This window comes from Mytilus californianus, unplaced genomic scaffold (genome assembly GCF_021869535.1).
Source record: "Mytilus californianus isolate M0D057914Y unplaced genomic scaffold, xbMytCali1.0.p SCAF_37, whole genome shotgun sequence".
Taxonomy (NCBI): domain Eukaryota; kingdom Metazoa; phylum Mollusca; class Bivalvia; order Mytilida; family Mytilidae; genus Mytilus; species Mytilus californianus.
In genome coordinates this window covers 1,741,710-1,812,930 of record NW_026262687.1, presented here as the reverse complement: position 1 = coordinate 1,812,930, position 71,221 = coordinate 1,741,710, and the positions used below count along the sequence as shown (strand labels likewise).

The following is a 71,221-nucleotide window of genomic DNA, read 5'->3' as shown; positions in this document are numbered from 1 at the left end:
ACCACTAGTGGTTCCCCATAAATTGACCTAATCACAAACTAATACATGTAAACTATGAAAAGTTTCAAAGTCAATAGACCTTGACAGAGGGGGCAGGGCCAAATAATCTTCATGGTAATGAGATGTGCCAATGCTAATACAACTGCATACCAAATATCATTGACCTACCACTAGTGATTCACCATGAACTAGACCTAGTCACAAACTAATACATTGTTGACGCCGCCGCCGCCGCCGGAAACAGTATACCTATGTCTCGCTTTTTGACTCCGTCAAGGCGAGACAAAAACAAAACAAAAAGAATTGAAATTTAATCAACATACATTCCTGTTAATGAATCATTTCCAAAATTTTTAAAATATAATATCAATAAAAATAAACATTTACTGATGGACATTATATATATATATTAAATCAATCCTTTCTTCAACTCTATATATTTCCATTATATGAATATATTGCTATACAAAATATAAGCAGATACTTATAAAACCATACTAAAGCGAAATTAAATAATTATAACGTATAAATATAGTAATTAAATGATTATTGCAAAATATTTTGATACGTTTTTTGTGAGATGCAAGGATTTAAAATCGTTGTGAAGTATTTTTTTCATTCACTAAAATTTATATTTAACTAACTTGTGTGTACACATCCCTGATAATTGGTGCTCATAAGTTGCATAAAATTTTCATAATGTATTCACTGTTCAGACATGTTGGACATAATATAACATTATACATTATATTCTATTACTGACGAATTAAGTCTTAGTTTATACATAATAATGTTAATGAATATTTTTTTGGTCTGTTAGTGTATCTTAATGAAATTAAATATTTTGACAGAAATATCGTTTTGTTTAATTATAATGATGCTTTCCGACCTAAGATAAATATTTATAACAGAAATAATCGTTTAGTTAATTTTCTTCAAGCTTGCTTTTACATAATCATGATAATGTCACGTGGTAACCGTTTAGAAATAATCAGTTTATTCTGAGACATAATATATTAGTATACTATTCCCAGGTTTATTGTCACAATGCTCAATACACAATAGTACGGAGCCCCTTAAGTGCCAAAGATGAAATTTAAATTATTTGTGCACGCGACTTTAAATCTTGTGCGCGCGACTTGAAATCTTGTGCGCACAACTTTAAATCTTGAGCGCACAACTTTCAAACTTGTGCACAAAACTTTAAATATTTCATGGTTCAATTGCACCAGACTGAGTTATATTTGAAGAAGCAATGTTTGGTTAGGTAAAACCGGATATTATGGATATCTTTTTAGTACCGGTCATGTGAGAATGAAGCTGTGTTATGTGCTTTGGAAAACTTTGAAGAGGTCGACAAAATAAACCTTGCAAATTTTCTAGATAGCCACTCTTTATATAAATTTTTTATTGATCTTTTTGGTGTTCAAACTACAGAGCATACATACATTTTTACAAGACATAAGTGTATGACATGACATTTATGGCATTGTTATAATTGTTATTATGCGAATACGAAATAGTAAAAATTTACAAGTTTACGATGTGAATACTGTACACAGTATACATCTTAAGAATACTTTGGAGTTCATTACATATACAATCATATTTAAAAAAAAAATTAAATAACTTCCATAAATCCCATTTAAATCATTATGACGTGTGTGTAGTGATGTCATAGATTTTAACGAATGTAATCAATGCATCACTGGCAATGACTGGTAAATTATTAAGTCAGGGATTTCGTTACCATAAATTACGTAAAACTTTTACTATATTCTTTCATAGATACAAAGATTTGATTAGTAAATTTGGCTGTACCTGTAGAAAACTGATTAAAAACGGTATTTCACAACCTAAATTTTACGGTAATATTGTACTTAAAGCGCGGAAATCACTGTGTGGTCCGTGTAAACTCATCGAACCTTTAAACAAACTTATTAGTAAAGGTTATCTTACCAATGTTGTAATTAGATCTTTGAATATAGTTTACATTGGCACTAATATCGATTTTGTCATCAGCAAACTAAAACATAACTAAATTTGTATTCTTTTCAAAGGGGATGTATAAAGACACACCCACGTTCATTTTGATCTATAAAGAGGTTAAAATCCTAACTATCCTACTACCTGTCGATACATTTATTTTTGGCATTGCACAAGTCATGTCTTCTTTGACTGTACATGACATTAAAATACTAAATCCCTGGGATGTGTTTTAGTTGATTTTAGTCTCTGATGGATGATTTTTTTTATTATTATTTGTTTTTGGCTTTTAACTAGTTGTCAGTAACTGCGAGTACTCTCAAATCGTACTTTCTTGTTTATTTGACCTGTTGATACTAATTGTAATGCTATTTTGTTATTTAATGTTATTCAGGGTTATATCTGGTCTATATACCAGCTTTGATAAGTGTTTGGTATTAGTAATTACTATTAATTTTCACTTCGTACTATGAACATCAAAACTATTTGTTTTGTAAAAATATTTCATTTCTCTATTTGAACTGTTATTTTTGTTCAAGCATATTGTTTTTCTTAAATTGTTTAACATTTCATAGCGGTATAACATGTTACTTTTATTATTCTTCCCTTAGTTTATTTATTTTGTATTTACATTGTATCATAGATCAAATTATTTGTTCAGTGTATGTTCACTGGTGTTAATATGTCCTTTGATTGAGTTAAGCCATTTCTGTTGATATTTTATAGTGTGTCTTTCTATGTTATGATGTTACACTATTGTTTCAGAAAAAGGGTGAAGGTTTGGTACCATTAAAACGTTTAAACCCGCTGCAATTGTTTGCACCTGTCCTAAGTCAGGAATCTGATGTTCAGTAGTTGTCGTTTGTTGATGTGGTTCATAAGTGTTTCTCGTTTTTTATATAGATTAGACCGTTGGTTTTCCCATTTGAATGGTTTTACATTAGTAATTTTTGGGGCCCTTTATAGCTTGCTGTTCGGTGTGAGCCAAGGCTCCCTGTTGAAGACCGTACTTTGACCTATAATGGTTAATTACTTTTATAAATTTTGACTTGGATGGAGAGTTGTCTCATTGGCACTCATACCACATCTTCTTATATCTATATATGCCATGCAGTACTTGAGAAAATACATCAAAGAAATATACCAGGCCAAATTAAAATTGTTTTTATGCTTTTGTACAGTGTCTGACTTAATGTTGAAAGACTAGGTAGATACTTCCATTCAGTTTGGTTCACAAGATGGTCTGGGGTCATGTGGGAGACTTTTGGAAGTAACAAAGAGTTACGAAAATTATCCCTCATTTAGAACAGAATTTAACAGTTTCTTAAATCGATGATATTTTGGGTAATGGACATCATTTAATTACCAAATTGAAGTTTTGATAGATACATGTTTGTCTGCATATCAAAAAGTATTTTTAATTTTTGGAATTTATGTTGATCATAATTGACTCTTTTTATTCATAGCCTAGTTAACTTTTTCCAGAAACATGTAGAACCATTACATTTTTTAATGTGTAGAGCATCATTAAAAAAAAAAAATACCCTCAACTTTTAATATTTTGCACACAAATTTCCCAAATGTCTATACTGATGCAAATATTTGATTTATTATCATGTGTAGGTCTGTCGTTGTCTGTTCACAATAATTGTTTGGGTAATAAGAAACAATGAATATGGTGTATAAATTCATGACAAGAAATTTCTACATACACTTGACAAAGATCAAAGCAACGGAACAGCAGTTTTATTGCTATTCTTCATCTCAAAGTCACAGTGATACTTTAAACAATCTCACTGCAATGCAAGTTCAAGACGGAATTCTTTGCTGTATGTCTATAACGATACGGGACTATGTGAGGCTTTTTGATTCCATGATTACCAGGACATTTTGAGGCTGATTATTTTATCACAATGTGTTATTTTTAATGATTAATTGGTTGCGTTATTTCATTCACTTTCAGGTGAGGTAATTTTATTACTAAAGGAAATGGTTTAATGACAACCGAAGATAACATTTCATTTTTATGGGATTACCAATTGCAAAGCACAACAATGAGTGATTACTGATTCCTCCATTTAAATGTTCAGTTATAGTCATGATTCTTCAAGACATCTACACAAATATGTCCTTTTCATGATAATTGATTTTTAAGCCCTGTCAATATATATATAGCACCTTGGTAAGATGAGCTTCAAATGTTTGTAAAATGCTGGGATGAAAAAGGCCCTGTAATGCCCCTTGTCCTTTGAAGTTGCAGTGGATTGATTTACAAAATGTACTTGATGCCTAGGAAAGGGTAACCAGGACCAAATGCAGATCAGAGTTTGCTATTGGTTTTTTCACTTCAATTCTGGAAATAGGGGCACCAAAAAGGGTCGAAAGTCAACATTGTTAAAAGCAGGTTCTAAGATTAACTTATCAGATCGAAGTTAGGGGAACGTACATGTCAATCCTATTTAAGACATCCCCTTTCTGCCACCTGATAAAGTGCTGGTTAGCTATGTGAGCTGAGAAGGATGCGCTGTATTCCGACAGTCCACAAGTCAGACTTCCCCATTTGTCAGACAGTCTACTTTTCTGACACCTCCTTTAGTCGACAGTCCAAAAGTTGGCTCATTAACCCCTTTTTCCAGAAATGTTTTGACTACAGGTACAAAAATTGTGTCTATTTCATTTTTATCTTTAAATGAAAATGAAAAAGAAGGAGTATGTAGTAATGTCAAAGAGACAACATGCATCCCATAAGAAACTAGACATCTGGAGTTCACACTTGATCTCCAATAAAGTTGGAAACCAATAACCATATGATGAACCTTAAAATATCTCCATCAAAATAACCAAGTGGATAAATTGGCGGACACAACACTTTATCTTCAAATATGTCGAGCAATTACAACATATATAGAGACAATCACAAATTTCTGACTTTGGACAGACGCAAATTATTTTCAGAAGATTGAATAGTTTTGTTCAAGGGTTAAATTTCATGTGAAAACAAAACATACACACACACACACACACACACACAAAGAAACAGTCGAAATTAACTGGAAATGTACTGGTCTTAAATTCCTCCAAAAGTACTTAATCATCAATTGACAGTATCAACATGTGATCAAAGGACAAGCAAACCAAATATTAACGATGAATGCTCGAAGTTCAGGACGCAAATACTGATGAAGTACTGCAAATTTAGAAATTGTTGCAATGATTTTATTAATGCGAATAATTCAACAGGATGTTCGTTGCATTAATAACAAGCGGCTCTCAAGAGCCTGAATCGCTCACCTGTATTTCAGAGGAGAAGATTTTTAAATGTTAGCAAACTTGATGAACAAATTGTGTAAAATTGTCTTTAAAGGGCAATAACTCCTTAAGAGGTCAATTGACAATTTTGGTCAAATTAACTTTTTTGTAGATCTTACTTTACTGAACATTATTGCAGCTTACAGTTTATAATTATCTATAATAATATTCAAGATAATAACAAAAAACTGCAAAATTTTGTTAAAACTACCAATTTGGTGGCAGAAACCCACCAATGGGTTGTTCGATTCGTCTGATAATTTCAGGGCCGACAGATCTTGACCAATTGAACAATTTTACCCCTGTCATATTTGCTCTAAAAGCTTTAGTTTTTAAGATATAAGCCAAAAACTGCATTTGACCCTTATGTTCTATTTTTAGCCATGGCAGCCATGTTTGTCAATGGATCAAAACTTCGGATACATATTAAAAACAAGATACCCTAAGGAACATTTAGTAAAAGTTTGAAGGTTATTGGCATAGTAGTTTCAGAGGAGAAGATTTTTAAATGTTAGCAAACTTGATGAACAAATTGTGTGAAATTGTCTTTAAAGGGCAATAACTCCTTAAGGGGTCAATTGACAATTATGGTCTGATTAACTTTTTTGTAGATCTTACTTTGCTGAACATTATTGCTGTTTACAGTTTATATCTATCTATAATAATATTAAAGATAACTAAAAACTGCAAAATTTCCTTAAAACTACCAATTTAGTGGCAGCAACCCAACAACTGGTTGTTCGATTTGTCTGAAAATTTCAGGGCTGATAGATCTTGACCAATTGAACAATTTTACCACCATGTCAGATTTGCTCTAAAAGCTTTAGTTTTTAAGATATAAGCCAAAAACTGCATTTGACCCCTATGTTCTATTTTTTTGCCATGGTGGCCATGTTTGTCGATGGATCAAAACTTCGGATACAATTTATAAACTAGATACCCTAAGGAACATTTATTTAAAGTTTGAAGGTATTTGGCCTAGTAGTTTCAGAGGAGAAGATTTTTGAAATAGTTTACGACGACAGACGACGATGACAGATGACGACGGACGCCAAGTGATGGCATAAGCTCACATAAGGGCCCCGATGAGCTAAAAACTAGTATTTTGATTTTATCAGTAACCATTTTATTTAACATTTACTGAAATCGCAATACAAATATTAAATGCAAATTTTGATTCGCAAAAAAAAATGCACACATTGATCTCTGAATATCAGTACTTATCTAGCCGACATAACAATTGTATCAGTTGCAAAACTTTTATATTTATTTCGTATTTCTGCATCATAGACGATGATATTCTCTTACCGGCCTTCTTCATACAATAACCCATATATATGACAGGACATAATAGAGAACGTCACACATCTTATGTTTATTATTTATTCTTACGTATACATATACATGATATATTACATGTAATATAAATATAAAGGACTTTTATCTCGACCAAAGCGTTGTTATATGGACCTGCTAAATCAAAATATCAACCTCAGATTACGTTCTTTGTCGACATAGCTTCAACAGGTCCATATAACAACGAATTGACCTCGTCAAACGTCCATAATTGATAAGTAATTGATGGCATTAATATTCAGGTCGAGGTCGAAGGCTTTTGATCATTATAAAATATTTTGATTAAATCAGTTTCAATAAATTTATATTTTACAACATCAAAGGAAAAAGTAAAAGAAGTGATGCTAAATGCAAAATATAACTGCCATGTCATTGCTGGTTCTAGAGAGGATTTTGATAGCGTTTTTTCCCAATTAGAGTTTATTTTAATCTTTGGACTTCCACTGCTTGCATCCCAGATCTCCATATCCTACTTGTGCTTCATTCAAGATATGACTGCATTATCATTGTTGGTTCTAAAGAATATTTTTAAAGCTTTTGTACATTGATGACTATTATAAGCCTTGTCCTCATAAATGCTGGTACCCACAGATCACTGGGCATTGATTTATATAAATTTGAATCTGTATGTCCTATTCATGCTTCATGCAAAACATGACTGCCTCATCGTTGCTGGTTCGTGTAATATTTTTCATTGTTCAAAGTTGAATATTTTCATATCTTTTTGATGTTTCATGCAAAATATGACTGCATTGCTACTGTTGATTCATAAGAACAAGACTTTTACAGAATTTTCAAACTAAAGCTAATGTTTAAACTATGGACCCCAGTTGCTCGGACCCCATGGACCCCAAGACTTTCATTTATATAAACTTGAAACATCATGTCCTTCTGATGAGTCAGACAATATGACTGCCTTGCTACTACTGGTTCTTACGTTTTTTAAAGCTTTCCCCTTCCTTTGAAGCCTATATTAAAACTTTTAAGTTAACCTCAAGTTCTTAGGCCCCATAGACCTATTGACCACCACTTGAGACAAAAAAAAACATAAATCCCCTCCTACCAAGGATCATCCCTGCCAAGTTTGGTCCGAATTGGCCCAGTGGTTTCAGAGGAGAAAATTAAAATGTGAATTGTGGACGGGCGGACTACTGGCGCTTATTGTTGACAATAGCTTACATGGTCCTTCGACTAACACCTCAAATATTCAAAATAGCTTCAATGCCAGAAAATGCAGTATATGTATATATATCCTTATGAATTATTGCCAAAATAATATACGTAAAAATCAGGTCCACCCTTTTTGATTGATTAGCAAATGCAAGCATGTTTATAGACATATATGACTGACAGTTCTGTGGACAGTTTAAAAAGTCGTACGTTCAAGTTTACAAAACAGTCAGGGATATCCATAACTCTATAGGGTTATTACAGATACTTTCATGAGTTGTCTACTCTTTAATCCTTAAATTTTCTAAATCTCTAATAACATATATATGTTTGTTATTTGTAAAATAAATCATAAATATTTTTTTTAGTGGGCTCTAGCTATAGGGTACTCTTGAAACTTTGCGCAGAACTAAATGCATAGCCTTGATTACTAATTTTTGAATTATATTTAATAAATTTTTCATTAACCATAGTAAATCAATGAGACAAGGCTTTTAATGAATAAACTTAGCTGTAATAACAAGGCTTATAGTTATTAAAGGCATGTAACTTATAATATGAGACACTTGGGAATTACTGGGAAGTTTGCGCAGAACCTCATTACATGCTCTGATCATTATTCCTTACAATAAATTAAAAGACATTGTAATTAACCATGATGTATGTCTGAGCAAATGCTTTGGAGTGATGTAGAGAAGCTATTTCATGCCATGTTTGGTTTTATTCCATTTAGTGGTTCTCTAAAAGAAGACATTTGTATGTATTGTCCATTGGGTCCTATGTCAAACGAAGTCCCCCACTGGCGGCTGTCTTGGATGATGGATCGGCTACAAAGTAACCTTGGTCAGCACCTCATAAGGAACATTCATGCCATGTTTAGTTTCATTCCATTCAGTGGTTCTCTAAAAGAAGACATTTGTATGTATTGTCCATCATGTCCGTAGGGTCCTATGTTGAACAAAGTCCCCAGCTGGCGGCCATCTTGGATGATGGATCGGCTACAAAGTAACAACACTTGGTCAGCACCTCATAAGGAACATTCATGCCATGTTTGGTTTCATTCTATTCAGTGATTCTCTAGAAGAAGTTCAAAATGTAAAAAGTTAACAACGACCATGACGGACGCCGGATGCCAAGTGATGAGAAAAGCTCACTTGGCCCTTTGGGCCAGGTGAGCTAAAAATGATTACAAAGTGTGACAAACACGGTAAAAAATCAAGTCCTTGCAAATCTATTTTTTACCATCCTACTATCATGACTATAATCAATAGACATTCAAGTTTACAAAACTTCCAGAGGTTAATGCACAAAAAAAAAAAAAATATATCAAAGAATTTTTTTTATTTGTTAAATTAAAGGTAATCATGGTAATAGCTATATACATGATATAGTTGAATCATTTGTTTTCTCTTACACCATGTACACTGAGGGATTTTTTTTTTAAATATATCATGTATATATATGTAAATTTCACCAATTTTCAGTGTATTCTTTCATATCTAATAACAAAAGTTTGTATATCTCATTGCAAAAGCTTAAACTTTATATAAAAATTATAAGAAATCAAACAAATATGATCTCATTCATGTCATTACATCCTCTGAAAATTTCACACCAATTGCTTCAGTCAACATGGTCAATTTTAAGCTTTCTTCTTTTAAAAAATACTTATATGTTTTTGATCCTTTTGATACACTCCTGACATATTTTTTCAGTAACTTTAAGACTGTTTTTTAATGGAATGTATAGAAAATCAGTAGTACTATCTATTTTTAATGTACAATCTCACAAAAAAAGTAACCTATTAGACACCTGATTACACTTTTTTTTAATTTCTGAACGAAAAGCTAACTTTTAACATGTTTATATTAACTTTAATGTGAATAACTGAATTACTCTATAATCATGATAATTCTTAAATAATCTTGGGTAAAAAGTGTCAAGAAAAATCATTTAGCAAGACAGATTGAATTGACTATTCTCTTACTTTCTAATTACATTGTAAAGAAGTTACAATTGTTGTAATAAGAAATCATGTTGAATTTTGTTTTAGATAAGCTGTACATCCATGACATCAGGAACTTGTCCTGACCAGAAATAACTGATACCATTTTTTAACCTAAATCTTACAAGTACAGTCTTTATGTCAAACATATAATTTTGGTGCACATAAAGAACTGGTTTAAATTTTTATTCGCCCGTTTACGGGACGTACAATGTATTATGGTATCGTCCGTCTGTCCGTCCGTCGTCAACATGTCGGACATTAACTCAAAAAAGCTTTAACCATTATGCATGAAACTTTGGTGAATTGTTTATATCTATTGACGTGAGCTCCCTTTCATTTGTTATAAATTTCAGATTTACTGTTTCTGATTTTTGGGGTTTTATTCATTAAAGAAGGGGGGATTTTCCAGTTTTCCGACAATAACTCAAGAATGCTTTCCCCAACTTGCAAGAAATTTTGGTGAATTGTTTATATCTATTGACATGAGCTCCCTTTCGATTTTTATAGATTTTACGTTTCCGAGTTAAAGGGTTTTATTCATAAAATAAAATGCTCCGCTGGGCGCAGCTTGATACCACCGCAGAGGTCCAACCCTGAACAGTTGGGGCAAGTATGGACACAACATTCAAGCTTGATACACACTGAATTTGGATTGTGATTGAATATTTGACACAGCATAGGTTTCTGACACAGAATGAATGTGGTCTAAGAACTTATAACTTATTAATTGACCTATTCAAACCATATCATTATTATTTGCTTTTGAGCGTTTTGAGCAATTACCCCCAAACTCAATTCCAGCTTTCCCTTTATGATATGGAACCTTGTAGTACAATTTCAGAAAGATCCATACACTTACACACAAGTTATTGTCATGAAACTAGAAAAATGCTTGTTTTTTGCCCCTTTTTTGGCCTCTAATTCCTTAAATTTTGAGGCAATTACCCCCAAAATCAATCCCAGCATTTCCTTGTGATATGGAACCTTGTAGTACAATTTCATAAAGATCCATACACTTACACACAAGTTATTGTCCTGAAACTAGAAAAATGCTTGATTTTTGCCCCTTTTTGTCCCCTAATTCCTAAAATTTTGAGGCAATTACCCCCAAAATCAATCCCAGCCTTCCCTTTGTAGTATGGTACCTTGCAGTACAATTTCAGAGAGATCTATACACTTACACACAAGTTATTGTCATGAAACTAGAAAAATGCTTGTTTTTTTTCCCTTTTTTGGCCCCTAACTCCCAAAAGTTTGAGGTAATTACCCCCAAAATCAATCCCAGCATTCCCTTTGTGATATGGAACCCTGTGGTACAATGTCAGAGAGATCCATTAATTTACACACAAGTTATGTCTGGAAGTTACAAAAATGCTTATTTTTGGCCCCTTATTCCTTAACTGTTGGTACCATTACCCCCAAACTCAATCCCAACCTTCCTTTTGTGGTATTGAACTTTTTGGTAAAATTTCATAAAGATCCATTCACTTAAACTAAAGTTAGAGTGCGAAAACCAATGTGTCTTCGGACGACGACGACGCCAACGCCAACGTCATACCAATATACGACCACAAATTTTTTTTGCGGTTGTATAAAAAGGGGGATTTATCAGTTTTCGGACAATAACTAAAAAATGCTTTTAGCAGTTCTCATGAAACTTTGGTGAATTGTTTATATCTGTTGATGTAAGCTCCCTTTAGAATTTTATAAATTTAAAATTTTTAATTTCTGAGTTATGGGGTTTTATTCATTAAAAAAGGGGAGATTTTCCAATTTTTGAACAATAACTCAAAAATGCTACTGCAGTTCTCATGAAGCTTTGGTGAATTATTTATAGCTATTGATGCAATCTCCCTATTGATTTTCATAAATTTCAAATATGACATTGAGAAGAAATTGAACTTTATTTGTTTGTAGTCTGACAACAGATTTACTAAGTATTGCGCAACAGCACAGTGTATTGCACAACAGCAAGAAATCTTTAATATGTCAAATATTTAATTACAATCCAAATTCAGACCTGTATCAAGCTTGAATATTGTGTCCATATTTGCCCCAACTGTTCAGGGTTGGACCTCTGCGGGCATATCCAGCTGCGCTCAGCGAAGCAATTTATTTATATTTTTCTTACAAATTTACGAATTTTGCTATTGGTCTATTTAAAAAAAAAGATGACTTTCCTTTATTAAACCTTGTTCAGTCTCTTGTTTGATACTATATATATGGTGTATTTATGTCAGAGTCCCAAGCTGATCACAAGCTTATACAAGTAAGAAGATGTGGTATGATTGCAAATGATGCAACCATAGGACATGGTACGGCCATCAACAATGAGCAAAATCCATCCTGCATAGTCAGATACTAGAGGCTCCCAAGAGCCTGTGTCGCTCACCTGATTCTACTTTGGTTTTGGAAATCATGTAAAAACAGATTAAAATCATAACAGATACCTTAATAATGATTGAGGCCAAACTTGGTTTAATATTGGTCCTGTAATCTAATCAAAAGCAAAAGACTTTTGTAAAGTTTATAGAAATTACCAATTAATTCATTGAAATTGTACTAAGTGACTTTACAAGGACAATGACAAATCAGCTACAAAGTAACAACAATTGGTCAGTACCTCAAAAGAAACATTCATACCATGTTTGGTTTCATTCCATTCAGTGGTTCTTCAAAAGAAGACTTTTGTATGTATTTCACAAAGGTTCCTTTGTTAAACTGAGATCCCCACTGGCAGCCATCTTGGATGATTGATTGGCTACAAAGTGACAACTCTTGGCCAGCACCTAATTAGGGACATGCATGCCATGTTTGGTTTCATTCCATTTAGTGGTTCTCTAAAAGAAGACATTTATATGTATTGTCCATAGGGTCCTATGTTAAATGAAGTCCCCCGCTGGCAGCCATCTTGTATTATGGATCAGCTACAAAGTAACAACACTTGGTCAGCACCTCATAAGGAACATTCATGCCATGTTTGGTTTCATTCCATTTAGTGGTTCTCTAGAAGATGTTCAAAATGTAAAAAGTTAACGACAACGACGGACACCAAGTGAAGAGAAAAGCTCACTTGGCCCTTCGTGCCAGCTGAGCTAATACACCTTCATGACCTTATCACTATTTGTCCCCCATTACTGTACATCACAAAGGTTCTCGTAAAATTTTGACGTCATAATCCAAAATATATGACGCCACGATGGAAAAGTGAATGTTGTAATGATGTCAATAGTTCAAGCGGGGCAGATACTCAGGTCAAACGGGACAGATTTCCAAATAGTGATGTCGTATAAAAGGCATGGAAATGGTGCATGTGACATTTTCTGTACTGTGCATCATACATATCTTCATTAAAAAAATCAATATCACATATACAGAAATAATTACTTTCCTATTATTTTTAATTCAAATAATTGATAGAACATTTAGGAAAAAAGTATAATGGCCGAAACGACCAAGGCTGGACTGGTGTATGGATGAATCGACATAAGCATCTGAGAGAAAAAAAACTGTGCTTACCAGGGGCGTAGCTACCCAGAGGCACGGCAGCACATGCATCCACGTCGTTTTCACACAAAAAAAAAGAGAAAAAAAGAAAAAAAAAACAGAGAGAAAGAGGGGGACAAAGTTAACATATACAGGAATTGGTCTTTCTATGTATGCATTTTAAAAACAGCACAAAGAATAAAAGCAAGAGGAATACACATGCAGCGAAATTTTTAATCATGTAAGATATGTATGTGTACCATAAATACATACAACTGGTGTAAACTGTTTATATTACGGGCATTGTTTAGAAAATACCTGCTACATAGTTGTCGGTACCACCACCATAACGTAGACTCGCTTTGAGTGCAAAAAAAAAACATAATCCCTTTAGGGTTAACAAAAAAACTTGCAAATTTTTATTTTCCGCTTCGCCCCATAGCACACATCGTACTAGAACGAAGACTCTTCAACTCGTATCTATCCGGGAATAATGACTGTTACCTTGTGAACTAGTTCAAAATTGACCAAGTATGTAGGTCTTGACAACACGAATAGTTCATTTTCACATCACGTCAACGTATTCTTGACCTGGTGTGCATTTAATATTTGCTACCGGACATTAATAACAATTCAATCAATCAATAGTTTCTGTATACTAGCAGATGAGAAGTTGGAACTGCTGTTATTATAAAAAAAAAAGTACATATTTTCCAGTACATGTATTACGTTTTCATCTATTTAACAAAAACACATCTTGTATATAGATTCGATAATTGGAAGTCGTTTCTATATGGACCGGCTATACGAATGGTTGATTGTTAAAGCATTTAAATAAATTGTTAATTCTAACTCGTTTTACTGGACTATTTGGTCATTCAATTTTATAATGAATTTTCTGTCCGAGTCGGACACTAAACTGCTGATTCTTGTTCGAAAGATACACCAAACTTTTAATACACGTATCTTCACTGTTATCATCTAGATATTGTCATACAACTGGTCGAATGCACACAGTATTTGTTGATTAGCTGGATAAACGCAGATCATGAAAAAGATCGTGATCAAAGTACCATTCCCTATGAAAAAGTTCAGTAATTTCAACTTCGACAATTCCTAACTGCGTAAAATTAGAAATTCATATCCCTCTGTCTTGTAGAGTTAACCCACAAAATTTTTAAACATCTAAATACATATATGTTAAGCAAAATATTGGAGAATGTGTCCACCAAGTATTTGGTATCCAATGATGTTTATGCTAACAGAAACAACACATATAGTATTGTGTTTATGTTTATTGTTTGTTTTTTATACTTCTTTGCTCAATACATTAATACTAGCATATGGAACAATTAATCTCCGTGATTTTAAAAGCTTTCACGGCGTACAAATACGCAAACGACAATGTTTAGTCTTCATTCGACTCGAAGTTAAACAAATAGTTGACAAAAAAAACACAACAAAAATGTCCAAGTTTTATTACGGTTGTGATTGTTCTGAAACACTATATATGCGGAGCTTACGGGGGGGGGGGGGCTTTGCCCCCCTGGACCCCTACCAGGGCAAAAGCCCTGGACATACTGGGGGCCTTAGGCGGCCCCCAGAACCCTCGCCCTTTAGTTTGTGATTCCACTTCATTTAGAAGGTAGCTACGCCCCTACTTACATTAAATTATGTGGTTATCAATTATTATCAGTGAATATGTCGAGTTTATCTTTGGTCATGTTGCCATTGTTGGTACGTCTGCAGCGTCTGACAGTCACATAATGTACGTCGATGACGGGAAAGAAGTTAAACGTAAACGTATACACAACGCTAGAGAACTTTGAACTGTGACATGGTCAGGGATACCCGTCATGTTTTGGCTTTTGCGGTTGGTTATTTGCTGCTTCAAACTAGTATATATAATATGATTAAAAAAATACTTACATGATGAATAATGAAAGTTTGATGTGATCGAATAAATATCCAAATTACTAAAACACTAATTGTAATTGAAGATAAAAAAAAAATACACAAAAGTGGATAAGTATAAACACACACAGAAATATTGTCACTTTCAAATTCTGGAAAACCCCACAAATTTGTGCATGCGCACTGCCACTGTCAAGCTGCAGGGCTTAATTTATGATTCTTATCGATAATTACAAATATGGGGAGGGTGTCTTCTTCGGCGACCTCTTTGAGGTATCATAATCTTTTCTCTGTATAAACAATAAAAATCAAAATTTATTTTTATAATAGAAAAAAGAGGTCTCTCAGGGGCGGATCCAGCCATTAATGAAAAGGGGGGGGGGGGGGGGGGGGGGGGGTTCCAACTTTATGTCCCCATTCAAATGCATTGATCGTCAAAAAACAAGAGGGGGGGGGGGGGGGGGGGGTGAGTTTTCTCTTATTTTGAAAAAAAAGAAACCACAATATTCGGATTTTGAAAATGGAAAGAAGGCTGTAAAATGATTAATTGCGCTATGAAACAAAATAAATATGTACTGGGCATTTATAAATATAAAAATAAGAAGATGCGGTAAGATTGTCAACCGTGCGAGGGCTTAACAGCCAGTCAAGGTCGTTAAAAACCACCTAGATGGATAGATTGCCAACCATGAGACAAAATCACGTAGATATAAATAAAGTTCTATAGGTCTTCGTCACATGCAGGCACTTGTTTTTCTTTCAAAAGATCATATATATATATATATATATATGTTAATAAAGTAAAGGTACTTGTTTTTCAGTCACAATCTTTCTTGTGCCTGTGGTCGTCGTGTGGCCTTCAACAATGAGAAAAAAACAGACCGCAAGGTAAGCTACACAGACAAGGTATGACTAAATGATTAACAATTAAAACGAGGAAAAAACAGCCTGATTTATGTACAAAACAACAAACGAAAACAAATATGATAATCAGCATCCAATAACAACTACTAAAATACAGGCCCCTACAGACTTGAAACAGTTACATGCATACATAGTTTGACGGGGCTAAACATTTTTGGAGCGCTCAACCTTCCATTTACATGAACATAAAGCATATACACAACAATAAAATGATACTAAAGACACAAAGTACCGATATAAGATTACACGCAGTTACCGAAAGCTAGTCCAAAGACAGTTGCAAGCAGTATAAGTAATTCTCCAACTGTTTATTTTCATGCATTGAGATATATACATTAAGATGACTTTCAAATGTTTGAATCTAAGTGTTCCTTGTGAAGGCAATGATGCGTAGATTCATTGGTAGTTGGATGTGGACTGATTGATCTTTTAGTCTTAAATACAAGTACATGTTTTTCTTAATACTTATTAACGTGTATGGGTTTTGAACTAGCTTTCAGCAATCGTGAGTACTCTCAGATTTGTAATTTGTTTTGTAAGTGTTTTTTTTTATAGATCTGATGAGTTAAACCCTTTTTAACACAAGCACGCCCTCAAACATGTTTTACCCCGCAATATCATGTATGTGCCTGTCCCAAGTCAGGAGCATGTCGTTGATTCATTATTTGTGATTTGTTGATGCTACACCGGTTTTCTCATTTGACTGATTGTTTTCATTTGTGATTTTGTCGTCTTGTATAGCTTGCTATGCCGCGGTATGGGTTTTGCTCATTGTTGATGGCCGTACGATGACCTTTTAATTTCAAAGGGTTTAAGTTTGTTTCGGCCGACAAAGCAGTCACCAATGTGGTGCTGGTATGCCGTAAATACTACATGGACGTTGTTAAGAATAAACATTTTAATACAAGAACAAGTCTGAACTATGTTTGTTTACTATTTGACTCTCTGTGGAGCGCACGGACTTGAATTTATATGAATTAAAATGTTTATTCTTAACAACGTCCATGTAGTATTTACGGCATACCACCACCACATTGGTGACTGCTTTGTCGGCCGGTACAAACACAAACCCCTTTGAAGTTTTGTTATACCTGTAGAAAAACTTATTTCAAACGGGATAGCACATCCAATTTCTTCAATTTATATCCATCTGATCAGTTAAGTCTTTTTCAACTGATTTTTATAGTTTGTAGTAGTTACAACATCACTGTCCCAGGTTAGGGGGGCGCCCACTGACATGTTTAACCCCGCCACATTCTGTATGTGCCTGTCCAAAGTCAGGAGCCTGTAGTTCAGTGGTTGTCGTTGGTTGCTGTGTTACCTTTTTGTTTTTCGTTCAATATTTTGTACATGAATTAGGCCGAAATGTTTCTCGTTTGAATTAATTGCATTTGTCATTTCGGGGCCTTTTATAGCTGACTATGCGATATGGGCTTTGCTCATTGTTGAAGGCCGTTCAGTGACCTATAGTTGTTATTTATTGTGTCATTTGGTCTCTTGTGGAGAGTTGTTTCATTTGCAATCATACCAGATATACTATTGTTTTAATGAAATTTCACAGTTTAAGGTTATAATCTTAAAAACTATGATAGATAATGAGAAATTTTAAATAGCAAAAAATGTTCAGCAAAGTAGGAAAAAATCATTTGTGTGCGATGGATTTACTTTCCATATCGACAGAACATCTTAGTCAGAGGATATTTCATGGCGATGTAACGCTAATAATTGCAAAGGTATTTCAGTAAATCCCCGATTTACCGTCTTTGGGCATCACCACCGTCAGCAAAATACAGACGTGATTCGAACGGTCCAGAATCATCTATGGTCACTACAATGAACAATGTTATTCAGCACAGCTATGTACATGTACTTATAGTATTTTAATGTTTTCTTAAAACAGTTGGCTTCAAATATGACTACAACGTTATGACATGTAAAACGGGTACTTTTAATCTTTTGATTATAATAAAAAGGACTTATCCTGTTCGAAAATAGTGTAGATATATAAGTAAATCTACCTGTGATTACCTGAGTTTAACGCAAAAGAATGCGCGCAAATGTAATAAAAAGCTGCGCGCAAACGTAATGATTTTTGCGCGCAATTGTATTGCACCGGCACGAAACAGTTGTCACTAGACGTTTCGCTAACAACAATCTATAAATCAAAATTGAAAAAAGCATGATTTTTTTCAAGATTCCAAATAGAAATTTTGCCATATTTTTCAAGTAATTAATAACATTGGACTTTTACTACTAGGGAAACTAATTTTTATACAAACAGTTATAACAATTCACTGAATTTGAATTCGCTCCTTGGTTGACAAGTTCCGTGTTTTGCAAGAAAGATGAAACACGTTAACATCTGAAGAATTTCACAAGAAAAATAATTTTCCAGACATATTCAACTAACCACGGACTCATTTTCAAAGGAAAGGTTTTCCAGAGAATTAATTTCCAAGCAAAAGATGGAGTTGACCTTTCTAACGTTTGACGTTTCATCTCAAAAACAGGGCTTTTCATCTTTTATGTTAGACTTCACATCTCATCTCCTGACTGGGGTGTAGAAATATTGTCATTAATGCGTCCATTGCGTTTCAATATAAATATACCGCTACGCTCGGTCGAAATAGGGACGTTAAATTTGATGCCTCGCTTAGGGTGCGTGTGACGCTCCTAACCTTTGCAATGTCTTTATAAGGGGTTATGTATTTCAATTAAAAAATGCTCTCTCTATCCAAAATAAACCTGGATTTCCAGACAAGTCAACATTTCATGGCTTCATCCTACGTATTGTAATAATTTGTTTTTCATCCTACAAATGTATTAGATATTTGCCACTGGACGTTTAGAAAACAAATTTTAATCAACCAATCTATCCCTTACGCTGAAATAAACATCTCTTGTTATTATTTTCCTTCTTTACCTCACGCGTCTCAGTGGATGCTTGATTTTTTTAGGGGGCTTTACTGTGTAGTCCTTCAATACAGTTGGGTTCATTTGCAGATCTTAAGAAGCCTCTGTTTAGTTTATTCACATCTGTTCTAGACTAAGGACAATTTAGTAAGGAGTCGTGTTTTTACGCAGGCTAAAATCCAGCAATAGACTTTACATCTCAAGTGCCGAATTGTCCATTTAAAGTCCTAGCCTTTGGTCTACAGCGAAGTACTATTTATCTCTAATGCTAGACTTCATACAATATTGCATGGGTTGTATTGTATATCGCCAGCGCAAGGCTTTACATCTGAAGCTCTACTGTTTACATCTGAAGATTTATACGGCTATCCTTCACTGCGTTGTCCTGTAATAATGGTGTCAACAGCAGATCTTTAAAAGTGTAGGTTGATTGTATTCTCATCTTTTTCCGTAAAGTAGAATCTTTCAGATTAGTGCTTGACTTGACAAATTTAGCACTGCACTTAACACTTAACCAAGTGCTGTACTTAACATCTATAAGGCTTGACTTTTGATCTCAAACGCTGGACTTTTCAGCTTCTGCAATAGATTTCATATGTCAATTTTTGCATTCAAATGATTGACAGGGTTGCAGAAAAATGGTAAACCAAAGACTTCACCAGTTCCTGCAGCGTAAGTGGGGCATCCGGCCGTTTGACGATGCAGTATGTATAGATACGGCGCCACGCCCTGTCGGAATACGAACGTTAAATCCGGAGACTCATCTAGGATGAGTGCCACTGTCAATGAACGTGCATTGAGGAACACTTTAACAACTCTCTGATAGGTCCGTATAGGTGACAAGATGCATGGCGAAATTTGTATCCACATTAAACGTACCTTGAAAAACATATCCATTGAATACATTTGTGTTCGTCCTTAATATACATGAAATATTTGCCGCTGAACTTTTATTTAAGGATGATTTATTAAACGATCAATCCCTTAGGCTGAACTTTACATATTAAATGTCAGACATTATACATTTTCAGTATGTCGAAATTATTAAAAGCTTGTCAGTAACACTCATTACTCAAAATTTCATATTTCGAAATTAACAACAAATAGCGAATTTCTACATTATCAATTCCCGAGGTTTTACCAACGAAATGTAACGTTTAGAGCTCACTGTGACCCTTTCTCGTCACTTAGCGTCCGTCGTCGTCGTCGTTCTGCTGTTAATTCTTCTGAAACCACAGGTCAAACTAGTATGGAGCCCCTTAAGTGCCAAAGATGAAATGTATAATAGTTGTTCGCGCTACATTAAATCCTTTGCGCATAACTTTAAATCTTAAGCGCACAATTTTGAATCTTGTGCGCACAACGTTTGTTCAAGATTTAAAGTTGTGCTCACAAGAATAAAAAATTGTGCGAACAAGATTAAAAATTGTGCACACAAGATTACAAGCTATTCGCACCATGTTTTTGCGCTGGACTTAAAATTGCAAGTGCTCGTGCAATTGTTGAAACTATATAGCTTACAGAATGGAACTAAATAACAAAACAAGATCGGCAACATATGATTTACAAACAATTTTTAAAAGTTATGTGCAAAAGATTTAAAGTTTTGCGCACAAGATTTAAATTTGCACACACAAATAGTATACATTTCATCTTTGGTACAAAAGGGATTCCTTAAATTAGAAACAATCTTTACCGAAATCGTCCTATATGTATCTTATTTCAAAAAAGAGTTCGCCTTTCAACCAATATGGTAGCCAATTTAAAAAAAAGAATATAGCGATAGGCTGCAAGTAATGTCTTTCATCTTGTAAAATATTATCTATTAATAGAGGCCAAATTGCTCAAAATGGCATGAACTACTTACTACCCATTTCTCCAAAACTATCAGACGACTCTTTTATTGACTTAAGATGAAGAATTTTACCTATTTTTGCGATTTTGTCTATAAGCAATAACAACAGATGACGTAAATCTTTAATCGATTCCTTCCAAGCAATTATCCGTACTCATATTTATGCAATGGTCGAAACAGAATATACATTATACAGACTGAAACTAAATGACAAAAAAAGATTGGCAAAATATGATTTAAAAACAAGTCACACGTGCACCGATATCATCAGTCAACTTCTTGTAGCAGTTAGTGTTTTTGCATGCTGATTTTACCAAGTTTTTGCCTTTTTGCTAGAAACTATTCGAAATATTTTGATTTTATGCAAAATTCCGGTTGAGCGACATCTGCTCCTTGAAGCGTGTTCTTTGATGTGTGATAAGATAATTAGGCTGAATAATTAGACTTTAAATATGTTGAAGTTAGATCTATTCTGACTCTGCGCTACATGTGCATTCAAAGTGTGTTAAGGATCAGGATCACCCTCGGCATGCCAAGAAATCCTCGCTCAATACTCCGAATATAGAATTCATAAGATAAGAAAATTCCTTGTGGAACCCCTTGAATTAGGCTTTCCAATCCAAACCTTGCTTTTTAACCGATCTTTTTATGTACAAGATCGTCAACTCTTTTTTATTCAAATAAAAAAATCTACTGTGCCGTTATATATATATACAGGTATGTTGTCTTCCTGGAATCCCCGCATGAAAAGAAAGAAATATCCCTCCCCCTCCACCCCCCCCCCCCCCCCCCCCCCGAGTCCAAGATAATATATTCCTGCAACACGTGATGTTTTACCACGTGGGGTTAACATTAGAATAAATGCCGAATATAGTAGTGAATAAAATTGAGAATGGAAATGGGGAATGTGTCAAAGAGACAACAACCCGACCAAAGAGCGGAAAACAGCCGAAGGCCACCAATGGGTCTTCAATACAGCGAGAAAATCCCGCACCCGGAGCCGTGCTTCAGCTGGCCCCTTAACAAAAATGTGTACTAGTTCAGTAATAATGGACGTCATACTAAACTCCGAAATATACAAAAGAAACTAAAATTAAAAATCATACAAGACTAACGAAGGTACCTAGAAGAAGAAAAAGGTATTTTTGTTCAAAGGGTGCCGGTGTACACTCTCTGTGTCCATAATTTACATGAAATATTTGCCGCTGTACCTTGTCTGTTCTATGAATTCTTACCCTGAGTTTTCTATCTGTTCCATGTCAAGAAATCTCCAATGGACCCCCTACGGCACCCATTAGTAGTGAAGTATTTGATTTCAACAAATTTATGACCTTCATGTACGTGTTGATGAGAACACGACCATGTACCAAATGCTGTGGAATCATTTATTTTCGTGGGTACCAATTTTCGTGGATTAAGGAAAACTTGCATGTTCGTAGATATTTAATTTCGTGGTTTTGCCGAAGTCTGCATACAAGCCTATGGAAAATTTGTCATTCGTTATACATTTAATTTCGTGGTTTACCTATACCCACGAAATCCACGAAAATTGGTATCCAACGAATAATAATGAGTCCACAGTGGTCAATATTAATCGTCCGTGTAATTTTAAAGGAGGAGAAATTTTTTTTGTGGGTTTGTGTTGCTCATTCTTTAGTTTTATATACAAAAAAAGGTTATGTGGTATATGCCAATGAGACAACTATTGACAAAGTTCAAGTCAAGGGTTTAAGAAAAGACGTGCAACATAACGGCCTCTAACAATAAGTATAAAAGGCCCCGGTACGGAAAATGTGAACCAATTCAAACGAAAAATGAAACAAACGGCCTGATTTACGGGAACAAAATAAACGGAAATCAGTTATAACAGACAGAAACACAAGACAACTGAATAAAAGGCTGCGGACTACAAGCAGACACTTGCAGGATGTGGCGGGGCTAAACATATGTTTGTGAGCATTCAATCCCCTCATAGCCTGGGGCAGTGGGGTAACAGCACAGCATAAAAAAACTGTAAAAAATAGCTTTTGAAATGGCTACGCAAATTAGCACGAATCCCCCCATAAAAAAAAATAGGTAAAAAAACATATTTGAATGCCCATCTGGTTTATTCTGTCTATAGTATCTTGTAAAGAATAAAGAATTTGTTGGCTTGTGATATGGCGTTGACGTTGTTTTTTTTTTAAATCATTGAAAATTGTTGGTAATGTACAATCTAAAATCCTAGTAACGGTTTTTTTGGGGTCTGGATGGGGGGGGGCCTTCGTTACTGCATTCTTTATTATTTAGATCATTTTGTCTATTCTTTATACTTTTTTCCATAATTATCTGTCCTTTGTATTTTAGCACCTCATTATTTTCTATTCTTTACTTTTTTTTTGTCTCATTTTTTGTTTCATTCTTTATATTTTTTTGTCATTATTCTATACTCTGTAAACCCCACCCACGCCCTCGTTTATATGTAATTTTTCGATAATGAAAGATTTCCAAAATTATAATGCCAATTTGCCTTTTGTGTATTTTTTAGCATTGCTCGCAAGTGTCAATGGTTTAAAATTAAGGCAAATGTATAAAAGTGATAGTTTAGCAGGTCTTAAAAATCCTTCAGATGTCTCTTTGACACAGGATATACAAAACAGAGTTCCCATCTTATGGTACTATTGCTGTGTTTCAAGCATAAAGTACATGTAAGAATCCCACACAAAAAAACTTTTGATATTTGTTTGGTTTTTATGGTTTCGAGGCTTGTTGAAATGACACCTTAAAACACTGAATATGACTTCCTAGTCAATAGTTTTTAATTACAACTCTATCCAAGCAAACATCTTAAAATTCAGAGTTAGTTGCAGCTGGTTCAATTGTTCACAAGAAGTTCTTAGAATTTTCTGTAAATCATCAGACATGGGAAGCATTATTTCACAGATATGAATGAAAAAAATCAATAGAGTTTTTTTAATGTTTTTTTTTTCTCTTTGAAAAGATACTTTATTTAAAAAATTTGGCTGAAATTCTGTCACGGATGATATCCAAGCGGGTAAAACGAACAATGTCCATTGCGAGTCATTTCTATTGTAACTGCATCTACAAAATTGTAGCTGCGGTAACTCATTTGAACTCTTTTTAATATTGAACACATTTCAGTGGGAGGGTTGAGCACTCACAAACATATTTGGCCTTTGGTCGGGTTGGTGTCTCTTTGACACATTCCCAATTTCCATTCTCAACTTTATTAACCGCGGCATATTCTTTAAGTGCCTGTCACAAGTCAAGATTCTGCAGTTCAGTGGTTGTCGTTGGTTCGTGTCATATTTGTTTTCATAAACTGTTTTGTTATACATTAAGCCGTTAGTTTTCTCAATTTAGTTGTTTAATATATTTCATGTCGGGGCATTTTATAGCCGACTATACGGTATGGATTTTTTTTCTCATTGTTGAAGGCCGTATACGGTTGCTTATAATTGCTTACATCCACTTCTTTTGTACTTTGGCGGGTAGTTGTCTAGTTGACAATCATACCATATCTCCTTATTTTTATTTTAACATTAACATTATTCAATAATGAAGATTAGAGAAAAAATATTTAAAGACTTTACAATATCCCCCTCTTTGTAAAATTGACCACATTAACATTATTAAAAAATGAACATAGAGAAAAAAATAAATCTCACTTAAAGATTTGCTCACCATCTGCTTAAAAATTTAAACGAGTTTGTACAGCAAAAATCGTTTGTTGCATTTTAATACTTATAACAAAAACAGAAAAAAATACCCGGATAGTTTCTACAACTTAGTAATATTGTGGTTTAACAGAATGGATAGTTCCAGTAACTGCAATGGTAAAAAATGTATATAATTTAAATGTTCGTTGTTATAATTTTAACGTAGTATTAATGCATAGAATTTGAGGGGAGTGGATAAATTTGAATAAGGCATCTGTTAAATAATGGGAGCGCTTAATATTCAATTGTCGTCAGAACCATGTAACATAATCACAATTCCGATAACATGCATGTTGTTGTTGTACGTCCAGTGACAAATATAACCGTTAATTTGGCAGTGAAAATGCCGGGGTTAATCATGCTTGAAATGTTTAAATGTAACCAAAAAGAAGTTTTACTCTTAAGTTAAAGACATACAATGCGGAATCCAGAAATGTTTTTAATTATACGGATCTTTTTTTAAACTTTTTTGTTTCCTTTCTGATGTATAATAGGAAAGAATGAAAAATATTTTCAGATTGCTTGAATTGCTATTTAACTCATTTAAAAAATTCATACAATTTTTGTTCGTTGTATTGACCAAAGGGGAAGACGAAATATGGTTTGTGCATGAACCACTGTTTTCTTGTTTAATTCTATCTCATCTATTAGAATGGTTTGGATAAAGAACCACATTTTGTTTCCGAAATGACTTATATAATTGAGCACACCCTTATTAGTTAAATAACTTAGACTAAAGTGTTACATGCCTGGTAAATAAATCTAGTTGTATCATCATTTCATTTTTCTACATTAATATTTATCAAACGAAAAACACACATAATTCAGGAAAATATATGCATAAATATTTTATTGATATCTCTCCTGAGGTACACAATAAATATCCTTTATCCCGCCGCAAGAATGACGAGTGTGTCGAATGGTTTAAAAAAATAAATTTTGTAGATTTTTTGTCTGATTGTTGATTCAAGTCGAGAAAATTGATATTTTTGTTCCTGATTGCTGCTTCTAGTATAGAAGATCGAAATATTTTTTTCCTTCTTCTTATTGCTTCAAGTAAAGAGGAACGATAGAATTTTTTTTCCCTGATTGTTGCTTCAAGTACAGAAAACTGATAGATGTTTTTCTTCTTCTGATTGTTGCTTCAAGAAATGGATTATTTGTTTGATTGTGCTTCAAGTAGAGAAGATCGATTGAATTATTTTTTTTACCTACCATTACCAAATAAGGTTTCTCATTAAAACCGACCCATCATATCAGTATATTGCAATCAGTTCATATTATCGACCTTAGTATGCATGTTCGATAAATTCTATGCATGGTGATCTGACGTCTGACAGTTCTTTTCAAGACTATCATGTTGAAAAAGCATCGTATGTAATTCCCAACAGTGGCCGATATTAGAGTGTTAGAATGCTTGTTTTCCATGGCAGCTTATATATCTACAAATTTATCTTATAAAAAGTTTTTTTATGGACCTTGATTGGTAGTGTGGGACTTTTATTAACGACTTGTATAAACTATATGCACTTCTTAGAACTTGGTTTAGTGTTAATCAAAGTTAAACAGTATATATTATTTGGCATGAACATAATTATTATTTACCAAATTGAACTTAATTATAAGAATCTGGAAACAAACTACTTGTATATCTCATGTTTGTTGCTTAAGTTGTCATATCAATCCATTTCCTAATATTACCAAGCACATTTTATATGTTAAATACTCATGAATTAGAATGTATTGAAATAAAAAAAATATTCCACTAAATGTAAAAAAAAGTAATAAAAACCCCAATCAGATGCGGATCCAGGATTTTGAACCCTGAACAGTTGGGGCAGGTATGGACAAAAGGTTCAAGCTTGATACAGCTCTGAATTTTGATTGTGATTAAATATTTGACATGCACAGCACAGGTTTCTGCCACAGAATGAATTAATGTGGCCAAAGAACTGAAAAATCTGAAATTGGATTTTACCTTTTATGGTCCAATATCCAAAATCTAAAACCATGGTTAGAATCAGCATATCCAAATGCACCAAGAATTTAATTTATCTATTTTGTAATGGACCATAATATCCAAGTATACCAAGAATTTAATTATAATTCATTAATGGACAATACATATTGTGTATTAGCTCTGTTTTTATAGAGTTCACTTCATAAAAAAAATCGTAAGGGTTCGATGGAACCCAGTGTCTTGCCTTCTTTTGTGGATGACGACAGAAAGAAGGATCGCTATGTTTCGCTTTTGCAACAAAAGTCTCAGGCTCACCAATAATGGGGAAAAATTTTGTTAAAATTTTCCTCTAGATTTTATCTTTTGATTGTAAGAAGCTTCTGTCCAAGTTTGGTAAAAATCAAGGATTGTTTATGAATCTTATAAATGTTTTGAAAAATTTAACTGCAGACTGTATGTAATATTAACTGGAACAAAACTAAGTCCATTCATAAGTTATATAGGGAAAAATAGGAAAAACATTTTTACAAAATTTCCTTCTAGATACTAGCTTTTGATCATAAATAAGCTTCTGTCCAAGTTTGGTACAAATCCATGATAGTTTAAGAAATTAATCAAAATTTTTAAAACTTTAACCACAGAGTGAATGTAATGTTAACTGGCAAAAAAACTAAGCCCATTTATAAGTAAAATACTGATAAACCGGATTTTTTTTTTACAAAATTTACTTCTGGATACTATTTTATGATCATAACTAAGCTTCTATCCAAGTTTGGTAGAAATCCAGGATATTTTAATAAAAATATTAAAGTTTTAAAAACTTTAACCACTGAGTGAATGTAATGTTAGCTGGCAGAAAAACAAAGACCATTTATAAATAAAAAACAGATAAACGGGTTTTTTTTTACAAAATTTACTTCTGGATACTATCTTATGATCATAAACAAGCTTCTGTCCAAGTTTGGTAGAAATCCAGGATAGTTTAAGAAAGTTATTAAAATTTGAAAAACTTTAACCACAGAGTGAATAATTGTGGACACCATCGACAACAGAATGTAGGATCGCTATGTCTCACTTTTGTGACAAAAGTCGCAGGCTCAACAAAAATGTATATATAAATTAATGTGGATCTATTTGATAATGGGGCTAAAAATTCAATACACTACAAACTGCTCCGAGTCTGAAAAGACCAGTTTTTGTGCTCGACCAGTAAAGTCGAGCACGCATTTTACTCGACTAGTCTCGACATTGTCTCGACAGTACTTAACTGTACTTAATTGTACTCGACTAGGTCTCCACTTTACTTAATTAGTCTGATTCAGTACTTGATGATCTTGGTGTAGTCTGAAATGGTCTCGACCAAGGCTCGACCAGTCTCGACCTATCTCAACCAGTCTCGACTAGTCTCGATTCAGTCTCAACCAGTCTCGACCTGTCTCGACTAGTCTGGACCTTCAAATTTAGTCTTCACTGGTGTAAATCAGCTCATCTAACTAAATTATATATAGATCTTACAAAATACCAGTCTATTTGGTAGTTTGATTCATTACTGTCAGTCTGGGGTCTCACTGGCAGAAGTAAATATTATTTACCTGATTGTGTAAACTTCCTATAACTTCAACAGGTAAAATTCTTTTACCTATGCAAATATGCTGAATTTACCTAAATAGGTAAAAAAAAAGAACTCTGGATTATCTCCCTTTGACAAATGATCTTTTTTTTATTTGATCATCTTATATTCCTAGTCCACTAGATTTTTTGATTACCTCCCTTATTTTTGTTTACTTTTTTAAGTAAATACTATAATTAATTTGAATTCAAAAGACAACTTTCAATGACTTTCACAAATTCTATATCGAATATTAGGAAGTACATTGTTATTGTTGAATCAAGGAAAAGGAATAATACAGTGTAAAAATATGTTTTATTAATCAACATAAAACTAAACAACTGACAGCTAAAAGAATATGTGTTTTTGAACAAAAATCATTCATGAAATATATAGAAACAAGTGTGGACACAGACCATATACATATACATGCATCTTATCAAATGTTCAAATAACAAAAGAAGTTTTTAATCATTTGTTAAACCACTTTCATGACTAGAAAAAGCTATCAGTAGCTAAATTAAATTTTCAACTAAAGGTTGTTCTACATGTAAAACAGATACATGGACGGGTACATAGAGATCCATTATCTTCAGTCAATTGAATAATTTAACACAAGAAAATAACAGGTATACTGTTATTGTGTGAATTCTAATGAGGTTATCTCCTTTCACGAGTTATGTTGAAATAATACATGTAGGTTATTTGTACAAAGAAACAATGGCTGTAATAATGCTATTCAGTTACAAAATTTCGGTCAGTCAAATCAAGTCATATAAAACAAATAACGCTGTTAGTTCTGTTGTTTACATCTAAAATAAAATTGAGAATAGAGTATGGGGAATGCGTCAATGATTTCAACATTTGTGTCATTTCTGGTGAAACATTGTGGGCAAACAATACCTCATAAAAAACTAAGTATGGTAAAAATACTTGCTTAACACAAAGATAAAATAGGAAATACACAAGTACAGAAAATAAAAACATTGTAGAAATAAAATACAACCTCTATCTACCATGAATACTATTTACATACATGTACAATGTGAATAACAAAATTTCATATTTCTGAGATTGCCATCCATAAATAAAAATTGAAGAAAATTGAATCATGGCATTCAAATAATATTAGGATTAATTATCTAAGAGTTAAATAATTCTTCCAGTTTTTAATATTAAATTTCCAACTAATATCAAAATATTTTTTTTAAATCAATCACAAAATTTTGGATTCAGGTAAAGTTCGTTCTCTGATAAAAAAAAAAAAAAAAAAAAAACAAACTGCTACGCAATGAGCGCATGAAACACCGATCTATTTCAGAAAATGTAGAAATTTACACCACCACATCAATCAACTTTGAAATGCAATGTATGAGATATTCTCAAGTGACCGTGCAAAAACAATGCATTATTAAGTTTTCTTTTAGGAGCAAAGAATTGAAGTAGAAGCTGTGTAAACTTAAAAGCAATTTAGAGAAGAGGTTTCCAAGATACAGCCACCCCCCTTTTTTAGGGGAAAGTAACAATGAAAATAAGGCTTAACAATCAGATAAATTAGTTCAAATCCTCTTTGAGCTGTCATATTCCTTTTTAAAGAGATTATTCCACTAGAATTTTGATAACATCCCTGAGATTTTTTGTGAAAAAAATCACAAAATAGTGACAACAATAGCTCACTTGGCTAATAGAGCCAAGAAAGCTCAATGGAGAAAAATAAAAGCACCATATGGGACTTACAAACATATATAAAACTTATCAAAACAATAAAGTGCTTATAAAACGATTGCTTTCAAAACAGTGAACATTGATAAATTCAGTAACAATGAACATGATAAAAAAAGTATCATATACCTAAATACAACAGTAACAATATTTAAAAAAAAGGCCCTACATGTATATGGTATATTTCAACCTTTTTTCATCAGCAATACACATTAAAATGGGATGTGCATGCTCAAATAGATCATAAAAAGTATTGGACGGTTCATTCACGACATATTCATATGGGTAAAGGATTATTCTGGATAATACCAATAAGCTGAAATAAAAAATGTAAACAAATTTTGTTACGAAGCATCAAGCTTTAAAACTGACTTAACATGTTACAAGAATATTGTAAAACAAAGTATAAAATGTTCGTAATAATGTTCAAAAATAACGACTAGGCAAAAACATATATACAATTATGTTACACTATATAGCTATTCATATTGCTAATAAAACATCCACATAGATATCTTTAAAAAAACAGAGGCTCTCAAGAGCCTGAATTGCTCACCTGTAATTCTTTACTTAAATCTGTTATCAATGATTTTTTAGCTTTTTAATGTATATATAAATGTGTGCTTAAAAATAAATAATAAGCTATTCTTTGTATCTGTAATTTATTGTCTTCAAAGGCAAACAAAAAAATGCATTTTACCCATAAGTTCTTATTGAGCCATAGTGGCTATTTTTCTTGACATAAAAGAAAATAAAACACAAGCTTTATACTAGACCCCTATGTTTTATTTTTAGTCAATGCAGCCATGTTTTTTTAAGAAACCGAAAATAAAACACAAAACAATCATTCAGCTTAAGTTTGATTAGAATTGGTTCAATAGTTTCAGAGGAGAAGATCTTTAAAATGGTTAACACCGGACGCACGACGATGACGGACGCCAAGTGATGGCAAACATGGGGGAAAGTGTATACATGATATATAAAATTTAAGTAACAATAAGCCAGTTAATGTCATAGTAAAGATTAATATCAGGTGTCTGGTAAATAGCCACTGAACTGGACTATTATATACATTCTGACATGACATTTCACATACATGTATCTTGAAAAAACATCTCAATTGAACGCCTCTTCTTAACTTGTTTCGGATGTTGCAATTTCTTTATAATGCTTTTTCTTTCAATAATACTTTGATCTGGCATTTCTGGCCATATAAACATTTCATTTTGATTCTTTTTCATAAAAGAAACATCCACATCTTCTTCTGCTATACTTATGACCTGGAAAGAAAATAAATCGATTTTGTTGGATTTTAAAATTAAGTATGTAATAAATAGAAACTAGAGGCTCTAAAGAGCCTGTGTCGCTCACCTTGGTCTATGTGCATATTAAACAAAGGACACAGATGGATTCATGACAAAATTGTGTTTTAGTGATGGTGATGTGTTTGTAGATCTTACTTTATTGAACATTCTTGATGCTTACAATTATCTCTATCTATAATGAACTTGGCCCAGTAGTTTCAGTGGAAATTATTTTGTAAAAATTTACAAAATTTATGAAAATTGTTAAAAATTGATTATAAAGGGCAATAACTCCTTAAGGGGTCAATTGACCATTTTGGTCATGTTGACTTATTTGTAGGTCTTACTTTGCTGTACATTATTGCTGTTTACAGTTTATCTCTATCTATAATAATATTCAAGATAATAACCAAAAGCTGAAAAAATTTCTAAAAATTACCAATTCAGGGGCAGCAACCCAACAACGGGTTGCCTGAATGGTCTGAAAATTTAGGGCAGATAGATGTTGACCTAATGAACAATTTTGTTTCTGAAAGATTTGCTCGAAATGCTTTGGGTTCAGATATATGAGCCAAAAACTGCATTTTACCCTATGTACTATTATTAGCCATGTCGGCCATCTTGGTTCGCGAGCCGGGTCATCAGACACAATTTTTAAACTACATACCCTAATGATGATTGTGGCCAAGTTTGGTTAAATTCATCTTAGTAGTTTCAGAGGAGAAGATTTTTGTAAAAGATAACAAAAATTTACGAAAAATTGTTAAAATTTGACTATAAAAGGGCAATAACTCCTTAAGGGGTCAACTGACCATTTTGGTCATGTTGACTTATTTGTAGAACTTACTTTGCTGAACATTATTGCTGTTTACAGTTTATCTCTATCTATAATATTCAAGATAATAACCAAATACGGCAAAATTTCCTTAATATTACTAATTCAGGGGCAGCAACCTAACAACGGGTTGTCCGATTCATCTGAAAATTTCAGGGCAGATAGATCTTGACCTGATAAACATTTATACCCCATGTCAGATTTGCTCTCAATGCTTTGGTTTCAGAGATATAAGCCAAAATCTACATTTTACCCCTATGTTCTATTTTTAGCCATGGCGGCCATCTTGGTTGGTTGGCCAGGTCACCGGACACATTTTTTAAACTAGTTCCCTAATGATGATTGTGGCCAAGTTTGGTTAAATTTGGTACAGTAGTTTCAGAGGAGAAGATTTTTGTAAAAGTTTACGGACGACGGACGCCAAGTGATGAGAAAAGCTCACTTGGCCCTTTGGGCCAGGTGAGCTAAAAATAAACTTTAAAATGCAATCATTTTTCTATATTTATGAAAGGTCAAATCAGGTTTAAATAGAAATAACTGCAACTTATATGTATATAATATACACATCAAGGCTTTAAAAGTCTTTACAGAAATTATATACAAACACAATATGTTTCATGTTTCTATGGACAATGGTATAAGTATATGTTTGCTGGAATTAGTTTGTGGACACAGCTTTTAACAAAAAAGCATTTGAAGAGTAAAGTTGGCTTCTTGGTTTGCTTTCTAATTCTTTCATGAAAGAATGTACCCAATTCAAGCGAGAATGATTCACAATGAGGTTTCATGCAAATTCTTATTTTCCTTGTCAGGGATTTATAAAGCTACAAACTTGTATAAATTGTTGAAAATCAGGATCTGTTACTTTTAAAATATTTTTCTAAAACATTATTTTATTCTATTATTAATACTTTGCTATTTATTTCAATTAATCTACAGTCGTCAATCATGTTTAAGCTATGGATCAATTTAAATAAAATATAAGGCCCATACATAAAATCAGAACAAGTGCAGTCTAACATTTCAACAGAATGCTATTGTTTACCAACCTTTCCAATGAACTGCTTTGTTCTTGAAGTCTTTTCAACTTGAAGTTCCACTAGAACAAAATCACCTGAAACCAAAAAAATATATATTAATTAATATTATTAATTTGTATATTCTAACTAATTTGATTCGTTCAGGGATAGTCACATGTTAAACTATATTTTCTAAGGTAGACTGAAAAACGGCAGATTGAAAAGTGATATTGCACGGTATTTTATAGAAAAGTGATATTGCATGGTTATTTTTAGAATATCTAAGAACCGATATACTTTTTCATGTCAACTAATGAATTTCATGATATTGTTTTAAAAAAGTGTATATATATGATCAAGTTTAAAAAAATCTTCAAAATATATAAAATGTACTAACAAGAACATAAAAAATTTCAATCAGAACAAATATGATGAAATTGTCTAAGAGACAATGTAAAAAAAAAAACAATCAAAAAAGGGAATATTATAGTACACTGATATGGTCAGTAGTTAATAATATAACAATTATAGCCTTTGTATTCGGTCAATACAGGATATATCGACCCAAAGAAGTATATCGACCTCAGACTTCGTCCTCAGTCAATATACTTTTTTCAGGTCAATATATCCTTGTATCAACCTCATACAAAGGCTATAATTGTAAAGTGTTTCCCACAACTAATTTCGTCCCCTAAAGACACCTGATAAAGTGAGTTATAATTGCTGTCAATGCTGAAAGAACAGTTAAGAAGTTGAAACATTTCCTTTCTGAACATACTAACTGCTTTATATAAATGTGGTTTATGAATATAATCTTCCAGCAGTTCCCTTTTTTAATGTGTGAATATTTTGTAAATACAATTAAATTGCAACATGAAAGACAGTAGCAAAGTATACCTTTACTTAAAATTTCCTCTGGTTGTACCTCTGGTTGTACCTCAGGTTGTTTCTCTGGTTGTACCTCTGGTTGTTCCTCCAGTTGTTCTAGTTGTACCTCCAGTTGTCCTGGTTGTACCTCTGGTTGTACCTCAGGCTGTTTCTCTGGTTGTACCTCTGGTTGTACCTCTGGTTGTACCTCCAGTTTTTCTGGTTGGACCTCTGGGTGTACCTCTGGTTGTACATCTAGATGTTCTGGTTGTACCTCTGGTTGTTTCTGTGGTTGTACCTCTGGTTGAACCTTAAAATGTTCTGATGTTTCCTCTGGTTGGGTTGGTTGTTCCTCCGATTGTTTTTGTGTATTTTCTGGTTGTTCCTCTTGGTTTTTAGATGCTTCAGTTGGCTCCTTTAAATTACAGTATTTAATCATTATTGATTATCTGATTCAATAATTTTTGTTTCTTAAAGTAAAATATTACTAAACAAGAGGCGCTATAGAGCTTGAATCTCTTAATCTTGTTTGATCAAGCTACACCAAAAGTTGATTGTTATTAGGTGTTGACAAGATATATGACTGATATAGTCATATTTATAAATTTACAGTTTTAAACTTGATTTAGCTTTTTAACTTTCCATTAGAGCATCACTGATGATTCTAATGTAGGAGAAACATTTGTCTGACGTGCACAAATATTTTTAGCCTGATATCTTTGCTTAGTTTTATACCATACATCATTCCTGTCAAATTTGGTTAAAATCAGTCAAGTGATGTTCATGTTGTTGAGTTAAATGTTGAGAGTGTAAGGATAGATATAGACATTGTCTTAAATTTGCTCTTTTGTATTTGATGGATTATTTTATAACAGTATCATGATTATGGCAACTAAATTAGAATAGTTATTACAGGTGACTGTAACAAGAAACGCATGATCAAAATTAGGATAATTAAGATGTATGTACTTACTTTTTCTGTTGGATCAACATAAAAATCCATGTTTTCCATCAGGACAGAGGCCTCTCTGTAATAAAGTAATTAACTTTGTCAAATGTAAAAAGAAATAATTAAAACTTCTTTAAACAAATTGAGAAAAAGAAAATCATATCAAATGATATTCATCCAAAAATTTGAAAGATTAATTTATAAGAAATGATTTACATACATGCATAGTTGATGGATTGATGGATGGTTGTTTAACGTCCAGTGGCATATTCAGGACGAGAACATGATAATGATACATGAATATTAACCCTGCTTTGTACGAGACAGACATGCTGAGCCGGATTTTTAATGTGCTAGCTCACAAGGTTACAGTTTGCAGGAAGACATGTCAACTTACCCGGACACATTATTCTGACTCTGGGCCGACAAGTCTTTGCTCTAACTCCTCAATGACATGTGCTTGGTGGAGAAGCGGCAAATACCAATTTTCAAGTCTTTGGTTTGACCCGGACGAGGCACTCGAAGTGAGCACGCCATGCAAAGTTGATACAGAGTTGTACATTTTCAAGCAGTATCTTTATAATGATAGTCAGAAGTCCCTTTAAAGTATATATCCAAGAGAAATATCCTGTCATGCTCACCTTAGTAAAGAACTATTTAACACAACATCTTCCAAAACAATGACAGGACTCATTTCCCGGCTGTCTGGAACTTCCATTTCAATACAATAAGAATTTTATCATCATTTACCATTTTTCAGCAAAAAGTTCAGATTTTGATAAATTAACCAGTAAAACCCTAAGAGACAGCAAACTTATTATACAATACAAATAATGTTAAATATACAGTGATGAGGTATCCCCTTACAATTGAGAGGCTTACGTCTAATACTTACACTTACAGAATATTTAAGGACATTACAAATGATCTTGTCTGTGCAATTTTCTAATGATTTCATTTGAAACTAAAAGGTTTACAGGGGATTTTTCAAGTGTTTTATTTTTTGTTTTTTAACATTTCTTTCTTCTAGTCATCAATATTTGAGTAGACTGTACACTTACAGAATATTTAAGGACATCACAAATGATCGTGTCTGTGCAATTTTCTAATGATTTCGTTTGAAACTAAAAGGTTTACAGGGGATTTTTCAAGTGTTTTATTTTTTTTGTTTTTTAACATTTCTTTTTTCTAGTCATCAATATTTGAGTAGACTGTACACTTACAGAATATTTAAGGACATCACAAATGATCGTGTCTGTGCAATTTTCTAATGATTTCATTTGAAACTAAAAGGTTAACAGGGGATTTTCAAGTGTTTTATTATTTTTTTTTTAACATTTCTTTTTTCTAGTCACCAATATTTGAGTAGACAGCTGTACTTAAGAATGTTGTTTTCATCAGATAATACCTACTTGTCATCTTCATAGACTAGAACCTTTGCTGTTTTCCTCTTTGGTCTGAAAAAAAAAGAAGTTTAAAGTAACATCAAATAACATCAAATTATTCTCTGTGAACTGAAATATTTTTCTGTTTGTTAATTTGTCATATGATATTGTAAAAAAAGTATACATGTGTGAAATTTTAAACAATCATCATGGATGAAACTAAAACTGAGAACAAGAATGATCGTTAAACTATCTAAAAAACTTTTTACCTCAATTTCACAGAATCAACATTATCTTCTAAGGCATAAACAGGACTCATTTCATTGTCATCACTGCTTGGCATTTCAATGTTGCTACAATTACAATTGTATGTTACTTACTATTTAAGAATTTAAGGGCATAAATACTTATTAAAGGTACCAGGCTTATAATTTTTTTCTACCCCAGACGCCATTTTGTCTAATATAAGACGCATCATGACGCTCGGATCAAAATAAATGTAAGACCAAATAAAGTAGAAAGTTTAAGCATACATTACATTAGCAAGATCAGACAATAATGAATCCAAATTCAAAATGTTGTTTTCGAAACGTTACTTAAGAAAAGCATCGAAAAATTACTGAAGTCATTTAATTGGTTACATTGAAATGAATGCATTTGCAATCGAAAACAAACATGCTGTATATTTAAAAAGTCGAAATCTTATGTTTTGACATATAAAAATTTGATGTGAAGAATAATTTGTATAATGTTTGGATGAAAGATGCAAAGAAATGCACAATGATGACCCAATAATCATACACTGTGACGTTTTTTAGCGCAAAAATCTTGAGCATTTGAAAATCTTTTTTGTTTTCTTCACATTCAAAATAAGCACATAGACCTCCCTTTTTTTTCTTTTGCAAACAACGTATTTATGTATGTGCCTGTCCCAAGTCAGGAGCCTGTAATTCAGTGGTTGTTGTTTGTTGCTGTGTTACATTTTTGTTTTTCGTTCATTTATTTGTACATTAATTAGGCCTTTAGTTTTTTCTTTGAATTGTTTTTCATTTGTCATTTCGGGGCCTTTTATAGCTGACTATGCGGTATTGGCTTTGCTCATTGTTGAAGGCGGTACAGTGACCTATAGTTGTTAGTTTCTGAGTCATTTGGTCTCTTGTGAAGAGATTTTTCATTGGCAATTACACCACATCTTCTTTTTTCTATTGTTTTGTACACGAATATTATATCAAAATTACTTTCAGATGATACATACTTGTTATTTTCCAAGAGTACTTTTGATGATTTTCCACCTCTTCCTCTTCCTCTACCACGACCTCTGCCCCGGCTGCCTCTTGTTTTGGATCTATAAAACAGACAGAAGATACAGATCAGATGAGCAGAAATATAAATGCAAATTGTACGAGTTTTATGTTTTGCAACAAGCCTGATGAGGAGAGATAATAAGATACTGGTATGACCGATAAAACTGTCTGTCTTACTTAAAACTGTTTGTGTTCCATTTAGTTAAGAATTCTCATTCTCAGTCAGTCATGTCAGTAGGACATAACATTTTTAATGGAAAATACCGATAATGTCTAAGACAATGTGCAGTAGCCAAAAAAAAAAAAAAAATCCACCGGAGTTATCATTATCAATTCAAAATCATTTAAATCACAGGCTGTTTAGAACTTTCCACATTCTTTTACTTTTTCTGTCCTGACAAATTGAAATTTAAAAAATAAATATGAGACAAACATTTCACCTTTCTGAAAAAAGTCTTTTCAACTCTCCTCTTCTTTTATGAACTTCTAAAGCATTAGGCGGTTCACTAGAAATACATAAAAAAATGATTATTTCAGTGTACATGCATGACAAGAACAAGATCTATTATAATTTAAAGTATTACTTTAGTTATTGTGAATATGAGCTTAGATACATAATATCTGGTTTCATCCTTTTAAATGACACATTTTGTTTATGTTTATTTTCTCTTTCTGCAATATGGGTTTCCTTTTCCACTAACATGACTAAAGTATTGTTAATGAAATGAAATGATTCACGATTGTCTTAAATCTTGACCTGACATAGATGAACTACATTGTGCAAATTTAACAGTGTTCTCTCCTGGTTTTAGATAATGTCATTAATCATGTTATGAACAAGTGTAGACACAGACCTGCATTCATAGTATTTAACATTCTGAGAGTATTGCAAGGCAGTACATAGTCCCCTACCAGTTGGAAAACAGTGTTCAAGAACAATATTCAAACCTGATCTGTAACTTGTCGTGTTAAATCTATATACCCTAAACCAAATCAATATCTTAAATCATGATGAAAAAAGTGTCGCAAAATGATTGCTTGAATTTTTATGTCGTGGGATCCAAGCTATGCAAAAAAATATCAGATCAGAACATGTCATGCTAAAACTTCATACCAAATCTTCAAGCATGACAAAAAAGTGTTAAAAACTGATCTGCCAGACTGACTGATTGACGGAAGAACCTATGGACAGACAGTGTACAAATCTATAGTCCACTAGGCATTGCCAGTAGGGAAATAATAAGACTCAACTTGTTTTTATTAGTACTTACATTGAAATATCATCCTCATTTACAGTTATATGGATATTTTCCAAATCTTTTCTTTGAGTTTCTGATATACTTTGTCCACTTCCCTGGGCAAATGAGTATGCTCCTTTTCCAGGTGTCAGGAAAGATGTTACTTTATCCTTTTTGATTACTGGCATTGTTGGTTTAACTCTATTTTCAAATGGTGGATATGTAGTCAATTTGTCTCCTTTTATAAATTTCTTATAAAGACTTCCATATCCATAGCACTTTTGTACGTGTTCTGATTTCCTTCTACTGATTATAAAGAGTGTATCAACTGGATCAAAAATTTGTTCTCTTTCTAATTTAAGAGCAATTTGTTTCAGCTTGGATACAGCTCTTGATTTAGCTGCAGCCAATGCTGTTCTTTTGTGTTTTCTTTCATCAATTTTGTCTGTATAATTAACTTTAACCCCTGGTTTTTTCTTTTTGTATCTATATGGATGTTTTTTTGCCCGTGGAGAGCTAGGAGCCTCCACCACTCTCTGCCTCACTTCTGTAACTTAAAAAGAAAAAATGAAAATTATAAATATGTCATTAAGTGCAAATGCTAAAAATCTTCAATGAATTTCTTTCCATGATATGCATTGGGTAAACTTTCTTAATATGTTCCTCAATTAACATTTAGTTGTTATACAGATGTAAATATAAAAAAGAAGATGTGGTGTAATTTCCAATGAGACAACTCTTCACAAGGGACCAAATGACATAAGTCATCTCATGTACATTGTGAGATTCATGAATATTTGATTTCATGGTGCTAAGTAAATTTATGAGTACTAATAAAATTCTTTAATGGGTTTGCAGTCAATAATATTCCTCAGTAGTCTAGCTTCAAGATAATGTCCTATTGTACTATATAAATCAATGTTCAAGTCAACTCTTTGTCTATGACTTGTGCAGTCAACAAATCATTTGTGTGACATGCTACATGCTCATATGCACAGGTAAAATATTTTCCCCAATAAAAGCGTATTTATACAGGAGCCAGTAGTTACTGGCAAATCAACCAAATTTATGTATTCTAGCAAATCCCCCAAATAAAACCTTTTATTTTGAACAACTTTTTTTTTCTAAATTGGTGAAAATTTTACAATACAGTCAAACCTGCCTTAACAGTCACCTGCCATGAATGGCCACTTTCAGACCCCCCCCCCAAACGTTTTCTCTAAATAATTTAACTCTTTTCAGCGGCCACCTGTCCAAAGCGGCCAGTAGTCACCTTATTTTCGTCAGATTATGTACTGCAAGTGTGTAAAGTTTCATCAATACCGATCAAGCTGTTGAGAAGTTGCCTTTACGAGACTTGTTACCACATATGGCAATATTAAACTAAGGTCAATTATCTCCCTTGAAATATTTTGAACCAGGATTATTTTCCTTCTTGCACATTCTTAGGTTGTGTTCTGCAAGTGTGTAAAGTTTCAACAACATTGATTAAGCCCTTTAGAAGGAGCTGCGCTTACGAGACTTGTTACCACAAATTGGGGTGATTCCTATATACCCCCCCCCCCCCCCCCCCCCAAAACTTTGTTTGTGGGGGTATAAAAAAAGTGAAATGAAAAACTAATGAATATATGAATACCTTGCATGTATTCTAATTCTTGTCTTCCTAATAAAAAAAAATCAGGAAGATTAACACACCAACAATCATTATGGCTGTACTTATGGGATACACTAAGATATACATGCGATCTAAAAAAAGATAAAGTTATATAACAATTACAACATACATCATGCAATATTTTAAAGACTAGCATTGTAAAAAAGATCATGCTGATTCACAGTTCATTCATCATTTTCATGACTTTGTAAGAATAATCGAGTTTTGTACATTCATGACAGTCATGACAGTAGGAATTATTAATAGTTATGGGCCAAGGTATCAGAGAAATTAGGTTGAATTGACAGTGTCACATGCTACCAAATAATATGTCTGACTTTATATCTTGGCATGCGTAACCATGCAAATTGTACCTTATTTGATCTTCAAATTCTGTGTCAAGAGTTTCCATGACTCTCTTCAATTCTTCCAAGAAGTTTAGAAGTTTTGTTTTCCCCTTGGTTTTAACCTCCTGCTCATAGATATAATTGTGGTAGTCAAACTGAAAGGGGTCAGGAATTTTGTTCAACATTTTATGTATTTCTTTTTGGATTTGCTTTATAGTCATATTTCCAAAGCTTTGCAATTTCTCTCTTTCACTCGGGGTTATTGGTAATGGGTGCTTGAATGTTGATTGTTCTTCAAATATCTCTCCCAGAAATTCTGTTCTTAGCATAACTATTCTTTTCTTTGTTGACTCTTGTACAAAGTTTACAAGTCCTTCATCAAGGGCCATTCCGGAGATGGAAGTGTGATCTTTTTCTTTATCCAAATAATTGCTCCTACGGAGACAAGTTCTATATGCTGTTATTGCATCCTCAATACCTAGTGGTCTTGATACATATTTGGTGGACTGAATACCAAAAAGGGAAAGAGAGTGGTCTTTAATTTTTTCTAATGCACGATTGTTTCTGCAGACTGTTTGCCAAATGATATCTGTTGGCATGCCTTTTGGTATCCATGCCTTTAGCTGTTTATTTTTTTCCTCTAAAACAAAGTCTAAATCTTCACCTGCAGAGGGGTTACCACTTGTAGTAATAGATGCATAAAGGTCATTTAGTTCCCTGACATCGTCTGGCATCATTCGGTCCTGTATTGTATCGTATAGTTCAATCTTCTGGTACTTAGGGTGGTTCCTGCCATGGAATAGTTCCTTGGTCATGTATTTGGAACTTTTCATTAAATCTGCATTGTTCCTACGAGTTGCCATTCGAAAATTTACTATTCCCTGTGAAAATTTGCAAACTTGATCTAACATGTATTTGAAATTTTGATAATTTCCATATGAGTATTTCTCTATGCTTGATGTCAAGAATCCTTTAGCTGTGGGGGGACATCTAGAAGACAAGCAATTTCTAACATATGGAAGGACCAGCTCCTGTAAAGAACTCAGATGGAATATGAGTAGCAGGCGCCAACTTTTATGATGGTCCTTACAGGATTTAGCAAACTGCTTAGAGGAATCTGTACAGAAACCCATAATTTCACATAAAGTTTCTAAGAATGGAGTCCAGTTCAGTTCAAAAAAGGACTTAACAAGATTCATTTCGTAATGGCCAGCACCAATTCTAAGATACATCCAGTCAAACTCATGCATAAACTGTTTCTGTGATCCTTGATGAGTTTGCTCACAATGCCTTTCATACAAATCTCTGGAAAGAAATGATTCATGGCAGCCTGTTATGGCACAAACTAATGCTTCTTCTTTCAGTTTTTTGATAATTAAGTAAGGCAAACCATCACAACAAACAAACGTCCAATGACGTTTATTCCCACCATATCTATGAATTCCATTCTCCTCCCCAATTTTCCTCAAGACAAGTGCGACTGACTTTATACTATTTGGGTTGCAGTACACTGGGTCCGTCAAAACTAATTCATGTTTTCCTTTATGGTTTGTAGTGATATGGTCATATTGAGTAAATTCAGTTGTGACAGTGCTTACTTTGCTTTGGTCTTCATCGTGAATGAATACTAGTTTTGGAATCTTTTCTTTTTTCTTTGGATCAGGTTTTGTGTTTTTCTGGTCAAGTTTAGCCTTTTTGATACCTTCCCTTTCATCACAGCCAGTACATTTCTGTTTTCTTTTTGAATTGAGGGTGCCACATGAGGCACATTTGATGTAATTTTCTTCAACAATATCCTGTCTAACTTTTAAGTCAATTGGATCTTCAAAACAACCATCCATGTCTTGCTGTTCAGCAAGTACAACTTCAATAGCATGGTCTATAAAATGATAAAGCTGTTCATTATGGTCAGTTTCCATTTTAACATACAGTTCACTGACTTGATCAATCATACAATTTATCACAGATCTTAGCTTGACTTCCTTATCATTATGATATGAACTATTTTCTCCATTTTCACTTTTATCCTCAGATGATGATTTATTCGTCATGACATTATGGCCCTGAAGATTCAGTTTCACTTCAGGTTTAAGAGCTAGCTCATCTTGCAGTGTTTTACCAATAGAGTGCATGTTTAATTCTAAAAATCCTTTGTTGGTTATAACAGAAACTGGTACCTTATTGCCAGGTTTAATTGAATAAGTTTTGCCAACTACCTGTTCATTGTCAAATACATTCATTAAATCGTTAGATGGAAGTTGTACTGGTTGACTTCCCTGATCTTTCAGCCAGTTTGTGACAGTTTTATAATGACCTGAAGGACTTGAGTTTCCAAAGATATCAACGACAACCTTGCTACCTGTCATGGCATATGATGTGAGGTTTGCTAAGAATGATACTGGGGAAATCAAATTTCTGCTGCATAAATAATATATGTGTTCTACTGCACGTGATACTATGAGAGCATCTCTGGGATTTTTTTCAAGAGCATTGACACCACAACCAGCTAGGCCAAGTAAATATGCCGTGACACTTTGGTCTCTCTTCTTCACCCAATCAAAGATGTCAAAACTGGACATTGCTTCCATGTCTTTGTACATAAGGAAAAAAGAATCAGCATCTCTGGAAATGGATTGTTTTTGTTTCCTTCCTAAACATTCACACAAAATTGATAAACTGTTTGTTGGTAATAGATCTAAAAATTTGGAAAAGAAATCATCATGCTGTTCTTTGCTACTGCTTGATATGACATGTTGAATATGTTTTAAAAGAAGCATTATATCAGTTGTTTGGTTTGCATTCCCAAAATTTACAGTAATTACTCCATTGTCTGTCGGACCCAAATCTTGGCTCATATTCTCAGATATATCACACTCTTGTATATAGTCAATGGAATCTTGATTTTCAATGTTGACATGTTTCAACTTTCTTTTCTTTGGTCTACCTTTGGCAGATGGCTCATTGATAAAACATATCACACAATCTTTACTATGAGGAAGGTAAAATTTTAATTTAATTGATTGTAATGTTTGTAAAGATGAAATGTCTGTCCCACTTCTGTATCTGTATAAATGTCTTGAACATGTGTGGCACACATATAATGGGAAGATTTCCTTTGGTTCACCCTCAACATTTATGCCAAATAAAGCTAAAATTTCCCTTGCAAAAGATAGTTTGTTATACTGCTTCGAAATTACTTTATGACATAAGCGACAAAAGTTATTAAGTTTATCAATATGTTTTTTAAGCTCATCTGAACATTCAATTAATACAGCAGACTGCAGTCCAGCCATTTTAAATTTTTATTATCTGATTGTGCATATAAATGCCATATCAGCACAACGAACAAGAAAAAATGAATGTCTATTCTGCAGGATAAAGTCAAATGAAAGTAATCTTGAGGAAAACAAAACAACTAAAACTCTCAGTGTCTGAAATGGTATTAATACTATGATTGATTTTCTTTGTGAAATCACAGAAAAAATGGTGAGGTTAATAAAGTGTTAATATTTATATATACAATGCATACAGAAAGTAATGAGACAAAGGAGAAGCTTCAGGACATGAATTAAAACACTTATTCATTCAATTCTATGCGTACTTTACATGTACATGTATTATGATAAACAAATGCAATGGATCTTTAGCACTCACAGGCATGATAGACAACTGTTTGCAGTCTTCACGCTTAACCACAAGTCCTACGGCATTGGCTTGTAAAATTGCTTTCTGACTTGTAAAATTCTTCTCTACAAGCCAACAGAATCCAACTTAAATTTTGAAAAAAATGAGCTTTGGGCTTGTGGACTTAAAAGTTAACTGTGAAGGCTGTGTTTGTTTTTAATGACAACAGTGACAACCCCATGATATTGCAATAATAATTACTAAGTCAATATAGACTGGCCTTAGTGGACACTGCAATCAGTCATGGATACATATGTAAGAACTAAAGAATAAATTGCTTCGCTAAGCGCAGCTCGATACGCCCGCAGAGGTCCAACCATGAACAGTTGGGGCAAAAATGGAAACAATATTCAAGCTTGATACAGGTCTGAATTTGGATTGTATTAAATATTTGACATATTATAGGTTTCTGAAAAAAGTAGTCAGAGAACTTGAAATTGGTTATATGAATTGAATTTATATTCAATTAAAGACTTCTTGCTGGTGTGCAATACACTGTGCTGTTGCGCAATACTTAGTAAATCTGTTGTCAGACTATAAACAATTAAAGTTCAATCAATTCTCAATGTCATATTAGAAATTTATGAAAATGTAAAGGGAGCTTACATCAATAGATATAAACAATTCACCAAAGTTTCATGAGAATTGCTGACAGCATTTTTGAGTTATTGTCCGAAAACTGGAAAATCCCCCCTTTTTTAATGAATAAAACCCCATAACTCAGAAATGTAAAATGTAAAATTTATAAAATTCTAAATGGAGCTTACATCAATAGATATAAACAATTCACCAAAGTTTCATAAGAACTGCTGAAAGGATTTTTGATTTTTTGTCCAAAAACTGGAAAATCCTCCTTTTTTTATGAATAAAACCCTGTAACTCGGAAACGTAAAAACTCAAATATAAATAAATCAAACGGGAGCCCATGTCAATAGATGTAAACAATTCACCACAATTTCTTGCAAGTTGGTGAAAGCATTCTTGATTTATTGTCCGAAAACTTGAAAATCCCCCTTTTTTTAATGAATAACACCCCATAACTTGGAAACGTAAAATCTAAAATTTATAAAAACGAAAAGGAACTAAAGTCAATAGATATAAACAATTCACCAAAGTTTTATGCAAATTGGTTAAAGCGTTTTGGGGTAAATATCCGAAATGTTGACGAGGGACGGACAACGGTATACCATAATACATCCCATAAACAGGCGTATAAAAACTGGACTTGTACTGTCCTTTGACAATAGGCTCCAATAAATTAACTGCCCTATACATACCAAGGTGGTCAGGTGTGTTCCTTGTCATGTCTGTACCTTGTAATCCTGGGGAGTTCATTGTTAAACTGAAAAATTTAACATAGTGTACATTAATTTAATGCCATGAATAGTTTAGCATGACACAACAATCCTGTAACCAAATAAAAGAAACTGCCATGATATAAAATATAAGAATGGACAAAGTTCTTATTTCATTTACCTATTTAAGTAAAGACTTCTTTCTTTTCCAAGTAAATTTAACATGTGTTTATTTTTTCTCTCTTAAGTCAGTCAAAGATATTGCAGTTTCTTCAATTTTCATACCGATACTCTGAAAACACCCATATTCTTGCTACAATATCTGTACATTTATCATGGCAAACTCTAACACAATGTCTTTCTTGATAAAGAATAAACTTTGTATCATTTAATTGTACATGTATGGTGCTCAACCATCATATATAAAATTTCATTAAAACCCACTCAATGATTTAGAATGAGTTGTGCTTACAAGGTACATGGACGTATGGACAGATTAAGTGACTTGGAAATACCTATACATCAAGGTGTTCCCCCTTTAGAGTAAGAGAAAAAGGACGGATGTAAAAAAATAGATTTTTTTTTTGTTGACAAACAAAATTTGTGAGAAACTGAAATATTTCATCCAAATAATTTTCAATTAAAACATCTATTTAATTTATTTATTTCTTTACCTACACAGGTTTAGATTTTTTTACCTGTTTAGGTAAAGATTTCATACCAAATGGCTTAAATATAAGACTATAAGACAACAATATGGCTATGTTGTATTTAGGGCAATTCCACATTGTTTCATCAGATGAATCCTTTTAATAAAATTTGACTGTCACAATTACAGCAGCTGAAGCAGAAAACAAATAAACTGTAACCAAATAAAAGAAACTGCCATGATATAAAATATAAGAATGTTCAAAGTTCTTATTTCATTTACCTATTTAAGTAAAGACTTCTTTCTTTTTCAAGTAAATTTAACACGTGTTTATTTTTTCTCTCTAGTCAGTTAAAGATATAGCAGTTTCTTCAATTTTCATACTGATACTCTAAAAACACCCATATTCTTGCTATGATATCTGTTCATTTATCATGGCAAACTCTAACACAATGTCTTTCTTGATAAAAAATAAACCTTGGATCATTTAATTGTACATGTACTAAATGTATGCAGATCTGTTAAGTTCGACACATATAAATACATGTATGGTGCTAAACTTTCATATATAAAATTTCATTAAAACCTGTTCCATGATTTAGAATGAGTTGTGCATACAAGGTACATGAACATATGGACAGATTAAGTGACTTGGAAATACCTATACATCAAGGTGTTCTCCCTTTAGAGTAAGAAATAAAGGACGGATGTAATAAAATAGATTTTTTTTGTTGACAAACAAAATTTGTGAGAAACTGAAATATTTCATCCAAATAATTTTCAATTAAAACATCTATTTAATTTATCTATTTCTTTACCTACACGGGTTTAGATTTTTTTACCTGTTTAGGTAAAGATTTCATACCAAATGGCTTAAATATAAGACAACAATATGGCTATGTTGCATTTAGGGCAATTCCATATTGTTTGGTCAGATGAATGGTTTTAATAAAATTTGACTGTCACAATTACAGCAGCTGAGGCAGAAAACAAATAAACTGTAACCAAATAAAAGAAACTGCCATGATATACAATATAAGAATGGTCAAAGTTCTTATTTCATTTACCTATTTAACATGTTTAAGTAAAGACTTCTTTCTTTTTCAAGTAAATTTAACATGTGTTTATTTTTTCTCTCTAGTCAGTAATTGATATTGCAGTTTCGTCAATTTTCATACTGATAGTCTGAAAATACCCATATTCTTGCTACAATATCTGTACATTTATCATGGCAAACTCTAACACAATGTCTTTCTTGATAAAGAATAAACCTTGTATCATTTAATTGTACATGTACTAAATGTATGCAGATCTGTGAAGTTCGACACATATAAATACATGTATGGTGCTAAACTTTCATATATAAAATTTCATTTAATAAAACCTGTTCAATGATTTAGAATGAGTTACATGATTACAAGGTGCATGGACGAATGGACAGACTAAGTGACTTTGAAAACCCTATACATCCAGGTGTTCTCCCTTTAGAGTAAGAGAAAAAGGATGGGTTTGATAAAACAGATTTTTTTGTTGGTAAACAAAATTTGTTAGAAACTGAAAAATTTCATCCAAATAATTTTCAATTAACTAAAGCATCTATTTAATTCATTTATTTCTTTATCTACACAGGTTTTGATTTTTTTACCTGTTTAGGTAAAGATTTCATACCAAATGGCATAAATATAAGACAACAATATGGCTAAGTTGAATTTAGGGCAATTCCATATTGTTTCATCAGATGAATAGTTTTAATAAAATTAGACTGTCACAATTACAGCAGCTGGAGCAGAAAACAAATAAACTGTAACCAAATAAAAGAAACTGCCATGATATAAAATATAAGAATGGTCAAAGTTCTTATTTCATTTACCTATTTAAGTAAAGACTTCTTTCTTTTTCAAGTAAATTTAACATGTGTTTATTTTTTCTCTCTAGTCAGTTAAAGATATTGCAGTTTCTTCAATTTTCATACTGATACTCTAAAAACACCCATATTCTTGCTACGATATCTGTTCATTTATCATGGCAAAACTCTAACACAATGTCTTTCTTGATAAAGAATAAACTTAAGTGTATCATTTAATTGTACATGTACTAAATGTATGCAGATCTGTGAAAGTTTGACACATATAAATACATGTATGGTGCTCAACCTTCATATATAAAATTTCATTAAAACCTGTTCAATGATTTAGAATGAGTTGTGCTTACAAGGTACATGGACATATGGACAGATTAAGTGAACTGGAAATACCTAAACATCAAGGTGTTCTCCCTTTAGAGTAAAAGAACTAGAGGCTCTCTAGAGCCTGTGTCGCCCACCTGACTCTACTTTGGTTTTAGAAATCATGTAAAGATAGATAAAAATCATAACAGATACCCAAATAATGGTTGAGGCCAAATTTTGATTAATATTGGTCCCTTTATTTAATAAAATATCCTGGTGGCCATCTTGAACAGTAAATCGGCAACAAAGTAGAGACACTTGGTCACCTCTTCATAAGGAACATTCATGCCATGTTTGGTTTCATTCCATTCAGTGGTACTCTAAAAGAAGACATTTGTATGTATTTCCCATAGGGTCCTATGTTAAAAAAAGCCCCCCGCAGGCGGCCGTCTTGGATGATGGATCGGCTACAAAGTAACAACACTTGGTCAGCATATCATAAGGAACATTCATGCCATGTTTGGTTCCATTCCATTCAGTGGTTCTCTAAAAGAAGACATTTTTATGTATTTCCCATAGGGTCCTATGTTAAACTAAGTCCCCCGCTGGCGGCCATCTTGGATGATGGATCGGCTACAGAGTAACAACACTTGGTCAGCACCTCATAAGGAACATTCATGCCATGTTTGGTTTCATTCCATTCACTGGTTCTCTAAAAGAAGACATTTGTATGTATTTCCCATAGGGTCCTATGTTAAACTAAGTCCCCCGCTGGCGGCCATCTTGGATGATGGATCGGCTACAAAGTAACAACACTTGGTCAGAACCTCATAAGGAACATTCATGCCATGTTTGGTTTCATTCCATTCAGTGGTTCTCTAAAAGAAGACATTTGTATGTATTTCCCATAGGGTCCTATGTTAAACTAAGTCCCCTGCTGGCGGCCATCTTGGATGATGGACCGCCTGTAAAGTAACAACACTTGGTCAGCATCTCATAAGGAACATTCATGCCATGTTTGGTTCCATTCCATTCAGTGGTTCTCTAAAAGAAGACATTTTTATGTATTTCCCATAGGGTCCTATGTTAAACTAAGTCCCCCGCTGGCGGCCATCTTGGATGATGGATCGGCTACAGAGTAACAACACTTGGTCAGCACCTCATAAGGAACATTCATGCCATGTTTGGTTTCATTCCATTCAGTGGTTCTCTAAAAGAAGTCATTTGTATGCATTTCCCATAGGGTCCTATGTTAAACTAAGTCCCCGGCTGGCGCCCATCTTGGATGATGGATCGGCTACAAAATAACAACACTTGGTCAGCACCTCATAAGGAAGATTCATGCCATGTTTGGTTTCATTCCATTCAGTGGTTCTCTAAAAGAAGACATTTGTATGTATTTCCCATAGGGTCCTATGTTAAACTAAGTCCCCCGCTGGCGGCCATCTTGGATGATGGACCGACTGCAAAGTAACAACACTTGGTCAGCATCTCATAAGGAACATTCATGCCATGTTTGGTTCCATTCCATTCAGTGGTTCTCTAAAAGAAGACATTTTTATGTATTTCCCGTAGGGTCCTATGTTAAACTAAGTCCCCCGCTGGCGGCCATCTTGGATGATGGATCGGCTACAAAGTAACAACACTTGGTCAGCACCTCATAAGGAACATTCATGCCATGTTTGGTTTCATTCCATTCAGTGGTTCTCTAAAAGAAGTCATTTGTATGCATTTCCCATAGGGTCCTATGTTAAACTAAGTCCCCCGCTGGCGGCCATCTTGGATGATGGATCAGCTACAAAGTAACAACACTTGGTCAGCACCTCATAAGGAACATTCATGCCATGTTTGGTTTCATTCCATTCAGTGGTTCTCTAAAAGAAGACATTTGTATGTATTTCCCATAGGGTCCTATGTTAAACTAAGTCCCCCGCTGGCGGCCATCTTGGATGATGGACCGACTGCAAAGTAACAACACTTGGTCAGCATCTCATAAGAAACATTCATGCCATGTTTGGTTCCATTCCATTCAGTGGTTCTCTAAAAGAAGACATTTGTATGTATTTCCCATAGGGTCCTATGTTAAACTAAGTCCCCCGCTGGCGGCCATCTTGGATGATGGATCGGCTACAAAGTAACAACACTTGGTCAGCACCTCATAAGGAACATTCATGCCATGTTTGGTTTCATTCCATTCAGTGGTTCTCTAAAAGAAGTCATTTGTATGCATTTCCCATAGGGTCCTATGTTAAACTAAGTCCCCCGCTGGCGGCCATCTTGGATGATGGATTGGCTACAAAGTAACAACACTTGGTGAGCACCTCATAAGGAACATTCATGCCATGTTTGGTTTCATTCCATTCAGTGGTTCTCTAAAAGAAGACATTTGTATGTATTTCCCATAGGGTCCTATGTTAAATTAAGTCCCCCGCTGGCGGCCATTTTGGATGATGGACCGACTGCAAAGTAACAACACTTGGTCAGCATCTCATAAGGAACATTCATGCCATGTTTGGTTCCATTCCATTCAGTGGTTCTCTAAAAGAAGACATTTTTATGTATTTCCCATAGGGTCCTATGTTAAACTAAGTCCCCCGCTGGCGGCCATCTTGGATGATGGATCGGCTACAAAGTAACAACACTTGGTCAGCACCTCATAAGGAACATTCATGCCATGTTTGGTTTCATTCCATTCAGTGGTTCTCTAAAAGAAGTCATTTGTATGCATTTCCCATAGGGTCCTATGTTAAACTAAGTCCCCCACTGGCGGCCATCTTGGATGATGGATCGGCTACAAAGTAACAACACTTGGTCAGCACCTCATAAGGAACATTCATGCCATGTTTGGTTTCATTCCATTCAGTGGTTCTCTAAAAGAAGACATTTGTATGTATTTCCCATAGGGTCCTATGTTAAACTAAGTCCCCCGCTGGCGGCCATCTTGGATGATGGACCGACTGCAAAGTAACAACACTTGGTCAGCATCTCATAAGAAACATTAATGCCATGTTTGGTATCATTCCATTCAGTGGTTCTCTAAAAGAAGACATTTGTATGTATTTCCCATAGGGTCCTATGTTAAACTAAGTCCCCCGCTGGCGGCCATCTTGGATGATGGATCGGCTACAAAGTAACAACACTTGGTCAGCACCTCATAAGGAACATTCATGCCATGTTTGGTTTCATTCCATTCAGTGGTTCTCTAAAAGAAGACATTTGTATGTATTTCCCATAGGGTCCTATGTTAAACTAAATCCCCCGCTGGCGGCCATCTTGGATGATGGACCGACTGCAAAGTAACAACACTTGGTCAGCATCTCATAAGAAACATTAATGCCATGTTTGGTATCATTCCATTCAGTGGTTCTCTAAAAGAAGACATTTGTATGTATTTCCCATAGGGTCCTATGTTAAACTAAGTCCCCCGCTGGCGGCCATCTTGGATGATGGATCGGCTACAAAGTAACAACACTTGGTCAGCACCTCATAAGGAACATTCATGCCATGTTTGGTTTCATTCCATTCAGTGGTTCTCTAAAAGAAGTCATTTGTATGCATTTCCCATAGGGTCCTATGTTAAACTAAGTCCCCCGCTGGCGGCCATCTTGGATGATGGATCGGCTACAAAGTAACAACACTTGGTGAGCACCTCGTAAGGAACATTCATGCCATGTTTGGTTTCATTCCATTCAGTGGTTTTCTAAAAGAAGACATTTGTATGTATTTCCCATAGGGTCCTATGTTAAATTAAGTCCCCTGCTGGCGGCCATTTTGGATGATGAACCGACTGCAAAGTAACAACACTTGGTCAGCATCTCATAAGGAACATTCATGCCATGTTTGGTTCCATTCCATTCAGTGGTTCTCTAAAAGAAGACATTTTTATGTATTTCCCATAGGGTCCTATGTTAAACTAAGTCCCCCGCTGGCGGCCATCTTGGATGATGGATCAGCTACAAAGTAACAACACTTGGTCAGCACCTCATAAGGAACATTCATGCCATGTTTGGTTTCATTCCATTCAGTGGTTCTCTAAAAGAAGTCATTTGTATGCATTTCCCATAGGGTCCTATGTTAAACTAAGTCCCCCGCTGGCGGCCATCTTGGATGATGGATCAGCTACAAAGTAACAACACTTGGTCAGCACCTCATAAGGAACATTCATGCCATGTTTGGTTTCATTCCATTCAGTTGTTCTCTAGAAGAAGTTCAAAATGTAAAAAGTTAACGCCGACGACGGACGACGACGGACGACGCCGGACGAAGCCAGACGACGACGGACGACGGACGACGGACGCCAAGTGATGAGAAAAGCTCACTTGGCCCTTCGGGCCAGGTGAGCTAAAAAGGACGGATGTAATAAACATGATAAAACAGATTTTTTTTGGTTGACAAACAAAATTTGGAAGAAACTGAAATATTTCATCCAAATAGTTTTCAATTAAAACATCTATTTAATTTATTTATTTCTTTACCTACACAGATTTAGATTTGTTTACCTGTTTAGGTAAAGATTTCATACCAAATGGCTTAAATATAAGACAACAATATGGCTATGTTGCATTTAGGGCAATTCCATATTGTTTCATCAGATGAATGGTTTTAATAAAATTTGACTGTCACAATTACAGCAGCTGAAGCAGAAAACAAATAAACTGTAACCAAATAAAAGAAACTGCCATGATATAAAATATAAGAATGGTCAAAGTTCTGATTTCATTTACCGATTTTTATAAAAGTAAAGACTTCTTTCTTTTTCAAGTGAATTTAACATGTGTTTATTTTTTCTCTCTAGTCAGTTAAAGATATTGCAGTTTCTTCAATTTTCATACTGATACTCTAAAAACACCCATATTCTTGCTACGATATCTGTTCATTTATCATGGCAAACTCTAACACAATGTCTTTCTTGATAAAGAATAAACCTAAGTGTATCATTTAATTGTACATGCACTAAATTAACCCGAATAATTCAGTCCCTCCCCGTGATCGACTCTCCCAGTCGCTAGGGCCTGAACTCTTTATACGATAAAAAAGTGTCACGAATCCAGGATTTTGATTGGTGCTCTCTGTGAGAGAGAGCCAATCAGCTAACAGCTAAATGTTATCGAGATAGGTCAATCCCGAGCTAATTCCGAATGATTTTTTGACGATTTTTGGTTGACTAGGCCTTCAGGCGTTAATGTAGCCATCGTAGAGCAGTGGAATATAACGACTGAGTTATTCAGGTAAGTACTAAATGTATGCAGATCTGTGAAAGTTTGACACATATAAATACATGTATGGTGCTCAACCTTCATATATAAAATTTCATTAACACCTGTTCAATGATTTAGAATGAGTTGTGCATACAAGGTACATGGACATATGGACAGATTAAGTGACTTGGAAATACCTATACATCAAGGTGGTCTCCCTTTAGAGTAAGAAATAAAGGACGGATGTAAAAAAATAGATTTTTTTTGTTGACAAACAAAATTTGTGAGAAACTGAAATATTTCATCCAAATAATTTTCAATTAAAACATCTATTTAATTTATTTATTTCTTTACCTACACAGGTTTAGATTTTTTTACCTGTTTAGGTAAAGATTTCATACCAAATGGCTTAAATATAAGACAACAATATGCATGGCTATGTTGCATTTAGGGCAATTCCATATTGTTTCATCAGATGAATGCTTTAAATAAAATTTGACTGTCACAATTACAGCAGCTGAAGCAGAAAACAAATAAACTGTAACCAAATAAAAGAAACTGCCATGATATAAAATATAAGAATGGTCAAAGTTCTTATTTCATTTACCGATTTAAGTAAAGACTTCTTTCTTTTTCAAGTAAATTTAACATGTGTTTATTTTTTCTCTCTAGTCAGTTAAAGATATTGCAGTTTCTTCAAACCTGTTCAGTGATTTAGAATGAGTTGTGCTTACAAGGTACATGGACATATGGACAGATTAAGTGACTTGGAAATACCTAAACATCAAGGTGTTCTCCCTTTAGAGTAAGAGAAAAAGAACGGATGTAATAAACATGATAAAACAGATTTTTTTTTGTTGACAAACAAAATTTGGGAGAAACTGAAATATTTCATCCAAATAATTTTCAATTAAAACATCTATTTAATTTATTTATTTCTTTACCTACACAGGTTTAGATTTTTTTACCTGTTTAGGTAAAGATTTCATACCAAATGGCTTAAATATAAGACAACAATATGGCTATGTTGCATTTAGGGCAATTCCATATTGTTTCATCAGATGAATGCTTTGAATAAAATTTGACTGTCACAATTACAGCAGCTGAAGCAGAAAACAAATAAACTGTAACCAAATAAAAGAAACTGCCATGATATAAAATATAAGAATGGTCAAAGTTCTTATTTCATTTACCTATTTAAGTAAAGACTTCTTTCTTTTTCAAGTAAATTTAACATGTGTTTATTTTTTCTCTCTAGTCAGTTAAAGATATTGCAGTTTCTTCAATTTTCATACTGATATTCTGATAACACCCATATTCTTGCTACGATATCTGTACATTCATCATGGCAAACTCTAACACAATGTCTTTCTTGATTAAAAATAAACCTTGTATCATTTAATTGTACATGTACTAAATGTATGCAGATCTGTGAAGTTCGACACATATAAATACATGTATGGTGCTAAACTTTCATATATAAAATTTCATTAAAACCCATTCAATGATTTAGAATGAGTTGTGCATACAAGGTAAATGAACATATGGACAGATTAAGTGACTTGGAAATACCTATACATCAACATGATCAAGGTGTTCTCCCTTTAGAGTAAGAAATGAAGGAAGGATGTAATAAAATAGATTTTTTTTTTGACAAACAAAATTTGTGAGAAACTGAAATATTTCATCCAAATAATTTTCAATTAAAACATCTATTTAATTTATTTATTTCTTTACCTACACAGGTTTAGATTTTTTTACCTGTTTAGGTAAAGATTTCATACCAAATGGCTTAAGTATAAGACAACAATATGGCTATGTTGCATTTAGGGAAATTCCATATTGTTTCATCAGATGAATCCTTTTAATAAAATTTGACTGTCACAATTACAGCAGCTGAAGCAGAAAACAAATAAACTGTAACCAAATAAAAGAATCTGCCATGATATAAAATATAAGAATGATCAAAGTTCTTATTTCATTTACCTATATAAGTAAAGACTTCTTTCTTTTTCAAGTAAATTTAACATGTGTTTATTTTTTCTCTCTAGTCAGTTAAAAGATATTGCAGTTTCTTCAATTTTCATACTGATATTCTTATAACACCTATATTCTTGCTACGATATCTGTTCATTTATCATGGCAAACTCTAACACAATGTCTTTCTTGATAAAGAATAAACCTAAGTGTATCATTTAATTGTACATGTACTAAATGTATGCAGATCTGTGCAAGTTTGACACATATAAATTCATGTATGGTGCTCAACCTTCATATATAAAATTTCATTAAAACCTGTTCAATGATTTAGAATGAGTTGTGCTTACAAGGTACGTGGACATATGGACAGATTAAGTGACTTGGAAATACCTAAACATCAAGGTGTTCTCCTTTTAGAGTAAGAGAAAATGGACGGATGTAATAAACATGATAAAACAGATTTTTTTTTTGTTGACAAACAAAATTTGGGAGAAACTGAAATATTTCATCCAAATAATTTTCAATTAAAACATCTATTTAATTTATTTATTTCTTTACCTACACGGGTTTAGATTTTTTTACCTGTTTAGGTAAAGATTTCATACCAAATGGCTTAAATATAAGACAACAATATGGATATGTTGCATTTAGGGCAATTCCATATTGTTTCATCAGATGAATGGTTTTTTTAATAAAATTTGACTGCCACAATTACAGCAGCTGAAGCAGAAAACAAATAAACTGTAACCAAATAAAAGAATCTGCCATGATATAAAATATAAGAATGGTGAAAGTTCTTATTTCATTTACCTATTTAAGTAAAGACTTCTTTCTTTTTCAAGTAAATTTAACATGTGTTTATTTTTTCTCTCTAGTCAGTTAAAAGATCTTGCAGTTTCTTCAATTTTCATACTGATATTCTGATAACACCCATATTCTTGCTACGATATCTGTACATTTATCATGGCAAACTCAAACACAATGTCTTTCTTGATTAAAAATAAACCTTGTATCATTTAATTGTACATGTACTAAATGTATGCAGATCTGTGAAGTTCGACACATATAAATACATGTATGGTGCTAAACTTTCACATATAAAATTTCATTTAAACCCATTCAATGATTTAGAATGAGTTGTGCATACAAGGTACATGAACATATGGACAGATTAAGTGACTTGGAAATACCTATACATCAACATGATCAAGGTGTTCTCCCTTTAGAGTAAGAAATGAAGGATGTAATAAAATAGATTTTTTTTTTGACAAACAAAATTTGTGAGAAACTGAAATATTTCATCCAAATAATTTTCAATTAAAACATCTATTTAATTTATTTATTTCTTTACCTACATAGGTTTAGATTTTTTTACCTGTTTAGGTAAAGATTTCATACCAAATGGCTTAAATATAAGACAACAATATGGCTATGTTGCATTTAGGGCAATTCCATATTGTTTCATCAGATGAATGGTTTTAATAAAATTTGACTGTCACAATAACAGCAGCTGAAGCAGAAAACAAATAAACTGTAACCAAATAAAAGAATCTGCCATGATATAAAATATAAGAATGGTCAAAGTTCTTATTTCATTTACCTATTTAAGTAAAGACTTCTTTCTTTTTCAAGTAAATTTAACATGTGTTTATTTTTTCTCTCTAGTCAGTTAAAAGATATTGCAGTTTCTTCAATTTTCATACTGATATTCTGATAACACCCATATTCTTGCTACGATATCTGTACATTTATCATGGTAAACTCAAACACAATGTCTTTCTTGATTAAAAATAAACCTTGTATCATTTAATTGTACATGTACTAAATGTATGCAGATCTGTGAAGTTCGACACATATAAATACATGTATGGTGCTAAACTTTCATATATAAAATTTCATTTAAACCCATTCAATGATTTAGAATGAAATGTGCATACAAGGTACATGAACATATGGACAGATTAAGTGACTTGGAATACCTATACATCAACATGATCAGGGTGTTCTCCCTTTAGAGTAAGAAATGAAGGAAGGATGTAATAAAATAGATTTTTTTTTTGACAAACAAAATTTGTGAGAAACTGAAATATTTCATCCAAATAATTTTCAATTAAAACATCTATTTAATTTATTTATTTCTTTACCTACATAGGATTAGATTTTTTTACCTGTTTAGGTAAAGATTTCATACCAAATGGCTTAAATATAAGACAACAATATGGCTATGTTGCATTTAGGGCAATTCCATATTGTTTCATCAGATGAATGGTTTTAATAAAATTTGACTGTCACAATTACAGCAGCTGAAGCAGAAAACAAATAAACTGTAACCAAATAAAAGAATCTGCCATGATATAAAATATAAGAATGGTCAAAGTTCTTATTTCATTTACCTATTTAAGTAAAGACTTCTTTCTTTTTCAAGTAAATTTAACATGTGTTTATTTTTTCTCTCTAGTCAGTTAAATATATTGCAGTTTCTTCAATTTTCATACTGATATTCTGATAACACCCATATTCTTGCTACGATATCTGTTCATTTATCATGGCAAACTCTAACACAATGTCTTTCTTGATAAAGAATAAACCTAAGTGTATCATTTAATTGTACATGTACTAAATGTATGCAGATCTGTGAAAGTTTGACACATATAAATACATGTATGGTGCTCAACCTTCATATATAAAATTTCACTAAAACCTGTTCAATGATTTAGAATGAGTTGTGCTTACAAGGTACATGGACATATGGACAGATTAAGTGACTTGGAAATACCTAAACATCAAGGTGTTCTCCCTTTAGACATGTTTAGAGTAAGAGAAAAAGGACGGATGTAATAAACATGATAAAACAGATTTTTTTTTTTGACAAACAAAATTTGGGAGAAACTGAAATATTTCATCCAAATAATTTTCAATTAAAACATCTATTTAATTTATTTATTTCTTTACCTACACGGGTTTAGATTTTTTTACCTGTTTAGGTAAAGATTTCATACCAAATGGCATAAATATAAGACAACAATATGGCTATGTTGAATTTAGGGCAATTCCATATTGTTTCATCAGATGAATGGTTTTAATAAAATTTGACTGCCACAATTACAGCAGCTGAAGCAGAAAACAAATAAACTGTAACCAAATAAAAGAATCTGCCATGATATAAAATATAAGAATGGTCAAAGTTCTTATTTCATTTACCTATTTAAGTAAAGACTTCTTTCTTTTTCAAGTAAATTTAACATGTGTTTATTTTTTCTCTCTAGTCAGTTAAAGATATTGCAGTTTCTTCAATTTTCATACTGATACTCTAAAAACACCCATATTCTTGCTACGATATCTGTTCATTTATCATGGCAAACTCTAACACAATGTCTTTCTTGAAAAAGAATAAACCTAAGTGTATATCATTTAATTGTACATGTACTAAATGTATGCAGATCTGTGAAAGTTTGACACATATAAATACATGTATGGTGCTCAACCTTCATATATAAAATTTCATTAAAACCTGTTCAATGATTTAGAATGAGTTGTGCATACAAGGTACATGGACATATGGACAGATTAAGTGACTTGGAAATACCTATACATCAAAGTGTTCTCCCTTTAGAGTAAGAAATGAAGGACGGATGTAATAAAATAGATTTTTTATGTTGACAAACAAAATTTGTGAGAAACTGAAATATTTCATCCAAATCATTTTCAATTAAAACATCTATTTAATTTATTTATTTCTTTACCTACACAGGTTTAGATTTTTTTACCTGTTTAGGTAAAGATTTCATACCAAATGGCTTAAATATAAGACAACAATATGGCTATGTTGCATTTAGGGCAATTCCATATTGTTTCATCAGATGAATGGTTTTAATAAAATTTGACTGTCACAATTACAGCAGCTGAAGCAGAAAACAAATAAACTGTAACCAAATAAAAGAATCTGCCATGATATAAAATATAAGAATGGTCAAAGTTCTTATTTCATTTACCTATTTAAGTAAAGACTTCTTTCTTTTTCAAGTAAATTTAACATGTGTTTATTTTTTCTCTCTAGTCAGTTAGATATTGCAGTTTCTTCAATTTTCATACTGATATTCTGATAACACCCATATTCTTGCTACGATATCTGTACATTCATCATGGCAAACTCAAACACAATGTCTTTCTTGATTAAAAATAAACCTTGTATCATTTTATTGTACATGTACTAAATGTATGCAGATCTGTGAAGTTTGACACATATAAATACATGTATGGTGCTAAACTTTCATATATAAAATTTCATTAAAACCCATTCAATGATTTGTAATTTTTTTTACTGATTTCTATCACTGGGATCACCTCTGGCCGCTGTAAAATGCATTTTTGATGCTATCTGTGGGAAAGTTAAGTTTGCATTGTTGAAAATGTATTTATCAAAGTTAGTCTGTATGTTAGGTGTAGATGCTCAAACATGATGTTACATCAATGTTTTTTATGTCAACTTCTGCGAAAACAAAGGGATACATATATGATTAGGGAGAGAAACAGGTACATGTAGTTTTCATTCTTTCTGTAACTGAAAATCTTCCTCATAAAAAAGAGCACCTCAAATGAAGAGTTTTATGAACCAAAGTTGATGTATCTATTACACCTATTAAAAATGTGATATTAAGATATGATATTAAAGTAGTCTTCTACCAAAACAAAATTTTATGTACTAACATAATGAAGGTACTAAAAAAAATTAGATTTTTAAATATAATTAAGAAGATGTGGTATGAGTACCAATGAGACAACTCTCCATTTAAGTCACAATGTATTTAAAGTTAACAATTATAAGTCAAAGTACGGCCTTCAACACAGAGCCTTAGCTCACACTGAACAGCAAGCCATAAAGGGCCCCCAAAATGACCAGTGTAACACAATTCAAACATGAAAACCAACAGTATAATATATTTACAAAACGAGAAACGAAAAACGTCTATGAAACATAGCAGTGTTCTAGCTACACAGTTTAAACAGGGCGCAGCGCCCGCCCTTTTTTTATTGACGCCCCTGCCTTTTTTCTGCTGTTTCCGGGGCGCCCTGCCGTTTTTATCGCCAAAAAAACTGGCATTTTTCTGCCTTTGAAATACATGTGTACCGGCAAATTCATAATTCTTCTATGAACAGGAAGTTAAGCTAGCTGTGAAAACTGTCAAATTAAGTGACCCATTAAGTGCATGGCTTCACCTGACAGCTTTGGTGTCAAACACATCGTTAATTAACACCAATTACCTAAGCTTTAGGTGATAAATAATTTGTGTATTTCGAAAATGTTTGACAAAAAAAATTTAGTTACTTCCCCTGTGTTATCACCTTTCACAATATACTCCTTAAGTTTATGATCATTTAGGTAAAAAGATTTAATCTTAAACAAATTGGATGCAAATGCATATCAGAATATTACTTTTAATTATTTTTTACCTGAACATGCTGAAAACACTATAAAAATTAATAAATGTGTATAAGTGGAAGATAAAATGAAAGTCTCGGTTCTTTACAACAGGTGTTGGCGTAAGGCAAGGGGATGTTTTGAGTCCCAATTTATTGAAGTCTATATATGGAGTATGTAGGTGAAAAAGTATTGTAATATATATCTTGGATACAGATAATAAAACTGTAGTTAAGAGTTGGATTATGGAAGGGAAAGTTGGTCGTAATACTTAATACTGATCAAAGGTGGTACAAATGTACACATTCAAAATTAGTAAGACGAGAAATTAAGATATAACAAAATATGATAACATGAAATTACAGATACTGTATATACATTACAAATTGTGTATAAAGACCAACTTAACACACAAATAAAGATTTGAGAGTACTCGCAGTTAAAAGCCAAAAACAATCAACAAAAAAAAAAATCATATATCAGAGACTAAAATCAATCAAAACACATCCCAGGGATTTAGTATTTTAACGCCATGGACAATCAAATAAAACATGATTTGTGCAATACTACCAAAAAATGTATATTAAAGTATCAACAGGTAAAATGTAGTAAGATCTTTATGATAATTCTTTTGGTTGCTTTAATAGCTCCGGTCAATAATCAAACGGTATTTAAGTGGAAATACTAACCTGTCTCGAACCGGGAGATGTTGGCTGCAATAAGAATTTATTTACAAAAAAAAGTTCATATATCTCAGCCGTTATTGATTGTAAATTCATGATGTTTTGTTTTTGACATTTGTCTACCGTGGAAGAAAAAAAGGAAAGGAGGGCTAATAGCTTAACTTACGACTTCGACCATGGTTCAACTGTATTACAGTATACGTTTTACCTCAATCAAACGCTCTGCCTTATTGTAATAAAATGCTCCGCTGGGCGCAGCTTGATACGACCGCAGAGGTTGAACCCTGAACAGTTAAGGCAAGTATGGACACAACATTCAAGCTTGATACAGCACTGAATTTGGATTGTGATTAAATATTTGACACAGCATAGTTTTCTGACACAGAATGAATGTGGTCTAAGAACTTAAAATTTTTTAATTTACCTATTCAACCCATATCATTATTGTTTGCTTTTATATAATGATATAAATATAAATCAGAAATAACCAATTTAAAATGGAAAATTCTAAAGAAAAAAAAAAAAACCTCCGCTAAATTTTTTAAACCCCCTTATGATTCATCACCCCCAAACTCAATCCCAGCCTTCCTTTTGTGGTATGGTACCTTGCAGTACAATTTCAGAGAGATCCATACACTTGAACACAAGTTATTGTCTGGTAACTAGAAAAATGCTTGTTTTTAGGCCCCTTTTTGGCCCCAAATTCCTAAACGTTTAGGGCAATTACCCCCAAACTCAAACCCAGCTTTCCTTTTCAGATATGGAACCTTGCAGTACAATTTCATAAAGATCCATACACTTACACACAAGTTATTGTCCTGAAACTAGAAAAATGCTTGTTTTTTGCCCCTTTTTTGCCCCTAGTTCCAAAAATATTGAGGCAATTACCCCCAAAATCAATCCCAGCCTTTCCTATGTGGTATGGTACCTTGCAGTACAATTTCAGAGAGATCCATACACTTGAACACAAGTTATTGTCTGGAAACTAGAAAAATGCTTGTTTTTAGGCCCCTTTTTGGCCCCAAATTCCTATACGTTTAGGGCAATTACCCCCAAACTCAAACCCAGCTTTCCTTTTGAGATATGGAACCTTGTAGTTCAATTTCATAAAGATCCATACACTTACAATTAAGTTATTGTCCTGAAACTAGAAAAATGCTTGTCTTTTGCCCCTTTTTGGCCCCTTCTCCTAAAATTTTGAGGCAATTACCCCCAAAATCAATCCCAGCCTTCCCTTTGTGGTATAGTACCTTGAAGAACAATTTCAGAGAGATCCATACACTTGAACACAAGTTATTGTCTGGAAACTAGAAAAATGCCATTTTTGGCCCCTTATTCCTAAACGTTTTGGACTATTACCCCCAAACTCAATTCCAGCTTTCCCTTTGTGATATGGAACCTTGTAGTTCAATTTCAGAAAGATCCATACACTTACACACAAGTTATTATCATGAAACTAGAAAAATGCTTGTTTTTTGCCCCTTTTTTGGCCCCTAATTCCTAAAATTTTGAGGCAATTACCCCCAAAATCAATCCCAGCATTCCCTTTGTGATATGGAAACTTGTGGTACAATGTCAGAGAGATCCATACACTAACACACAAGTTATGTCTGGAAGTTACAAAAAATGCTTATTTTTGGCCCCTAATTCCTTAACTGTTGGTACCATAACCCCAAAATCAATCCCAACCTTCCTTTTGTGGTATTATTGAACCTTATGGTAAAATTTCATGGAGATCCATTCACTTAAACTAAAGTTAGAGTGCGAAAACCAATGTGTCTACGGACGAAGACGACGACGCAAACGTCATACCAATATACGACCAAAACATTTTTTATTTTTGCAGTCGTATAAAAAGTGTCACTCTAAAATTGTAATCATTTGCTTCAGGTTGATCCACTCGTCGTGAATATGCATGACATATTTGCCACTGGACATTAATGGAGCAACTAATTTATCAGCTTCATTTAGTGATGTATAATCATTTGTCTTCAGTTGATAATTGCCTCTAACAGTTTTCCTAATTTTATATATTTCAATTTTATTTACATTTGCATTTTTAAGCATAAATCTTAGCATTTCTTCCACCATTTTTCTCTTTGCATTTAATCTCTTTTTTAACATTAAAAAACGTTGTCGTAGTACACATCAGGGGTTACATTGTATCCTTTCCAGCAAAACTAATAGGAGAGGGGATTAGAACAGAAAAACAATCTTTATTAAGAGGCAATAACTCTTATATTGAAGCGCACAATGACGACTGTCTCGTCTAGGTAACAACATTTGCTTTTTAAAGTTTATTTATAACTAAGACTGGTACAATGTATAATAGTTGACATAAAAGCAAAAACGGATAAAAAAAAATGTTGACATTAATTTATATAAGGATTCAACTTATTTTGAGCGTTTCATTTATTTATTTTTTTTAGATATTGTCTTGCTAATCGGTTTTGTTAAATTTTTTCATCTACAATTGTCCTGGCAAAAGTGGCAAAAAAATGTGTTAAAATCAGCCATGCGACTTATTTGAAAAGATTTAGCCGATCGTTCTTGTTGTTTACACATTTCACAATCATTCAACTCGTGCGTATTAACGTATAGATAGCGTGAAATTCCCACTTCACCAGTCATCGGAAATACATTCCTATTTCGATCAGACAAAGCTGCACATTTATATATCCGATAAGCCAAACGAACGCACCCAAGGCAAGGGTATACTGTGGGACGGGAGAGGTCCAGACATGTCAATATGTCTATACCCAAGTGAAAGGATATAAAGGTATACATTAATGGGACAGCAACCCAAAGACACAGACAAATCAAAACATTAAGATTCAACATTCAGTTTTTTAGAAAGATGCGTATACAGAATAAAAAGCTCAAAACCGCCCCATGACTAAATAATAGTTATACGGAGTTAATTGAATAATATTTACCGTCAAATATGATATATCCCAAAAGGCACATTTGATTTAATATTATTTACCATCAAAGGTATCCCAACAATCACAAGAAGTGTTTGGTTGAAAAATTTCACCTCCCCAATTTTAATTTTGATCGGTGAAAATTTAAGAAGTTGTACTATAAACCAGTAGAAGTAAAACACTTCACTGTATAATATAACGGTAAGTTAATGATGATAATGGATGACGACCAGCAGTAAATAAAATGAATATTCAGGACAATAACATGTAAATATGATATGAGTATTAACCCCGCTTTTTACTAGACTGACACGCTGAGTCGTTTTTTTTAACGTGTAATTTTACAAGATATTAGTTCGCAGTAAGAAAAGTCACCTGACCCGTACACATTTCCGACTCTCAGCCGACCAGTCTGTGGGCTTACTCTATGATGTCAGGTGTTTAGCGTTGAAATAGCAAATACCAATTTTAACGTCTGTGTTTGGCCCGGTCGGGATTCGATCAAACGACCTCCGGCTCTCGAGGCGAACACCCTCACACAAGACCAACCAGGAGAGCGGTAGTACAGAATATAATACCAAAACAAAATCAAGTGCAATAAACAAAAGAGTTTCACAGAATTCTGACAGTAACTAAAGCGAGTATCTAACCTAAATTGGATGCGTGAAATGATATTTCAAACTACACGTAAACATCGATGATCGACTTCAGAGAAGATTTCATGGATCAACGCTCTCTGCAAATTAAAAACTCTTGCACCAATTTTTTGAGTGATCCGAATGTGGCCAGCTGTTGCAAGTCTAAATTTTTGTCCTCATTCAATATACCCTCATGTTCTAGTGGTATTTTAAAGTTTCACGTCCAACCTCACTGTTGACCTCCCATTGCACGACCTACCCATTGTATTTAAATCTATTTGTTATAGTGATGAACATGCATGAAATATTTGCCACAGGACGTAAAGCAAACAAAAATCAATCAACTTCATAAATTGTTCCGATTGCTCCTCACAAAAAGGGCTGTTCAAATCCCCTCGCCCTTGGGGCTCGGGGATCTGAACATCCCTTTTTGTTCGGAAGTCTTTTAATATCAATATTAACTTATCATTGAACTTTTACTATTACCAACAGGATTAGGTTTTTTTACCTGTTTAGGTAAAGATTTCATACAAAATGGCAAGACAACAATATGGGTATGTAGAATTTAGGGCAATAGACTATTTACATATTACCGACTTTTGACTCCGGATTATATAATTTGTCGACTGGTTACCTTGGACATCATGGTGCTCGGTCAAGTAAGAGCAACCAAAATAAGTAAAATCAAACATATAATCGGTGTAATTTGAGGGGAAAGTTTACTGTTTTCCGATGATTTTGTAGTGAAAAAAAAATGTTAAGCAGGTAATTTTCCCCCAAAATTGTACCGATTGAAAGCTTGGTTTTACTTCTTCAGCTTGCTCTTACCTGACTTGGTACCATGATGTCCAAGGTAACCAGTCGACAAATTATATAATCCGGAGTCAAAAGTCAGTAATATGAAAATAGTTTATTTCATATCGTTTCATCAGATGAATGCTTTTAATAAAATTTCACTGTCACATTAACAGCGGCTGAAGCAGAATACAAATCTAATCTGAATAAACCAAATAAATGAAACTGCAATGATATAAGATTAGAATATTTGGCAAAGTTCTTATTTCATTTACCTATTTAAGTAAAGACTTCTTCCTTTTTCATGTAAATTTAACATGTGTTTATTTTCTTTCTCTAGTCAGGCAAAGATATTGCAGTTTCTTCAATTTTCATACTGACACTGACTAAAACCATCCACATTCTTGCTACATTGTAGCATACATGTATCTATGTTTTTTCCTAAAAACATATTCTGATTCCCAATTTGATGAAAAAAAATATTCTGTTCAAGCAGATGAAAAAAAAAACAAAAATATGTGGCCCCCTCCTAGTCCAAATAATTATGACGTCTTGAAAGGCTATTTATTAATTATTATATTTTTTTCTTTGACGCCTTACATCGTCGCAGGAAGGCGTCAAAGCAAAAATTTAAAATAGCCTTCCAAGACGTCATAATTATTTGGACTAGCCCCCTCTCCCTTATTGGAAAGTAGATCTGACCATGACAAAACATTTTCAATTTGTACTTGCTCAGTTCAGTAGGCTCTATGTTTTCCCATTGAAAATGTTAAGTCGAAATACGACCGCATTCTTATTAATTTATTCCTCGGGCCTCGGCTGGGATCGATTCTCCACGGAGTTTTTTTTCATAAAATTCAATACACCTTATCGCTATTTGTCCGCCATTACTGGACATCACACAGGTTCCCGTAAAATTTTGACGTCACAATACAAAATATCTGACGCCACAATGGAAAAGTGATTGTTGTATGACGTCAAAAGTTCAAGCGGGACAGATTCTCGGGTCAGCCGGGAATAGCGATAAGGTGTATTGTATCTACGTCTCTGAACTTAATGGTCCCAAAAACTAAATCTTATAAGACTGACAGAGTTATCTTCCACAATTCACTATTTTATTTTTGTTTACGCATACACGTAAACTTCTTAAAATGGCTCAACTTTTGAAGCCACGTGCGCCACTTGAAATGCTTCGTGCCCCTTTCTAAAAGTTGGAAATAACAACGCAGAAAAGTTCGAAAATCACGGTAAAAATATACCCTATCACTGGATAAATTGTGTGTGTCACAGTTGGCCAATCGTAGTTGGCTTATAATGACACTATTTTTACCTGGAAATCGATAAATACTAAATATTCACCTGTTTTCGTTGATCTCTGACCCGCACAATCACGCGACCATCAACTGAACAATGTACAAAAGCATCATGGGATAGCGTTCTCGTGTCATACGGCGGTAAATTCAAAAATATTACCGATCTCGAAAATGCATTAAAATACAGATTACGCGTAACCGTAAATTTTCTTTACGGAAATAGGTAAATAAAATTTACTTCTGCCAGTGAGACCCCAGACTGACTGTGAAATGAAAGAATTTAATTAATAGGTAAAAAAAAAGATTAAATTCAGATAGGCATCTATAATTTTTTTTATAACTTTTTCAAATCAACTTGGATTTTCATCAAACTATGAAGCTATCTTAGTAATATATTGATCTTACTGAATCCCAGGTCATTATGTAGTTTGATGTATTGCTGTCAAATTTAAGATTTAAATTAATCTAGGTAAAAAAAGCTAGGATTTGCAGTTCGGACAAAATTCAGACAGTACACTTTAATATTTTTTATAACTTTTTCTAATCAACTAGGATTTTCATCAAACTATACAGCTATCTTAGTAATATATTGATCTTACTGAATCACAGGTTGTTATGTAGTTTGGTGTATTGCTGTTAACTTTCAGATTCAAGTTAACCTAGGTAAAAAAAGCTAGGATCTGCAATTTCTGACAAAATTCAGATAGTACACTTTAAATTTTTTTATAACTTTTTCTAATCAACTTGGATTTTCATTAAACTATACAGCTACCTTGGTAATATATTGATCTTATTGAATCACAGGTCCATATGTAGTTTGGTGTATTGCTGTCAAATTTAAGAATTAAATTAATCTAGGTAAAAAAGCTAGAATTTGCAGTTTGGACTATATTCAGATAGTACACTTTAATTCTTTTAATTACTTTTTCAAATAAACTTGGATTTTCATCAAACTATACAACTATCTTAGTAATATATTGATCTTACTGAATCCCAGGTTGTTATGTAGTTTGGTGTATTAATTGCTGTTAAATTTAAGATTCAAATTAACCTAGGTCAGAAAGCTAGGATTTGCAATTTCGGACAACATTCAGATAGTACACTTTAATTTTTTTTATAACTTTTTCAAATCAGCTATGATTTTCATCAAACTATACAGCTATCTTAGTAATATATCAATCTTACTGAATCATAGGTCATTATGTAGTTTGGTGTATTGCTGTCAAATTTAAGGATTAAATTAATCTAGGTAAAAAAGCTAGAATTTGGAGTTAGGACTATATTCAGATAGTACACTTTAATTCTTTTAATAACTTTTTCAAATCAACTTGGATTTTCATCAAACTATACAACTATCTTAGTAATATATTGATCTTACTGAATCCCAGGTTGTTATGTAGTTTGGTGTATTGCTGTTAAATTTAAGATTCAAATTAATCTAGGTAAAAAAAGCAACGACTTGCAATTTCAGACAAAATTCAGATAGTATACACTTTATTTTTTTTATAGCTTTTTCAAATCAACTTGTTTTTTCATCAAACTATACAGCTATCTTAGTAATATATTGATCTTACTGAAACCCAGGTCATTGTATAGTTTGGTGTATTGCTGTCAAATTTAAGAATTTAATTAATCTAGATAAAAAAAGCTAGGATATTTGAAATATATCTTTTATTATAATTTGGAATAAAGTATATATGATATAGTTATATAATTTCTTAAATGTTTTATCCCTTTTTTATATAGATAATATGAATATATCAAAAAGGGATCAAACTTTAAAGAAATTATTAAAATATTTCTTCTGATTAGTGGTGATGTATATAGCAATACCTCCTGCTTGGGGAAACTTATTAAAAAGATCACACCTACCAGAGAGTTTTAAATTCTAAATAACATTCATTCAAATTGCAACATCCTGTTAAACTTAAATTGCAGGGCTTTTTGAATTCACTAGATAAGTAGTACACAAGTTTAAGAAAAGTAGGGCTTTCTTTTTACCTGTAAAACTCACTTGTACTGAGGTAATTAAACCATATTAAAGTGGTTCTTGTATGCCATGTCTTTAAATTTGACAAAAATTATTTTTAGATATGATTAAAATACATTTTTACTGTAACTTTGGAACACATTTCCTTTTTCAAAAGGTTATCAAGGATTGTTATGAAAGTTAATGATATGAAATTCTTGTTTTAACAAAAAAAGGTGTATTTTTTTAAAATTTCATAACCTTTTTCAAATCAGCTTGGTTTTTTATCAAACTTTTCAGCTATCTTTATTATATATTTATCATGCAAAAAAACAGGTTGTTTTGTATATTGGTGTATTACTGTCAAATTTAATGACCTAGTTAATAGGTAAAAAAAGGCCAAAATTTTCAGTTTTGACAAAATTCAGATAGATACCTATAATTTAGATATTTAAATTTGACAGCAATAAACCAAATTACCAAATAACCTGTTTTTTTGGAAGAATAATATATAATAAAGATAGCTATAGATTTGGATGAAAATCCAAGTTGCTTTGAAATAATCTAAAGTGTACTATCTGAATATAGTCCGAATTGCAAATTCTAGCTTTTTTGAACTAGATTAATTTAATCCTTAAATTTGACAGCAATACACCAAACTACATAATGACCTATGATTCATTAAGATCAATATATTACTAAGATAGCTGTATAGTTTGATGAAAATCCTAGTTGATTTGAAAAAGTTATGAAAAAAATTAAAGTGTACTATCTCTATTTTGTCTGAACTGCAAATCCTAGCTTTTTGGACCTAGATTAATTTAATTCTTAAATTTGACAGCAATACACCAAACTTCTTAACAACCTGAGATTCAGTAATATTAATATATTGCCAAGGTAGCTGTATAGTTAGATGAAAATCTAAGTTGATTTGAAAAAGTTATAAAAAGAATTAAAGTGTACTAACTGAATATAGTCCGCACTGCAAATTCAAGCTTTTTTGACCTAGATTAATTTAATCCTTAAATTTGACAGCAATACACCAAACTACATAATGACCTATGATTCAGTAAGATCAATATATTACTAATATAGCTGCATAGTTTGATGAAAATCCAAGTTGATTTGAAAAAGTAATAAAAAAAATTAAAGTGTACTATCTGAATTTTGTCCAAAATTGCAAATCCTAGCTTTTTTTACCTAGATTAAATTTGACAGCAATACACCAAACTACATAATGACCTTTGATTCAGTACGATCATTATATTACCAAGGTAGCTGTATAGTTTGATGAAAATCCAAGTTAAATTGAAAAAGTTATAAAATGATTTAAAGTGTACTATCTGAATATAGTCTGAACTGCAAATTCTAGCTTTTTTGACCTAGATTAATTTAATCCTTAAATTTGACAGCAATACACCAAACTACATAATGACCTATGATTCAATAAGATCATAATATAACTAAGATAGCTGTATAGCTTGATGAAAATCCTAGTTGATTTGAAAAAGTTATAAAAAGAATTAAAGTGTACTATCTGAATATAGTTCGAACTGCAAATTCAACCTTTTTTTACCTAGATTAATTTAATTCTTAAATTTGACAGCAATACACCAAACTACATAATGACCTGTGATTCATCAATATATTACTAATATAGCTGCATAGTTTGAT

At 33.0% G+C, this 71,221-nt stretch overlaps 2 protein-coding genes across 2 annotated transcripts; both read right to left on the bottom strand.

The window, feature by feature from the left end:
* Positions 1 to 28,505: 28,505 nt before the first annotated feature.
* Positions 28,506 to 36,048, bottom strand: LOC127736811 (protein TsetseEP-like). Its single transcript, XM_052247406.1, has 5 exons — positions 35,547 to 36,048; positions 34,930 to 34,984; positions 33,987 to 34,371; positions 33,120 to 33,184; positions 28,506 to 31,211 (listed from the first exon to the last, which is right to left on the bottom strand). The coding sequence occupies exons 1-5, from the start codon at positions 35,621 to 35,623 to the stop codon at positions 31,020 to 31,022; spliced, it is 774 nt and encodes a 257-aa protein (XP_052103366.1). The 5' UTR covers positions 35,624 to 36,048; the 3' UTR covers positions 28,506 to 31,019.
* A 205-nt stretch (positions 36,049 to 36,253) lies between these two features.
* LOC127736798 (uncharacterized) lies at positions 36,254 to 39,020 on the bottom strand. The gene is made up of 5 exons (XM_052247397.1): positions 38,866 to 39,020; positions 38,035 to 38,100; positions 37,546 to 37,635; positions 36,560 to 36,643; positions 36,254 to 36,362 (listed from the first exon to the last, which is right to left on the bottom strand). The coding sequence occupies exons 1-5, from the start codon at positions 39,018 to 39,020 to the stop codon at positions 36,314 to 36,316; spliced, it is 444 nt and encodes a 147-aa protein (XP_052103357.1). The 3' UTR covers positions 36,254 to 36,313.
* Between the last annotated feature and the right edge of the window lie 32,201 nt (positions 39,021 to 71,221).

What these genes read in the sequence shown, in the direction of transcription:
- LOC127736811 (XM_052247406.1), bottom strand. Translation starts at nt 35,623, where the DNA reads ATGGAAGTTCCAGACAGCCGGGAAATGAGTCCTGTCATTGTTTTGGAA. An exon ending in TTAAATAGTTCTTTACTAAG is followed by an intron (nt 34,985 to 35,546) that starts GTGAGCATGACA and finishes ACTTTATTACAG; the next exon opens with AGAGGCCTCTGTCCTGATGG. An exon ending in ATGTTGATCCAACAGAAAAA is followed by an intron (nt 34,372 to 34,929) that starts GTAAGTACATAC and finishes TGTAATTTAAAG; the next exon opens with GAGCCAACTGAAGCATCTAA.
- LOC127736798 (XM_052247397.1), bottom strand. Translation starts at nt 39,020, where the DNA reads ATGCCAGTAATCAAAAAGGATAAAGTAACATCTTTCCTGACACCTGGA. An exon ending in AATGAGGATGATATTTCAAT is followed by an intron (nt 38,101 to 38,865) that starts GTAAGTACTAAT and finishes ATGTATTTCTAG; the next exon opens with TGAACCGCCTAATGCTTTAG. An exon ending in AAAAGACTTTTTTCAGAAAG is followed by an intron (nt 37,636 to 38,034) that starts GTGAAATGTTTG and finishes TCTGTTTTATAG; the next exon opens with ATCCAAAACAAGAGGCAGCC.